General features: G+C 47.4%; 2 protein-coding genes across 3 annotated transcripts in view; both read right to left on the bottom strand.

Annotated features, from left to right (window-relative positions):
• DCAF11 (DDB1 and CUL4 associated factor 11) overlaps positions 1-25,166 on the bottom strand; it is a 30,284-nt gene extending 5,118 nt beyond the window's left edge. The window contains exons 1-13 of one of the 2 annotated variants that reach the window (XM_087714241.1): positions 25,056-25,166; positions 24,228-24,422; positions 20,614-20,741; positions 18,482-18,603; positions 12,794-12,858; positions 12,108-12,208; positions 8,847-8,993; positions 8,125-8,179; positions 7,964-8,032; positions 6,170-6,227; positions 4,188-4,373; positions 3,202-3,355; positions 2,263-2,415 (exon numbers count right to left, since the gene is read on the bottom strand). In XM_087714241.1, coding sequence (XP_087570367.1) covers positions 2,263-2,415; positions 3,202-3,355; positions 4,188-4,373; positions 6,170-6,227; positions 7,964-8,032; positions 8,125-8,179; positions 8,847-8,993; positions 12,108-12,208; positions 12,794-12,858; positions 18,482-18,603; positions 20,614-20,741; positions 24,228-24,376 — 1,387 coding nt within the window. In that variant the 5' untranslated portion in view covers positions 24,377-24,422; positions 25,056-25,166. Of the gene's footprint in view, positions 1-2,262; positions 2,416-3,201; positions 3,356-4,187; positions 4,374-6,169; positions 6,228-7,963; positions 8,033-8,124; positions 8,180-8,846; positions 8,994-12,107; positions 12,209-12,793; positions 12,859-18,481; positions 18,604-20,613; positions 20,742-24,227; positions 24,423-25,055 lie in introns of those variants that run through there. The other variant, XM_087714242.1, reaches the window with a different exon arrangement.
• Positions 25,167-31,199: 6,033 nt separating this feature from the next.
• On the bottom strand, positions 31,200-59,251 carry PCK2 (phosphoenolpyruvate carboxykinase 2, mitochondrial). Its single transcript, XM_087714240.1, has 10 exons — positions 59,129-59,251; positions 46,931-47,176; positions 46,584-46,768; positions 44,839-45,042; positions 41,061-41,248; positions 37,523-37,685; positions 36,993-37,211; positions 35,827-35,964; positions 35,620-35,715; positions 31,200-34,279 (listed from the first exon to the last, which is right to left on the bottom strand). Exons 1-10 carry the CDS (start codon positions 59,155-59,157, stop codon positions 33,825-33,827), a joined length of 1,923 nt encoding a protein of 640 aa, XP_087570366.1. The 5' UTR covers positions 59,158-59,251; the 3' UTR covers positions 31,200-33,824.
• Positions 59,252-70,763: the final 11,512 nt, after the last annotated feature.

Here is a 70,763-nt window from a genome sequence, read left to right as displayed (position 1 = left end):
TGATTCTGGGTGAACTGGACTTCAGGCAGGCCAGTTAAAAAGACTGTCTCGTCAAATGTTTCAGGCATAAATAAAATTGGATATTTCCAAATTCTTGCTTGCCCTTTACGTCGACCTGAAATCTGGGAAATGTGAGCTTTCGTGCCTAAGGTAGGACTAGAACTCACAGGCACCGGGTGATTGGCTCAAAGTCACCCAGCCAGTTTTCATAACTAAGGTGAGACTAGACCTCACAGGCACCTGCCCAAATTCACCCAGGCGGCTTTCATGCCTAAAGTGGGACTAAAACTCGCCGGCACCTTAACCCAAATTCACCCAGCCGCTTTCATGCCTAAAGTGGGACTAGAACTCGCCAGCACCTGGTGATTAGCCCAAATTCACGCAGGCGACTTTTATGCCTAAGGTGGGACTAGAACTCGCCAGCACCTGGTGATTAGCCCAAATTCACTCAGGCGGCTTTCATGCCTAAAGTGGGACTAGAACTCGCCGGCACCTGGTGATTAGCCCAAATTCACCCAGGCCGCTTTCATGCCTAAAGTGGGACTAGAACTCGCCGGCACCTGGTGATTAGCCCAAATTCACGCAGGCGACTTTTATGCCTAAAGTGGGACTAGAACTCGCCGGCACCTGGTGATTAGCCCAAATTCACGCAGGCGGCTTTCATGACTAAGAGTAGGACTAGAACTCACCGGCACCTGGCGATCAGCCCAAAGTCACCCAGCCAGCGTTCATGCCAAAGGTGAGATTAGAAATCACCGGCACCTGGTGATTGGCTCAGTCACCCAGCCAAATTTCATAACTAAGGTGGGACTAGAACTCACCAGCACCCGGTGATTAGCCCAAACTCACCCAGGCGGCTTTCATGGCTAAAGCGGGACTGGAACTCACGATCTCTCGCTTTTAAGCCTGTGGCCTTAACCACTAGACCAAACTGGCTCTCAAATGTCATTTGACTTTTACTTGAGAGGTCTGCGACAAGAGATCCCAAGTGGATCCTTGGATCTCCTCTCCTGCCCAATCCCATTCCAGCACTCAAGTGAATTGAATGCAGCCGCGCGAGCGATACTGGGTGTACCTAGATACACCCATGTTACACCTATCCTCCGCGAGCTGCACTGGCTCCCTATCGGTCTCCGAACGGGCTTCAAGGTGCTAGTCATCACTTTTAAAGCCCTACATGGTTTAGGACCTGGCTACCTGAGAGACCACCTCCTGCCACATACCTCCCAACGACCAACAAGATCTCACAGGTTGGGCCTCCTCCGGGTGCCGTCGGCCGGACAATGCCGGCTGGCGGCCCCTCGGGGGAGGGCCTTCTCTGTAGCTGCTCCAGCCCTGTGGAACGATCTTCCCGTGGAGATCTGAACCCTTACCACTCTCCCGGCCTTCCGAAAAGCCACCAAAACCTGGCTGTTCCGGCAGGCCTGGGGCTGTTGATCAATGTCCAGCCCCACCTAGACAGAATGGATGGTGTGCAATTTTAATATCTGTAATTCTATTCTTAATTTTTTAAATGTTTTTTATCTTTATTATTATTATTGTAATGCGCTCTACAAGGGGCTGCCCTTGAAGAGTGTTCGAAGACTCCAATTAGTCCAGAATGCAGCCGCGCGAGGGATTGTGGGTGCACCAAGGTACACCCACGTTACACCTATCCTCCGCGAGCTGCACTGGCTACCTATTGGTCTCCGAATCCGCTTCAAGGTGCTGGTCGCTACCTATAAAGCCCTACATGGCATCGGACCTGGGTACCTGAGAGACCGCCTCCTGCCGATTGCCTCTCTCAGACCAATTAGATCTCACAGGTTAGGTCTCCTCCGGATTCCATCCGCCAGCCAATGTCGGCTGGCGACTCCCCGGGGGAGAGCCTTCTCTGTTGCAGCACCAGCCCTCTGGAACGAGCTCCCTGTTGAGATCCGGATCCTTACTACCCTCCCGGCCTTCCGCAAAGCCACCGACTCCTGGCTGTTCCAGCAGGCTGGGGGGAGCTGAGAAGCATCTACCTCCATAGAAATTGTGAATGTTGGTTTTGTTTTTAATATGTTGTCTTTGTCTTGTTCCCCCCTTTCCCTTGTCTTTTGTGAGCCGCCCGGAGTCCTCCGGGAGTGGGCGGCATACAAGACAAATAAATAAATAAATCTTCTCTGAAAGCCGCCCAGAGTCCTACGGGATTGGGCGGCATACAAATTTTATTAAATTTCAAATTTCAATTGCTCTAGATCTCCTGAGCTCGGAGGGCGTCCTGTTTCCCGAGCCACTTACCTACCACCCGCCCCGTGGAGCAGCCGCTGTAAATGTACTGCTGTCCCGTGCTGTGAGGAGGGGAGAACCGGCAGCGGATCAGGGTGTGGAGGACTCCATGACCACGGTAGGTCATGAGAGAAGTGTCACCTGGAAGTTTTGATTTACGTCGGGCTGTGGAAGGAAAGGAAAGGAAGGATTAGGTGGGTCCAACCTAAACTTTTACCTATTCACCTCCGCCCCCTGCCTTTTATCCCCAGATTTAGGGTGGGGCTTTGCTAGCAGTGGTGGCTCTTTCGTCCCGAGGACCGGCCCATAGATTTCCATTGCTCTCCTCTCCTCTGCCTTCTGCTCATACACACATCAGGATCTGGACCCATCTGTTCTTCCTCATCAGCCACCTCCAGATCTGGGGGCTGTTGACTCTCCATCTGAGGGCTGACGGACAGCCCGTGCTTTGCCTCTCTCTCTCTCTCTCTCTGCCAGCTCCACTCCCTCTTCCCTCTCGGAGCTCTCAGGTTGCCTTGCTGCTGACCCTGACTCCCACACCTCATCCGATTCAGCTGCTGGAGGGGCCGGTAGCTGACAGACCACAAGGCATGTATACACTGCCTTCACTCCTGCTTCTGTCAGGTTTCCGAAAGATGCCCTAATTAATTCATGCGCCTCGAGCCAAGTTTCAAAAGAAAACCAGTCATTTATTAGGAACAACATTTTGGCAATACCCTATTGCAGTTAGATCTAAACCTCATTTGAATTACGGCTGAACTTTACTACCCCTCCCCTCAGTCTGTGTCATAAATCTCATTCACCAATGAGGTGCACACCTCACAAGCCTGCTGTAGTAATCTGAGATCCGACTCTAGCCGAAGGTATGTGTGGAATGCGCTCCCATCCTTTCCTCACCATGGCAACTTTACAGCTTCTTCCGTTAAAGAGGGGAAGTGGGGGGGGGCATACCTTTTTTGGGTACCTGTTGCCAGCGATAATCCCAGATCTGCTGAGTGACAGCGTGCCGGGATGCTTCGAGGCCCTCCTGGCCCGAGAATTTGCGCATGTCCCACAGCTTAATGGTCTGGTCCTTGGAGTTGGAGATGAGGTACCGAGCGTCTCCCTGAGGGAAGAAGACAACAGCAGTTCAGGAAACCCTTTGGATTCCTTCATCCTAAAGTTCAAAACAAACTTAAAACTTCTTTAAAGGCCGTCTCTAAAGAACCACATCTGGGGGACGGATGGATGACGAAAGGAACCTTAATTCAGAATTTTCTCTGCTTCCTGGAATGATTCATTCAATTTTGAAAGGTGCTTTATAACAGTGGCTATGTTTTCCCTGGGAGTCTGGAATAGAATCACAAGGGTTGGAAGGGACCTTGGAGGTCTTCTAGTCCAACCCCTTCCTTAGGCAGGAAAACCCTTCTGACAAATATTTCTCCAATCTTTTCTTAAAACTTTCAATGTCGGAGCATTCACAACCCCTGGAGGCAAGTTGTTCCACTGATGAATTCTTCTGTTTTAAATCAAGTCATCCAGATTCCAGGCATTTTTTTTAAAAAAAGGAAAATAAATAAACAGTTTCTGGTTGTGCAGAATCTGGGATGAGATCTTTAAAAGGGAAAGGACCCCTGAGGATTTTCTTAAACCAGTTTTCTAGTGACCACCAAATATGGCTGCAACTGTCTCTGAGAAAAGCTTTAGACCAGGGTGTCAAACCTTGGCCACGCTGGCTGGGGAATTCTGGGAGTTGAAGTCCCCAAGTCTTAAAGTTGCTTTAGGCTAAGAGGGAGCTGGCTGGGGAAATTCTGGGAGTTGAAGTCCCCAAGTCTTAAAGTTGCTTTAGGCTAAGAGGGAGCTGGCTGGGGAAATTCTGGGAGTTGAAGTCCGCAAGTCCTTTAAAAGTTGCCAAGGTTGGACATTTCTGCTTTCGGCTAAGCAGGAGCTGGGCTCACCTTACTGTCGATGAAAGTGATACCGTCCTGGTGCCCTGCCAAGATCCCCACCGGCTGGGGGTCATCCTCTCGCATGGTGCGCCGGTCCCACACTTTGCAGATAGCGTCGTCGCCTCCTGAGAAGACAATGTGGGAGCTGTTGTCCGCGAAAGCGACGGCATTGACGTCATCTTCGTGGGCCTCGATCTGCGGGGAAGGGAGCCAAGGAAACGGAGGCAAGGAAGGAAGGAAGGAGATTTCAGCGGGAGAACGCAAGTATGCGGTGCATATCTCAGATTTGATGGGTTCACCTGATCTGGAAGGCAGTTAAACTCTACAGAGGCCACATTGAATAGAATAGGATAGGAGTAGAGTAGAATAGAATTTAGAATAGAATTTAGAATAGAATAGAATTTAGAATAGAATTTAGAATAGAATAGAATTTAGAATAAAATAGAATTTGGAATAGAATTTAGAATTTGGAATAGAATTTAGAATAGAATAGAATTTAAAATAGAATAGAATTTAGAGTAGAATTTAGAATAGAATAGGTTTTATAATAGAATAGAATTTAGAATAGAATTTAGAATAGAATTTAGAATAGAATTTAGAATAGAATAGAATTTAGAATAGGAATTTAGAATAGAATAGAATTTGGAATAGAATTTGGAATAGAATTTAGAATATAATTTAGAATAGAATAGGATTTAGAATAGGATTTAGAATAGAATAGAATTTAAAATAGAATAGAATTTAGAGTAGAATTTAGAATAGAATAGGTTTTATAATAGAATAGAATTTAGAATAGAATTTAGAATAGAATAGAATTTAGAATAGGAATTTAGAATAGAATAGAATTTGGAATAGAATTTGGAATAGAATTTAGAATTTGGAATAGAATTTGGAATAGAATTTAGAATAGAATAGGATTTAGAATAGAATAGGATTTAGAATAGAATAGAATTTAGAATAGAATAGGATTTAGAATAGAATAGGATTTAGAATAGGAATTTAGAATAGAATAGGAATTTAGAATAGAATAGAATTTATAATAGAATTTATAATAGAATAGGATTTATAATAGAAAAGAATTTATAATAGAATAGAATTTAGAATAGAATAGAATTTAGAATAGAATAGAATTTAGAATAGAATAGAATTTAGAATAGAATAGAATAGAATTTAGAATAGAATTTAGAATTTAGAATAGAATTTAGAATAGAATAGGATTTAGAATAGAATTTAGAATTTAGAATAGAATTTAGAATTTAGAATAGAATAGGATTTAGAATAGAATAGAATTTAGAATAGAATAGAATTTAGAATAGAATTTAGAATTTAGAATAGAATTTAGAATTTAGAATAGAATAGAATTTAGAATAGAATTTAGAATTTAGAATAGAATTTAGAATTTAGAATAGAATAGGATTTAGAATAGAATAGGATTTAGAATAGAATAGAATTTAGAATAGAATAGAATTTAGAATAGAATTTAGAATTTAGAATAGAATTTAGAATTTAGAATAGAATAGGATTTAGAATAGAATAGGATTTAGAATAGAATAGAATTTTGAATAGAATAGAATAGGATTTAGAATAGAATAGAATAGGCAGAGTAGAGTAGACTAAACTAACAGTGTTGGATGGGACCTTGGAGGTCTTCTAGTCTATTTCCACGGAGGAAATACCAAGCTCAGCTTGGAAGCGGGGGGCACATATGTGGGTGTTGTGTGCACATGTGTATGGGGGGATGGTCTCTGGATTACAGATGCCGGCAGGCTCAGGCGCTATTGTGCACGCGCCCTCGCATTGTTGGCACTGGACAACACCACAAACGGTTAGCCCTCCCTGATCTAGTTAGAGCTGAAGAAGCTCCGTGGATGAGAAGCGAAGGGCCTTCAAAGGAAAACCAGCCCGTCCAGCTGCCTCCTGGAACAAGCCAACTGTGGGACAAGTGTGACCTGGATGAGGGAGACTCGCTCTAGGCATCGATCCCCGAGTACCTTAAGCGTCCGCTTATTCTGCTCCATGTCAAACACGTAGACGCAGCCGTAGTTGGCCCTGTGGACAGAGAATAAAGAATAACAAGGTCAATGCGCGAGGACACACACACACACACACACACACACACACACACACACACACAGAGTGGTCACAGCAAAGGGCTTCGGTAACAACCTTGCACAAGAGAAGAACAGCCCTGGACTTACGACAACCACAGTCGAAGCCCAGAATTTCTACCGCTAAGGCTTCAGGCGGTTGTTCAAAGTGAGTCCTGCCCCGCTTGAAACCTCCCTTGCCACGGCTGTTAAGTGAGTAACGCGGTTGTTAAGTGAGTCGGGCTTCTCCATTGACCCGGCTCCTCCAGGAGGTCGCCAAAAGGGGGTCGTGTGACCTTGGGAACCCAGCAACGGTCGTTAAGTCTGAACCGGTGGCCAAGCGTCTGGATGTTGATTCCCCCTGATCGTGGGGATGCTGCGGCGGGGTTTTAAGTGTGAGTAACCGGTCGTTAAGTCAGTTTTGTCAGTGCCGTGGTCACTTCAAACGGTCACTAAATGAATGGCCGTCAGTTGCGGGAGCAAAAAGCAAAGCATTTAAACTTTAGTCACGGCTGGGCCTGTTTTGCCTTTGGGCTTCCAAGGGGCCTTCAAAGCAAAGGCCAGAAATGGGGCTCTGGCGGCTTTCTCTTCCACTAAGAGCGGGCGCAGACAGAGGGGCATCACTTCCTGGCCTCCAAACAGGAGGGGTGAAGACCGAGCGACGGAGGGAGGAAGAGAGGAGAGAAAGAGGGGAGGGAGGGACGAAGAGAGGGATGGAGAGAGACAGAGGGAGGGAGAGAGGGGGGAGTGACAGAGGAAGAGAGCGAGGTGGACAGAGGGACGGAGACAGGGATGGAGAGAGAGGGAGAGAGAGAGGTATGAAAAGAGGGAGGAGGGATGGAGAGAGAGAGTGATGGGGAGGGAAGGAGGGAGAGAGGAAGGGGGAGAGGGAGGGACAGAGGAAAGGAGCGAGATGGACAGAGGGACAGAGACAGGGAGGGAGAGAGAGGGAGGGAGAGGTATGAAAAGAGGGAGGAGGGATGGGGAGAGAGCGTGATGGGGAGGGAAGGAGGGAGAGAGGGAGGGGGAGAGGGAGGGACAGAGGAAGAGAGAGAGAGGGACAGAGGGATGGAGACGGGGAGGGAGAGGGAGGGAGGGAGAGAAGGAGGAAGAGCAGGAGGGAGAGAGGTATGAAAAGAGGGGGGAGGGAGGGAGGGAGAGAGTGATGGGGAGGGGGAGAAAGAGAAAGGGACAGAGGAAGAGAGTGGGAAGGAGAGAGGGTGGTAGACAGAGAGAGAGGGGAGGTAGAGAGCGAGAAGGATAGAGGGATAGCGAGAGACAGAAGGGAGAGAGAGACAGAAAAAAGGAGAGGGAGGGCGGGGTGGAGAGAGAGGGAGGAAGAGAGAGTGGGAGGAAGGGAGGAAGAGAGTGGGAGAGAGAGAGGTATGAAGAGAGGGGGGGAGGGAAAAGGAGGGAGTGAGCAAGGGATGGAGGAAGAGAGCAGAAGGGAGACAGAGAGAGAGAGAGGAGAGGGAGGGCGGGGTGGAGAGAAGGAGGAAGGGAGGAAGAGAGTGGGAGAGAGAGAGGTATGAAGAGAGGGGGGAGGGGGAGGGAGAGAGCGAGGGATGGAGGAAGAGAGACAGAAGGGAGAGAAAGAGAGAGAGAGTTGAGCTAGAAGACTTTGTTTCTCTCCAAAGAAAAAACTTAGGCACTTTTTTTAAAGGGGGGATAGGACTGTTTCCCGAACGGCCAGCTTACCCGCCAAGCACTTCCCTCCCATCCGAGGAGACCGCCAGGGAAAAGACCGCAAAACGGCGTTCGTCGGGCCTGCGAAGAAGAGAAAGGCGTTATGCCAGGTGCTAGGGTGCATCTCCGTTGTTCGACGGGGCCAGCCTGTGCGTGTGTGTTGTCCTCTTTACCTCAAGTCCAGGGCGGTCTGGGTCTCACTCTCCCCGTAGATGTTGCAGATGTGAACTAAAGAGAAGAAGGGAGCAAGGGCTAGTACAGACTACCTGGAGGCAACCCAGTTTTCCCCCCTAAAGGTTCCCCTCGCACATTTCTCCTAGTCGTTCCCGACTCTAGGGGGCGGTGCTCATCTCCGTTTCAAAGCCAAAGAGCCGGCGCTGTCCGAAGACGTCTCCCTGGTCCTGTGGCCAGTGTGACTCAACTCTCGAAGGCTCACAGAATAGCAATAGCAGTTAGACTTATATACCGCTTCATAGGGCTTTCAGCCCTCTCTAAGCGGTTTACAGAGTCAGCATATCGCCCCCACAGTCTAGGTCCTCATTTCACCCACCTCGGAAGGATGGAAGGCTGAGTCAACCTTGAGCCGGTGAGATTTGAACCGCTGAACTGCAGATAGCAGTTAGCTGAAGTGGCCTGCAGTGCTGCACTCTAACCACTGCGCCACCTCGGCTCTTGGCTTGGTGGGAACGCTGTGACCTTCCCACCAAAGGTGGTTCCTATTTTTCTACCTGCATTTTACGTGCTTTGGAACTGCTAGGTTGGCAGAAGCTGGGACAAGGAACGGGAGCTCCCTCCGTTACGCGACACTAGAGATTCGGACTGCCGACCTTTCTGATTGACAAGCTCAGCGTCTTAGCCACTGAGCCACCGCGTCCCTAGCGCCATATAAACTCACTGTAGTCTGACCAGCTGGAGTAGAGGAAGTGTGTCCTGTCAGGGGTGAAAGCTACGTCCAGTACGCTCCAGCCGACGTCTCGGGCTTTGACACTCCGGAAGTTCCGGAAGGCTCCATAGGCGCAGTCGTATAAGCGGATTCGCTGGTCTGAAGGAGGGGGGGAGGAGGGAAACAGAAAATTTTAATTCTGGGTCGCAAGTAGCCCCAAGGTAGCCCCATCGTAACTCTACATGGTTGCTAAGCGATCCGTCGTTAAGTCCTGAGGCTCCAAGTGGTTGTAAGTTGAGGACAGTCAACCCGGAAGCGAACCTGACTGAGGCCATCTTTTGAGGCTTCGCGGTTGCCAACAAAAGGGAGGGGGAGAAAGGGAGGGTGGAAATGGAGATTAGCTTGGCTTTGTGGTCAAAGCAAAAGGTTTTCTTGTGGGAACCAAGGTCATTCCAACAGGTGGCTGAGAAGAGGAGTGGAGTAACCAAGCAACCTGCTAGCACCATCATTGGACAAAGGGACCGAGGACCTGCGGGGAAATGGGGAACGATTCTTTTTTAAATTAGGTGAAAACCGCAGGAACTTTCAGAGCCGGTTTTCACCAGTTGTGCCAATATGATGTACCCAATAAATTCGTTCTTTGAGGAATCTACCTGCCCCAGAGTTCGGCTTTCTATGGGTGCATTACTGGGACTATCGGTATCCTGCAACATTCTCTTCCCATAAAGCAGGGGTGTCAAACTTAAGTCCCATGGCCCACATCCGGCCCGCGGTGTGCTTAGATTCTGGTCCACAGGGCTGCCCTAGAATCAGCCCACAGTGCTTCTGCCAGACAAAACGGAGCTCGGGAGGGCTACGCGAGGCCCTCCCGAGCTCTGTTGTGACCCACCAGTTGTGGCCCGCCAATGGCCAATGGAGCTGCCAGCAGATTAGGACAGCGAGGAGGTTGGGGGCCAGTCCTGGAGTCTGGGGAAAGCTCTGATGAGGGCTCTGTGTCGGAGGCAGAGTTGGGGCTAGGGCAACTGACAGTTATTAGCTGCCTTCGGAGTCGGAGACCAGCAGAAGAAAAGCTGGAGCGTGTTCCTGATATGCGCATGCGCAGAGTTGCCAGACGACGGGAACAGCTAAAGAACAAGGGTTGACTTGGGAGTAAGGCCACAGGTGGACGGTGGATGGCCCCTCCCAGAGGGAATAAAAGAGGAGCGACAGGGGAGTGGAGTTTGCAGGAGACAATTTGTTCATTCCTGCATTCTTGCCCAGTATGAATGATATCGGCCTTGGCCACTCTCCAAGCCTCATAAAGGTCGGTAACAAGTTGATAGATGGAAGAATATAACTTAAAACTAGTTAAACTTAGTGAAATTTAGTAATAATAGATATAATTAAATAAATAACTGATAATGATAATAATGTATACAATGTGTAGTGTTATGATAAGTAATAATTGGATATCAATATTGAATGGTACCTATGAAAGGAAGATTAGAAATCCTTTTGGATTATATACAAAAGTTAATAAAAAAAGAATTAAGTAACTTAAAACTAGTTAAACAGTGAAATTTAGTAATAATAGATATAATTAAGTAAATAATTGATAATGATGATAATAATGTATACAATGTGTAGTGTTACGATAAGTAATAATTGGATATCAATATTGAATGGTACCTATGAAAGGAAGATTAGAAATCCTTTTGGATTATATACAAAAGTTAATAAAAAAAGAATTAAGTAACTTAAAACTAGTTAAACAGTGAAATTTAGTAATAATAGATATAATTAAATAACTAATTGATAATGATGATAATAATGTATACAATGTGTAGTGTTACGATAAGTAATAATTGGATATCAATATTGAATGGTACCTATGAAAGGAAGATTAGAAATCCTTTTGGATTATATACAAAAGTTAATAAAAAAAGAATTAAGTAACAAAACTAGTTAAACAGTGAAATTTAGTAATAATGGATATAATTAAATAAATAATTGATGATAATAATGTATGCATGTGTATTGTTATGATAAGTAATAATTGGATATCAATATTGAATGGTACCTATGAAAGGAAGATTAGAAATCCTTTTGGATTATATACAAAAGTTAATAAAAAAAAGAATTAAGTAACTTAAAACTAGTTAAACAGTGAAATTTAGTAATAATAGATATAATTAAATAAATAATTGATAATGATGATGATAATGTATACAATGTGTAGTGTTACAATAAGTAATAATTGGATATCAATATTGAATGGTACCTATGAAAGGAAGATTAGAAATTCTTTTGGATTATATACAAAAGTTAATAAAAAAAGAATTAAGTTAGATACAGTTAAGTTTTGATTATTAGGGGGGAAATGTTATGATACAGTATAGTCAAATAAAGGAGGGATAATGATGACAATCTATCTATCTATCTATCTATCTATCTATCTATCTATCATCTATCTATCTATCTATCTATCTATCTATCTATCTATCTATCTATCTATCTATCTATCTATCTATCTATCTATCTATCTATCTATCTATCTATCTGAGTATAATGTAAGGAAACTAGATGAAAATTGCCAACAGCGATTTGGAAAGGAGGATTAGAAAAGTCTGTTATTAAATATTATGGATGTTTAGCTAGAATAGGACATAAGGATTCAGTGTTATTGGAGGATTTTAGAAATATTAAATGAAATGCCAATATGTGGTTATGTATTAAATTTCGGTATATTTTATGATGAAGGACGTTTAAACAATTATAGTCAAACCTAAATGGAGGTATAAGAGTAACATGTATAAATATTTGAGTTAAAATACTTGAGTTAAAATGAATTATGCTTGATGACTGTGGAAGAGACGCACGAAAACCTTTTGTAACCAACTGATGCACTTTCTACAGTATGTAAAGAAGGAAGATTTTATGTGTTGTGTTTGTTTTGAAAAAAAAATCTAAAACAAATAAAAGTCAGTAATTTTGAACTATCTCGAAAGACTGCGGGAGAGGAAAGATTTTGCTGGAGAGGAATTCACTGTCAATTCGATACAAGGGGTTTATCGGGACGAGGACTTGGCTTCGGGCTGGCGGAGGGCTGCAGGAGGCCGCCGCAGCCAGAAACGGATCAAGTGACGTCGATCTGGCCACGCTCACCCCCGACGTCAAACACAACTCTGAGTTGGTCCTCAATGAAATCGAGTTTGAACCCCCTGCCATGAAGGAAGACGACGGTCTAAAACAGTATTTTTTTTTTTAAAAAAAGACCTCCGTTTGCGAGCCCACCTTGACAAGCAGACATAAAAAGCTGTCCATCGCGGGAATAGATGCCGCAGAAGGCTTTTTGCAAATAGGTGTCTTTGACCGTGAGGTGATTGGGAAGGAAGCTGGAAAAAAGGGGAAAAGCATTAAGGCGTACAGGTAATAATGGCGTGGAGTCCCTTCTAAAGCCCTTCATGGTATTGGACCTGGGTACTTGAGAGACCGCCTGCTGCCAATCACCTCCACTAGACCGATTAGATCCCACAGATTAGGCCTCCTCCGAATTCCATCCGCCGGCCAGTGCCGACTGGCGACTACCCGGAGGAGGGTCTTCTCTGTGGCTGCTCCGGCCCTCTGGAACGAACTCCCCGTGGAGATTCGAACCCTCACCACCCTCCAGGCCTTCCGCAAAGCCCTTAAAACCTGGCTGTTCCGACAGGCCTGGGGCTAAAGAGCTGTTGCCCCCGTCTCGAATGGTATGACTGTTGTGTGTTTTTAAATTATGGATTGTTATGTTTTGTCTTTTATTTTCTGTCTGTACCCCCCCCCTTCCCTGATTTGAATTGTGAGCCGCCCTGAGACCCCTTCGGGGGAAAAGGGCAGCATATAAATATAATCAAATCAAATCAAATCAATAAAGCCACTTTGCCCGTTTCTTGCCTGAGAATGTACACTTACACACGTACACATCTTTCTCATCAGATACTTACTGTGACACGATCTGCGAACATTCCCCTGCCGAGAAACTGCTGTTATGGCAAAGGCCTCGTTCTCTCTGCGGGCAAGGGAAAGAGTGAGGATTATGGGTCTCTGGAGATTGTCACTCATCCAGGTCATGGGTGTCCCCAAAGTTGCGCCTTTTTCAAGAGGCCACTGGACTTTGTTTGACAATACAATACAATAGCAGAGTTGGAAGGGACCTTGGAGGTCTTCTAGTTCTACCCCCTGCCTAGGGAGTGAAGCCTACACCGTTTCAGACAAATGGCTATCCAGCATCTTCTTAAAGACTTCCAGTGTTGGGGCATTCACAACTTCTGTTCCACTGATTAGTTGTTCTAACTGTCAGGAAGTTTCTCCTCAGTTCTAAGTTGCTTCTCTCCTTGATTAGTTTCCACCCATTGCTTCTTGTCCTGCCCTCAGGTACCTTGGAGAATAGTTTGACTCCCTCTTCTTTGGGGCAACCCCTGAGATATTGGAAGACTGCTATCCTGTCTCCCCTAGTCCTTCTCTTCATCAAACTAGACATACCCAGTTCCCGCAACCATTCTTCCTATGTTTTAGCCTCCAGTCCCCTAATCCTCTTTGTTGCTCTTCTCTGCACTCTTTCTAGAGCCTCCACATCTTTTCTACATCGTGGCGACCAAAACTGAATGCCGTATTCCAAGTGTGGCCTTACCAAGGGATTGTAAAGTGGTATTAACCCTTCACGTGATCTTGATTCTATCCCTCTGTTGATGCAGCCTAGAACTGTGTTGGCTTTTTTGGCAGCTGCTGCCCACGGCTGGCTCCTATTTAAATGCTTGTCCACTAGGACTCCAAGATCCCTCTCCCAGTTACTACTATTGAGCAAGGCACCACCTATACTGTACCTGTGCATTTCATTTTTCTTGCCTAAATGTTCCACTTCTCATCCAAGAAGCTTGTTCAGCTCTGACTGGATGTCAGGGAATGGAAGGATTGACTTTCCTTGCAGACAACTGGCCATTTGCTTCCTTTTAAAGTGTCATTGAGGGCCCTTGGAGGCTTGTCTGTGTCCTCGGGGGTCACCTGAGTAGTGCAAATGTATGTGGAGCCTTCTTGGAGCTGGTGAAAGGATTGTTTTGTGGATTCCACACCCATTTGCACCACTCGGGTAACTCACTAATTGGCCAAGTGTTCCATCTCTCAGGCTGGGGGGTCAAATTATATGCCCCTCAGATAGGGCTCGCAACTTGGGAGTCCTCCTGGACCCACAGCTGACTCTGGAACACCATTTGTCAGCTGTGACCAGGGGGGCATTCGCCCAGGTTCGCCTGGTGCACCAGTTGCGTCCCTACCTGAACCGGGAGGCTCTCACAACAGTCACTCGTGCCCTTGTGACCTCTAGGATGGAGTACTGCAATGTGCTCTACATGGGGCTGCCCTTGAAGAGTATTTGGCAACTTCAGCTTGTCCAGAATGCAGCCGCGCGAGCGATCATGGGTGGCCTTGATTCACCCACGTAACACCTATCCTCCGCGAGCTGCACTGGCTGCCTATCGGTCTTCGGATACGCTTCAAGGTGCTAGTCGTCACCTACAAAGCCCTTCATGGTATTGGATCTGGGTACTTGAGAGACCGCCTACTGCCAATCACCTCCACTAGACCAATAAGATCCCACAGACTAGGCCTCCTCCGAATTCCATCAGCCGCCCAATGCCGATTGGCGACTACCCGGAGGAGAGCCTTCTCTGTGGCTGCTCCGACCCTGTGGAACGAACTCCCTGTGGAGATTCGTACCCTCACCACCCTCCAGACCTTCCGCATAGCCCTGAAAACCTGGCTGTTCCGACAGGCCTGGGACTAAAGACCTGCAGCCCCACTCCGAATGGTATGATTGTTGCGCTTTTTAACTATGTATGTCTTTATATTTTGTAATTTTTGTTGTTTTCCCCTCCCTTGAATTGTGAGCCGCCCTGAGTCCCTTCAGGGAAAAGGGCGGCATACAAATAAAGTAAATTCAAATTCAAATTCAGAGGACACAGAAAAAACTTCCAAGTGGTCCCAACGGCTCTCTAAAAAAGGATCCAAACGACCAGCTGTCTTCAAGGAGGATAAATCCTTCCGTTCCCCACCATCCAGGCAGAGCCGAAGAAGCTTCTCGGAGGAGAAGCAGAACGTCTTCAAAGAAAAAAACAGAAAGTCCAGTTGGCTTCTTGAAAAAAGCACCTTTGGGAGTGAGGATTATGTGACACTTTCTCACAATCTCTCTAGTTAAGAAGGAAACAATCCAGAAAACTAAAGTTGGGCTTAAGGGTTGATTCTGCCCCATAGCTTGAAGGCAGAGGCCTCTTTTCCGGAGGTGCCAAAGTAATCCAAGGACACCAATGCTGAATTCTTCCTCTTACCACTTCTTTACTCTCCGACCATCAGGCAGGAGAGATGGAAGCATAGCCAGCCGAACAAATGGGCTGAAAAATACCGCATTATTTGGATTATAAAATGCACCGGAGTATAAGAGGTGCGATGATTTTGTAGGGGTAAATTTTTTTAAAAAGTGTTTGCCTTCCCCGGCCCCCAGGAGCACTCTGCAGGGTGCCCAAACCCTCTGCGCACCTCATTTTTGGTGAAAAAAGGGCATGCAGAGAATTTGAGAGGCCTGAAAAGTGCTCCTGGGGGCCGGGAAGGGCAAAAATGTGACCCGTGGGGGTTTGGGGAGGTGAAAAACGTGCCTGTTTTCCCAAAAACGAGCCCATTTTTCACAAAAACGAGGCATGCAGAGGGTGTGGGACACCCGTAGAATGTTCCTGGGGGTTTGGGAGGGGAAAAACAACCCCATTTTCCCCTTTTTGCCCTCCCCAGCCCCCCAGGAGCACCTCCCAAACCCTCTGAGCGTCCATTTTTGCGAAAAACGGGATGCGCGGGGTGGAATTTCAGGAGGCCAAAAATGCTGTATTCAGTGTATAAGACACACCCAGATTTTCACCCACTTTTTTTTGGGGGGGGGGGGGAAGGTGAGTCTTATACTCTGAAAAATACGGTAGCTTTTATACGTGGGCTTCTGAACTCAATATTACAGATTTCTGAACTCCACGTAACACCACAAAACAGACTTCTGAACTCAACATAACACCACAATTAGGTTTAATACGATAGATTTCCAGGGCCAGTGCAATGTGCAACATTGTTCATACCGATGTAATATAACATAAAGGTACACGCATATAGGTGTATGGGAATGTGTGTTAGTTATTACTTGTTTGGGTTTAGGGATTCTATTTCTTGGTTCCACCACAAAACCGCGGAGTACAAAATCGCGCTCGACGAAAGCGCGCATTTGACGTCATCACAGCGCGACGAAAACATCGCGCTGTGATCGAAAAATGTAAAAATAAAGCGAAAACCTTACCCTAACCCCCCCAAACCTAACCCTAAACTTAACCCTAAACCTAACCCTTAACCTAACCCTAAATCTAACCCTAAACCTAACCGTTAACGTAACGCTAAACCTAACGCTAACCCTTAACCTAACGCTAAACATAACCCTAAAGCTCTAAACCTAACCCTAACCCTTAACCTAACCCTAACCCTAACCCTTACCTTTATGTGAATCGGCTTGCTTTAATTTTAATTTTATTTAAATTTTTAATTTTTTTCGTCGCGCTGTGATGACGTCACATGCGCGCTTTCGTCGAGCGCGATTTTGTCCTCCGCGGTTAAGACGGGTCACGCTATTTCTCTTCATTATTGAGATGTATTCTGTGTTTTGGGGGTGGTGGGGGAGGGAGGCTCATTCAATTTCACTGTACACATGTTGTGCAGGGACAATAAAGATCTGATTTGATTTCTTGCCAAAATGCAAGATTCTGCCCCACGAATAAGGACGTTTAACCAGCACGGTGTATTCTGAAGCGCCTCCCGGTCAGACCGAGGGAAGGAATATTACTGTTCGGATCAAAGGTCCCGCTTCCCTACGGGATCAATGTTAAATGACGGCTTCCTCCTTTCGAAGCTGTTTCCCATCTTGTCAGTGGAGATTCTCAAATCATCCAAGGTCATGGTTGTCCCCAAAGGTGCTCCCCCCCCCCCCAAGAGGCAACTGGACTTTCTGGTTCTTTTTCTTTTGAAGACATTTCGCTTCTCATCCAAAGAAGCTTCTTCAGCTCTGCCTGGATGGTGGGGAACGGAAAGATTTATCCTCCTTGCAGACAGCTGGTCATTTGCATCCTTTTGAGAGAGCCGTTGAGGCCACTTGGAGTTTTGTCTGTGTCCTCCGAGTCGCCTGAGTGGTGCAAATGGGTGTGGAATCCACAACACAATCCTTTCAGCAGCTCCAAGGCGGCTCCACGTACATTTGCACTACTCAGGTGACCCCCGAGGACACAGACAAACCTCCAAGGGCCCTCAACGACTCTCTAAAAGGATGCAAATGGCCACTTGGGAGTTTTGTCTGTGTCCTCCGAGTCGCCTGAGTGGTGCAAATAAAGTGTGGAGCCTTCCTGGAACTGTTGAAAGGACTGTGTTGTAGATTGGGAGATAAATGATGCCGTATCCTTCCCCCTCTGTTGAGAGAGGGCGGTTCAGTTTGGACCTAGATGGCCTCTTGGACCCCCCCCCCTTTCAAACCAGCGGTCCTCTCTGTCCAAAATGTGGACTTTGCTGCCCTCAACAGAGTGGCCTTTGTCTTTCAAACGCAGCTGGACTGCTGGATCTAGTCCTGGTGGGTTTCTTCTATGTTGTGCCACGCGGTTGTGAAGTGGCGGTTTTGTTTCCCCAATCTCCAGATCTGCCCACGGTTGACTGCACTGGACTGCAGGTAGCCTCAGCGACTCTCTAAAACAGATACAAATGACCAGCTGCCTGCAAGGAGTATAAATCCTTCCAATTCCCCCATCATCCAGTCAGAACTGAAGAGGTTTCTTTTTTTATTTTTATTTTATCAATTTCATATATATATTCACAATTATATGATCTCATAAATGTTATTAATAATATGTATTTATAACAATTTTTCCCTACTGTTAACAATATACTTGAAGATTGCTTTTTTAACATCCCATAGATCCATCTTATCTTACAACGGTCCTACTTCTTCTTCCCTCCCTCTTTCCTTCCCTCGTTTCTTCTCTCCTACTCTCCTTCCTTCCCTCCCTCCTTCCCCTTCCCCCTTCTCTCCTTCCTTCCTTCCCTCCTTTCTTTTCTCCTTCTCTCCTTCCTTTCCCCCTTCCTTTCCTCCTTCCTTCCCCCCTTCCTTCTCTCCTACATTCCCTCCTTCTCTTCTTCCTTCCCTCCCTCCTTCCCCTCTTCTCTCCTTCCTTCCCTCCTTCCTTCCTTCCCTCCTTTCTTTTCTCCTTCTCTCCTTCCTTTCCCCCTTCCTTTCCTCCTTCCTTCCCCCCTTCCTTCTCTCCTACATTCCCTCCTTCTCTTCTTCCTTCCCTCCTTCCTTCCCTTTCTTCTCTCCTTCCTTCCCTCCTTGCTTCCCTCCCTCCTTCCCACCCCCTTTTCTTCTCTTTCTTCTCTCCTTCCTTCCTTCCTCCTCTCCTTTCCCTTCTCTCCTTCCCTGAAGAGGTTTCTTGGATGAGAAGCGAAACGTCTTCAAAAAACCCAGTTGCCTCTTGGGGGCAAAAAGCACTTTTTTTCCATCTTGTTCCCACCCTCAGTGTTTAAGGCAAAAACGAACCCATTAGTTTCCAGCATCTTAGAGCAGCAAAACAGGATACCTGTCCCAGCAGTTTTGGGATGCTACGGTCGGGACGCCCTGGCGTGAGTCGGCCCGTTGCTAACTGGATGCGTGTTTTAATCTCGTTGTTCTCCAGTTCCCGAGTGTCTGGTGCCAAATCCACTGCAGAAGATAGATAGATAGATAGATAGATAGATAGATAGATAGATAGATAGATAGATAGATAGATAGATAGATAGTTCAAAGTTTAATAAATTTATATATGCCGCCCAATCCCGAAGGACTCCGGGCGGCTTACATAAAAACAACTCTAAAAAGAATACTAGAAATTAAAATAGAGAGGGAAAGCGGTTAAAAAACACATCATGCACTCAATCTTAGTGGGGCTGGACCTCACTTTTCAAGAGGTCAACAGCCCCAGGCCTGCCGGAATAGCCAGGTCTTAGTGGACTTTCGGAAGGCCGAGAGAGTGGGGAGGGTCCGGATCTCAGGGAGTAGATCGTTCCATAGGGCCTGGGCAGCTACAGAGAAGGCCCTCCCCCGAGGAGCCGCCAGACAACATTGTCTAGTTGACGGCACCTGGAGAAGGCCCATCCCGTGTGATCTTATCAGACGCTGGGAGGTATGTGGCAGAAGACGGTCTGGTAGATATCCGGGTCCTAAGCCATGTAGGGCTTTAAAGGTGATAACCAGCACCTTGAAGCGCGTTCGGAGACTGATGGGGAGCCAGTACAGCTCGCGGAGGATGGGTGCAACATGGGTGTATCTTGGTACACCCAGCATCGCTCGCGTAGCTGCATTCTGGACCAATTGTAGTCTCTGAACTCTTTTCAGGGGTAGCCCCATGTAGAGATAGATAGATAGATAGATAGATAGATAGATAGATAGATAGATAGATAGATAGATAGATAGATAGATAGATAGATAGATAGATAGATAGATAGACAGACAGACAGATAAGATAGATAGATGATAGATAGATGATAGATAGATGATAGATAGATAGATAGATAGATTAGATAGAGATAGAGAGATTAGATAGATGATAGATAGATGATAGATAGATGATAGATAGATGATAGATAGATGATAGATGATAGATAGATGATAGATGATAGATAGAGATAGATGATAGATAGCGATAGATAGATTAGATAGATAGATTAGATAGAGAGAGAGAGGAGGAGGAGAGGGAGGGAGGAGTGGAGAGAGGGAGGAAGGGAGGAAGAGAGAGAGAGAGATAGATTAGATAGATAGATGATAGATAGATGATAGATAGATAGATAGATAGATAGATAGATAGATAGATAGATAGATAGATAGATAGAGGAGGGGAGGGAGGAGTGGAGAGAGGGAGGAAGGGAGAGAGAGAGAGAGAGAGAGAGAGAGAGAGATGATAGATAGATAGATAGATAGATAGATAGATAGATAGATAGATAGATAGATAGATAGAGCTGTAAAATAACCCTACGTAAGTTCTCAATGGTTTTTTTTAATGGATACCTACGTATTTAGTTTAACTCTGAGGCAGTCTGAATGTTGGGCATTGTGCCTGAGGTCTAAATTTAACCATTTCAACAGAATTCTACATCACGAACACCCCTGACAGGCTAAACGTTGAGTTTTTTTCAGAGCAAGAAGAGCAATTGCAACATCCAGAATTCTGAGATGTAATCTGATGTAGCGAGCTTTCCTCCAATACGAAGCCTGGAGCTTTGTTAACTTTCGTTTATTGCTGTTATCCACCAAAGAAGGGAGGCCTTTGAACTCTGGTGCTGGAGAAGAAGACTCCTGCATTGAGTCCCTTGGACTGCAAGGCCATCCAACCGGTCGGTCCTAGAGGAGATCAACCCTGACTGCTCTTTAGAAGGCCGGATCCTGAAGAGGAAACTCAAGTACTTTGGCCACCTAATGAGGAAGGAAGGATTCCCTGGAGAAGAGCCTCATGCTGGGAAAGATTGAGGGCAAAAGAAGAAGGGGATGAGAGAGAACGAGGTGGCTGGATGGAGTCACCAAAGCAGTCGGCGTGAGCTTCAATGGACTCCAGAGGATGGTAGAGGACAGGAAGGCCTGGAGGAACGTTGTCCATGGGGTCACGATGGGTCGGACACAACTTTGCAACTAACAACATTATCTGCGTTAAGTAAACAACTCTGGGCTTCTTGGCAATACCTGGCGGTTTGTACTGATCTCCTAAGCGTCCTTCCCAAGCACTGTCAGTATCGTCGTCGGAATCTGAAACAGCCTGGAACACCCGGGCGCTGGCTGTCCCCCCTCCCTGCATGAGGTGAAACTGTCCCCTAGGGAAAGCAGGGAAGAGATGAAAAAAAAAGTAGCATTAGCAATTCCGAACCCCGTTGCGTCACAAACTATTTGCCCACGTACTGTAGCATGATCCTTCGAAACCAGAGCGTTGGGGTGTGACTACAGTACATTCGCAGGTACAAAAGGAACACTTCACCACGCTCCAACGTTTCACCATTGCTCCTCTGTTGCAGTTATTTCTTCAATCTTGGCAACTTTTGAGAGGTGTGGACTTTAACTCCCAGAATTCTCTGTCCAGCCTGAGTGGACTTCAAAGGGGCTTAGTCCAACTGGACTTTTTTGTTTTCCTTTGAAAGCATTTTTTTTCTCATCCAACAAGAATCAAAGCTGCTTCTTCTTCATCACTCTGCTAAACACCTAATTCCCACAACACTGTCTTGTGCCTTAGCATATCTAACCATATTGTGTTATAATCCAACTATTACCCTTCTCATCTTATCACCTGTTCTCTTAGCATAACTACCATTTTATTGTTGGCATCTTATGATTTAGGTTGTTTTTATTTAGTACTAGCCGATAACCCGGCGTTGCCCGAGTATTTATTTATAGGGGGGAAATGTCCAGACCAAATGTAATTTCGAATGTTGGATTTTCCCCCTTACCAGAGGGAGTCCTCTTGTGGAGTACTGTGAAGCCGTTACCATGGTAAATCCACTGTGCTGTACAGTAGAAGTCATTTTACGGCGGTACAGTAGAAGTTATTTTAAGGCACAACAGGCTGTATCTTAACAGAACACACACCCCGAGGGTTGTCTTACCCCCCACAGTACTTTTTTCCAGAGAGTAAATCATCTGTGGTACCAAGTTTGGTTGGAATTGCTGGAGGCGTTCCAGTTATGATGGAACACACACACACACAGCCATTTTTATATATATAGAAGATTTTACAACTACTTTGTATCTTATGATTTATGATGACTGTATTTTATGATTGTGATATTGAGTTAACCATTTTGTTGTTTGCATGTATACTGATTGCACGTATACTAAGAGTGTCTATGGAGATTCTCAATCATTCAGGTCATTCAAGGTGTTTTTTTTCTCAAGAGGCAACTGGACTTTCTGGATAGTCCAGATGTCTCATGAAAGAAAAAGCACCTTTGGGATGTACACGGAGAGCTTCTTCACTGGGGAAAAATTATTTGTGTATCCAATCACACTTGGTCAATACAGAGTCCTATTCTCCAGGCAGTCCTCAACTTACAACCACAATTGAGCCCAAAATTTAGGTTGCTAAGTGGGAAATTGATGGAATACGTTTTTGCTCCATCTGAAGACCTTTCTTGCCCCCACTGTTAAGTGGATCACTTAACTTGTTGAGTGAATCACACGGTTGTTAAGTGAATCTGGTGTCAGGGTTCCAAGAAATAGATCCATCGCAAGCAAAAATTCCAATGCAGGTGAATTCTTCAAAGAATACCCCGTTTCCCTGAAAATAAGACCTCCTTGGATAATAAGCCCAATCGGGCTTTTGAACGCATGCACTAAAATAATCCCTACTCCAAAAATAATCCCTCCCTGAAAATATTGCAACACAGCAGCAGCCATGGGGTGACCATGCTCGCCGCCTCCTGCACCTTAAAAATAATAAGGCGTCCCCGAAAAAAGGCCAAGTGCTTATTTTGGGGGTCAAAAGAAAATAAGACCCTGTCTTATTTTCGGGGAAACATGGTAGCTTTATTGGAAACATCAAATTGACAGATATCTGATGAAAACCAATTCTGAGGGGCCCCATGGTTTTCACATAATTAAAAATAAAAATCCCCCCCCCCAATCCGAAACAATCAGTCTCATGGCCGAAACAATGCAGCCTCCGCTGGTCTGGGGACATCACTCCTCCTTCCTCCGGCCAAGTGTGAGAACGTCCTTGGTTCCCTAAGAGAAAGAATTTCATTTTGACTAGACGACCCCGGCTATTTTTATTCTCCCCTGCCTATGTGGCAGCACTGAATCTCCAAGATGGCTTCAGTCAGGTCAGATTCACGTTGACATCTGGCTTCCCCATTGACTTCGCTTGTCAAGGTGGTCCCAAAAAGTGATCACATGACCCCAGGATACCGCAACCATCACAAATACAAACCATTTGCTGAACGTCTGAATGTAAATCCCGTGAGCACAGAGATGCTACAATGGTCGTTAAGGGTGGAAAACAGACATCCATCCCTGTTTTCAGCACTGTGGTCACTTCAAACAATCACTCAACGAACGACCATTTGTCACAATCACAACCCGTTGCACCATCTAAGTCACGTGACTTAGATTGGGAGGCTCAACGACCAACTCACATTTATGACGGCTGCCGTGTTCTGGAGTCACAATCTTAACCGCCGGGTGACTCATTCAGAAGACGCAGCGATTCACACAACGAATGTAGCAAGAAAAGGCATCCCATGGGGCACCTTAAAACGGTCTCGCTGAACCTTCTGCATTTTGGTGGCTGCGTTGCGGTCGTAAGTTGAGGACTACCTGTATCTTAGGGACGTGGTGGCTCAGTGGCTAAGACGTTGAGCTCGTTGATGTATGTATGTATGTATTTTATTATTTGTATGCCGCCCTTCTCCGGGAGGACTCAGGGCGGCGAACAATTCAAGGGGGAAAAAGGGGAACATAAAAGACAAAATACAAATAATAAAAGTAGACAACAGTCGCACAACCATACATGTCGAGAGGGGAGGGAACTCATCACCCCCAGGCCTGCCGGCAAAGCCAGGTTTTGACGGCTTTTCGGAAGGCCTGGAGAGAGGTGAGGGTCCGAATCCCTGCGGGGAGTTCATTCCAGAGGGCCCGAGCTGCCACAGAGAAGGCCCTCCCCCGGGTAATAGCCAGGTGGCATTGGCTGGTAGATGGCACCCGGAGGAGGCCGACCCTGTGCGATCTAATGGGTCTTTGGGAGGTAATTGGCAGCAGGTGGTCTCTCAAGTACCCAGATCCAATACCATGAAGGGCTTTATAAGTTACGACTAGCACTTTGAAGCGTATCCGGAGACTGATCGGTAATCTGACTGATTAGAAGGTCGGCAGTTCAGCGGTTTGAATCCCTAGCGCTGCGTAACAGAGTGAGCCCCCGTGACTTGTCCCAGCTTCTGCCAACCTAGCCATTTGAAAGCAGGTAAAAAAATGCAAGTAGACAAAATAGGGACCACCTTTGATGGGAAGGGAACAGCGTTCTGTGCCCCTTCGGCGTTTAGCCCTGTGGACCACATGACCACGGAGACGTCTTCGGACAGCGCTGGCTCTTCAGCTTTGAAACAGAGATGAGCACTGCCCCCTACAGTCGGAAACGACCAGCACACACATGTGCAATGGGAACCTTTACCTTTTTACCTGGACCTTATTCTTTTTTTTCAAAGAAAGGAAGCAAGGAAAGCCAGTTTCCTTTCGGGATCTTCACCCGGGTGGTTGATCCCAGGGATCTGCCAGGAGGGGGAAAGGGGGGGGGGGCAGGGAGGAGGTGGAGTTACCTGCGCAGTAGATATGCCAGTACCTGGGCCAGATCCACATCCTCGTTGTCCTCGTCTTCGCTACGCAGGATGCCCGAGTCCCTCCGAGACCAGCTGCCTTGGTTCTCCCGGCCCCCCGAGCCAGCGTTGCTACTGCTGCGGGAGCCCATCGCTCAGGGCATTCTCCAGCTTGGCCCAACACTCACACTGCCCCTCCTGGGGTTCAGAAAGGAGACGGTGGTGAAAGAAAAGGAGGAGAGGACATGGCGGCCTTCCTCCAAGCCCTTCATTAGTCCCCTTCTCACTGAGGACTAGCGCCTTGGAGGCACCTCAGGAGCGTCCCCTGTTCTTTCCCCTCCCTCCCCAAACCCCATATCCCCATTTTGGGGCCTTCCAATCCAGCATTCAAGGCTGACGGGCTCCCCTAAGTAAACCACCCCATCCCTGAGCGGCTTCAGGGGCAACTGCCCCCTCTCTAACCTTTCACCTCCGCTCAACAGGCCCCTCCACCAATGGAAAGCCAGCTTGTTAGAACGTGTCCCCCCCCGTCCGCGGCCAATGGGAGACGTCCTCGGGCCGCGCTCCTCCAATCAGCGCGCGCCATACTGGGGGGACACTCTGGCTGCCCGGCTGTCCTTTTCTTGCCCACCAATCAGGAGTGTTCTTGGCGTTGTTGGGGGTTTTTTTATTGCTAGGGAGCCCTCAGGCTGTTCTCCCCCTCCCGCGCGGCTATCCCCCCTCCTCGGGGTGGTGTCAGTCAGCCAATGAAATGCCTCCCGCTCTCCTTTTCGCTGTTCTTTCCTTTTTCCCTCCCTCCCCCCTCCGCGGTGAGCGCGAGACCCTCCTCACCCTCTTAACGGTCGGAGCGCGAGGCCTTGTTTACATCTTAGAGGGGCCGCCAGCTTGAACCCGAGTGGGACAGGGGCCGAGGGGGCGGGGCCAGTCAGCTGAAGAAGACGATTGGCCACCGCTCGATTCACGTGGCCGCACGTCAGGCCTTAAAAAAGGCCCTGCCTTGCTTTGATTGGTTGCTACGACCCTTCCTCGTCCCGCCCCCCCATCTGTAAACTAGGTGATAAGGTAAAACGCGTCATCGCTTTGGGTGCAAAACACCGGCGGGAGGCGGGCGATGGGCGGGGTAATTGATCTCGGATTGGGTTCCTTGAGTTTGATCGACAGCTTCCTTGAAAACGCTCTGGTCGGAGCGATAAGGTCTTTAGGTAGGAGGCGGGCTTTAAGGGAACTTTCTCGCTCTTTGATTGGACAATAGCGAGGCAGCTGACGTTGTGGCTCATATCAGGGAAACATTCTCATTATTAACTGCTGACGTATTTAAAAATCTCTTTAAATTGCAATAAACATTTCTCAACCTTGGCAACTTTAAGAGGGGCGAACTTCAACTCCCAGAATTCTCCATCCATCATAAGTAGACTTCCACTCCCAGAATTCCCCAGCCAGCCATCCTTGCTGAGGAATTCTGGGAGTTGAAGTCCACTCATACTGGCTAGAGAATTCTGGGAGTTGAAATCCACTCAAGCTGGAAGAAGAATTCTGGGAGTTGAAGTCCACTCATACTGGCTAGAGAATTCTGGGACATGAAGTTCACTCAAGCTGGATGGAGAATTCTGGGAGTTGAAGTCCACTCATACTGACTAGAGAATTCTGGGACATGAAGTTCACTCAAGCTGGATGAAGAATTCTGGGAGTTGAAGTCCACTCATACTGGCTAGAGAATTCTGGGACATGAAATCCACTCAAGCTGGAAGAAGAATTCTGGGAGTTGAAGTCCACTCATACTGGCTAGATAATTCTGGGACATGAAGTCCACTCAAGCTGGATGGAGAATTCTGGGAGTTGAAGTCCACTCATACTGACTAGAGAATTCTGGGACATGAAGTTCACTCAAGCTGGATGGAGAATTCTGGGAGTTGAAGTCCACTCATACTGACTAGAGAATTCTGGGACATGAAGTTCACTCAAGCTGGATGAAGAATTCTGGGAGTTGAAGTCCACTCATACTGGCTAGAGAATTCTGGGACATGAAATCCACTCAAGCTGGAAGAAGAATTCTGGGAGTTGAAGTCCACTCATACTGGCTAGAGAATTCTGGGACATGAAATCCACTCAAGCTGGATGAAGAATTCTGGGAGTTGAAGTCCACTCATACTGGCTAGAGAATTCTGGGACATGAAATCCACTCAAGCTGGATGGAGAATTCTGGGAGTTGAAGTCCACTCATACTGACTAGAGAATTCTGGGACATGAAGTTCACTCAAGCTGGATGGAGAATTCTGGGAGTTGAAGTCCACTCATACTGGCTAGAGAATTCTGGGACATGAAATCCACTCAAGCTGGATGAAGAATTCTGGGAGTTGAAGTCCACTCATACTGGCTAGAGAATTCTGGGACATGAAATCCACTCAAGCTGGAAGAAGAATTCTGGGAGTTGAAGTCCACTCATACTGGCTAGAGAATTCTGGGACATGAAATCCACTCAAGCTGGAAGAAGAATTCTGGGAGTTGAAGTCCACTCATACTGGCTAGAGAATTCTGGGACATGAAGTTCACTCAAGCTGGATGGAGAATTCTGGGAGTTGAAGTCCACTCATACTGACTAGAGAATTCTGGGACATGAAGTTCACTCAAGCTGGATGAAGAATTCTGGGAGTTGAAGTCCACTCATACTGGCTAGAGAATTCTGGGACATGAAATCCACTCAAGCTGGAAGAAGAATTCTGGGAGTTGAAGTCCACTCATACTGGCTAGAGAATTCTGGGACATGAAGTCCACTCAAGCTGGATGAAGAATTCTGGGAGTTGAAGTCCACTCATACTGGCTAGAGAATTCTGGGACATGAAATCCACTCAAGCTGGATGAAGAATTCTGGGAGTTGAAGTCCACTCATACTGGCTAGAGAATTCTGGGACATGAAATCCACTCAAGCTGGAAGAAGAATTCTGGGAGTTGAAGTCCACTCATACTGGCTAGAGAATTCTGGGACATGAAGTTCACTCAAGCTGGATGGAGAATTCTGGGAGTTGAAGTCCACTCATACTGGCTAGAGAATTCTGGGACATGAAATCCACTCAAGCTGGATGAAGAATTCTGGGAGTTGAAGTCCACTCATACTGGCTAGAGAATTCTGGGACATGAAATCCACTCAAGCTGGAAGAAGAATTCTGGGAGTTGAAGTCCACTCATACTGGCTAGAGAATTCTGGGACATGAAGTTCACTCAAGCTGGATGGAGAATTCTGGGAGTTGAAGTCCACTCATACTGACTAGAGAATTCTGGGACATGAAGTTCACTCAAGCTGGATGAAGAATTCTGGGAGTTGAAGTCCACTCATACTGGCTAGAGAATTCTGGGACATGAAATCCACTCAAGCTGGAAGAAGAATTCTGGGAGTTGAAGTCCACTCATACTGGCTAGAGAATTCTGGGACATGAAGTCCACTCAAGCTGGATGAAGAATTCTGGGAGTTGAAGTCCACTCATACTGGCTAGAGAATTCTGGGACATGAAGTCCACTCAAGCTGGATGAAGAATTCTGGGAGTTGAAGTCCACTCATACTGGCTAGATAATTCTGGGACATGAAGTCCACTCAAACTGGAAGAAGAATTCTGGGAGTTGAAGTCCACTCATACTGGCTAGAGAATTCTGGGACATGAAGTCCACTCAAGCTGGATGAAGCATTCTGGGAGTTGAAGTCCACTCATACTGACTAGAGAATTCTGGAACATGAAGTCCACTCAAACTGGATGGAGAATTCTGGGAGTTGAAGTCCACTCAAGCTGGATGGAGAATTCTGGGACTTGAAGTCCACTCATGCTGTCTGAGGAATTCTGGGAGTTGAAGTCCACTTATGATGGTTGGAGAATTCTGGGAATTGAAGTCCACTCATTCCGACTGAGGGATTCTGGGATGTGAAGTTAACACCTCTTAAAGTAAGCAAGGTTGAAGAAACCCTGCAACAGAGGAGCAACTCCACAAAATTGTGAAACTTTGCAAATTGCGCACTCACGACATATACATTTAACTCCTTCATGGAACGCTGGCACCCGAGGTCGTTATACATGCCCAACAAATGCTTGGACGTTTTTTATGTCAAATTTTCCCCTATTGGGATTCTTTCAAATATATTGGACACTTTGGCTGTGGATTAGGGTGTTGTAGTCCAATAGAATCGAAGGACATCAGAAGAGCTTCTGGGAAGAGATGCTTAAGCAACCTGCTAAACAATTGTCCACGCTAACTGTTTCTGTTCTCACAACATGCTTAACCTTCTTATATAGAACTAGCTGATAATCTGGTGTTGCCCGGGTATCTATGTGTAGAGGGAAAATGTCTGGATCATATGTCATTTCTAATGTTGGATTTTCCCCCTTACCAGAGGGAGTCGCCCTGTGGAGTACTGTGAAGCTGTTACCATGGCAATTCCACTGCGCTGCACAGTAGAAGCCATTTTACGGCAGTACAGTAGAAGCCATTTTAAGGCACAACAGGCTGTATCTTAACAGAACACACATCCAGAGGGGTGTCTTACGCCCACAGTATTTTTTTCCAGAGAGGAAGTCATCTGTGTACTAACACTGGTTGAAATTGCTCGAGGCATTCTGGGGTTATGCTGGAACATACATACACACAGTCATTTAGAAGAAGAAGAAAAGAAGAAGAAGAAGAGAGAAGATAGATAGACGGAAGAAGATAGAAGAAATAGAAGATAATCACACCATTAGGATTAACCATTATGTATATCGTGGTGATTTGAAACTATGATTTTATAGATAATCATCTTTTCCCCCTTACCCTGATTAAGTACTTGAGACCGGATATTAAAAATGGTCCTTAACGTATGGCCACAATTGAGCCCAATATTTCTGTTGCTGAACAAGACAGTTGTTAAGTAGTTCTGTCCCTTTTTGTGATTCTTCTTGCCACCGTTGTTAAATGAATCACTGCAGTTGTTAAATGAACCGGGCTTCCTCATTGCTTGTCAGAAGGTCATAAAAGACTATCACATCATCATCATCATCATCATCATCATCATCCTCTTTTAATGACCCCATTATCCCTTGCAAGGTGGAGTCTGGGAAACTGAATGGAGCTGTTTACTGGCCGGATGCTATTCCTGTTGCCGATGCGGAGGTTTTTTTCAGCAGATATATTCTCATTATGCCCAAAGAAATATCTGCCTCTACCTAGGATCAAACTCACAGCCTCCTGATTGTGAGGCAAGAGGGCTCCACCTCTAGCCCACTGCACCATTCATAAAAGACAATCACATGACCCCGGAATATTACAACTGTCATAAATGCAGGACAGTTGCGAAGTATCCAATTTTTTTTAAAATCACCGGACCGTAGGGATCTTGCAATGGTCGTATGTGTGAAAAAAAGGCCATGAGATACTTTTTTCAGTGCCAGCGTAACTTCGGTTCGTAAACTACAATAAATCCTCGACTTACAACAGTTCATTTAGTGACTGTTGAAAGTTGGGATGGCGTCTTAGGACTGTTTTCCATACCTCAACCTTTGGATGCTTCATAAATATGGACCAGTTGCCAACCTTCCGAATGTTGATCATGTGACCATGGGGACGCTTGCGGTGGTCATCAGTCACTTTTTTCAACGTCGTTGTAACTTTCAACAGTCACTAAATGAATTTTAGTGGATTAGGGGCACTTTGGAGGAGTGGTGCGGTGGCCTCGAGGTAGAGCTCTCGCCTCACAATCAGGAGAACTGCGAGTTCGATTCTAGGTCGAAGCAGATCCTTCTCTCTCTGGCCACTATGAGAATATATCTAACTCCTCATTGGCGACAGGGAAGGGCATCGGGCCAGTAAACCCTCTACCAGCTCCATTCAGTTGCCCAGATTCCACCCTGCTAGGGATTACGGGGTAGTTAAAAGATGGCGATTAGGGGTGCTTTGGAGTATTGGGGAACACCTATTTCAGGTGCAACTGAAATAATGCAGATCCTCTTTATTGTCTCCCTCTTAATTATTATTAAATGGCCACATCACAATTATTTTGCTTTGCATGTCCTCATAAGCATCTTCAAAACACACCCTAAAGTCTGCAAGGAAACCAGCAGTCAAACCAGTTTCAGTTTCAAGGCTCTGAACCAATATCAAAATCAAAGGAGGTACTAATAGCACTTTACAAAGCCTTAGTAAGACCACACCTAGAGTACTGCATCCAGTTTTGGTCACCACACTATAAAAAAAGAGGTTGAGACTCTAGAAAGAGCGGAGAAGAGGAACCAAGATGATGAGGGGCCTGGAGTCTCAAACATACGATGAACGGTTGCAGGAACTGGACCTGGCTAGTCTAGGGAAGAGAAGGACCAGGGGAGACAGGAGAGCATCTTCCGATATTTGAGGGGCTGCCCCAGATATATTTTTTTTGGGGGGGGGGGTCAAGCTATTTTCCAAAGGCCAGACGAGGAATAATGGATAGAAGTTGAACAAGGAGAAATTCAACGTGGAAATAAGGAGGAATTTTCTGACAGTGAGAACAATCCACAGAAGTTGCCTTCGGAAGTTGTGGGAGCTTCGTCGCTGGAGGCTTTCAAGAAGAGACTGGACTGTCTTCGGTCAGAAATGGTGTAGGGACTCCTGCTTAAGGCAGGGGGGGCTGGACTAGATGACCTCCAAGGTCCCTTCCGACTCTGTTAATCTGTAATCATCTATTGACACACAAACACGGATGGTATTCTTCCCCAGCTCTGCAAGACGCACGATACAGACACAACCAGACCAACACATAACACAGCCCGACCGCGTTCTTCCCCAGCTCTGCAAATCGTGCATACATACCCCACTCAACGTTTACCCCATCAACTCAACTCCTCCACTAGCCAGGAATTCTGGGAGTTGAAGTCTACACATCTGTTGGCATCAGTCTTTTAAGTTTGGATATAGCTCCTTTGCAAACACTCACAAGCACGCACAAACTTGGAAGACTTAAAAAAAACACACCACCACCACCAATTATTCTTATTTGTGTTTATTATTAATAAAATATGGGTTTGTGTTTTTTCGTTTTATTTTAGGGTCCTCCCTGCCACGTAGACCAATTAAATTTCAGTCAATCATGTAGTTTTTCTCTTTTTTTGTGTGTTTTTTTGTTTTTACAAATGCTGCCTTGTTTTTGGTCAAAATGCCGTCGTAACAACTCTACCCAAAAATGTCGAGCAGTTTTATTTTATTTATTTTTCTTGGGCTTTTCTTGTCACTTCCGCAATGTCTCCTTCTTGCCACCACGGTAAAACCCAGCAGATTATTGGCAATTTTTTTTTTTAAAAAAAGGCAAGACATATACACCCGTTATATGGAATCTAGCTGTATAAGGAATGCAGACAAATAAGAAAAAAAAAAGGACTTTGAGCATCAATTAAAGATTCCACCTAATAGCTATTAAATTCTCAGCTGATTTAAGTCTAACAGGCCCATCATTTTAGCGTGTAAGGAATTAATTACAGTATAATTTATTCCCCTCACTGGATTTAACATATTCATTAGGCTTTAAAAAGTGGGTTCTTCGTTAGCTGTTGCTTGCCTTGTTGTGATGTCATGAAAACATTTCAACACGGGGAAGTTTTAAAGATGTCTGGACTTCAACTCCCAGAATTCCTGGCTGGGGAATTCTGGGCGTTGAAGTCCACATATCTTAAAGCAACCATGTTTGAGAAAATCTAAACACAATTCCCATGATTTCCACAGCAGTGCAATATTAAAAGGCATCGATCCCTCAGCCTGATCCGGATCCCATCCAAGGCTGATCAAGGGACATGGGCAACATTTCGACGGCGTTATTTGTTTTTTCCTCAAGCCAGCGTGAATTTTGCTCGTTGGAAGCGAAACATTATTCAACTTTTATTATTCCAGGTCCACTTTGCTAGACTTAGTTAAGGCGTGCAATTTCTCAAGACTTTTTGCCTTTGGCCTTACTCCTCTCCCTGTCGACAATCTTGATCGCTTATAAAAATCAAAACTCACGTCCTTAAAATGCCGACAAACTTTCTTAACGTCGGTAGGAAAGGTGCAGTAGAAAGAGACAGAATTGAAAACACAGATGGAGCGACACTGTTTTCCTTTTAATTAATAGAGAAGCAACTTAAACAAAGGAGGAATTTCCTGACAGTGAGAACAATTAATCAGTGGAACAGAATTTGCCTCTGGAAGTTGTGAATGCCCCAACACTGGAAGTTTTTAAGAAGACGCTGGATAACCGTTTGTCTGAAGTGGTGTAGGGTTTCCTGCCTAGGCAGGGGGTTGGACTAGAAGACCTCCAAGGTCCCTTCCAACTGTGTTATTCTGTTAAAAAAACCTTTGATACACAGCCACATATTTGTGCTTTGCTTAAGAGCTGGACAATCTGGGGTTAATGTTGATCGGACGAGGGGTGACGTGATAGCAATGTTCCGCTATTTGAGGGGCTGTCCCAATTGGTCAACCAATTCTCCAAAGCATCCAAGGGCAGGACAAGAAGCCACGGATGGAAACTCATCAAGGAGAGAAGCAACGTGGAATTAAGCAGTGAACTTCCTAACAGGGAGAACAATTAACCTGTGGAACTGCTTGCCTCCAGAAATTGTGGCTGCTCCAACAGAGAGATTTTTAAAGAAGAGATCGGAGAACTGTTGGGTCTGAAAGGGTAAAAGATTCCCTGCTTTGGAAAAGGGGTTGGACTAGAAGACTTCCAAGGCTCCTTGCAACTCGGTTATTTTGTGCTGTCCTAATCACCGGTAGGCCTGAGAAGGTCTCATGGATAACTAGTTTTTGCCTCCAGAAATACTGCATAAGCATCTTGCAACTACCTTCCTCGTTCGTTTTAAATGCAATATATTGTCCAGGCCAAACGTAATTTCTAAATGTTGGATTTTTTCCCCTTTACCAGAGGGAGTACTGTGAAGCCGTTACCATGATAAATCCACTGTGCTGTACAGTAGAAGTCATGTTACGGCAGTACAGTAGAAGCCATTTTAAGGCACAAAAAGGCTGTATCTTAACAGAACACACACACACCGAAGGGGTTGTTAGGGGCGTCTTACCCCCACAGTATTTGTCTCCAGCGAGGAAGTCATCTGTGTACCAAGTTTGGTTGAAATTGCCCCAGGCGTTCCAGAGTTATGCTGGGACGCACACACACGCAAACACACAGCTGTTTTTATAGATAGATAGAGAAAAAAAAGACAGTTTGTCAAAGGCCAAACAATCGCAGGAGATCCTACGGAGAAGATGCACGGGGAAGAATCAACCTCTCGGAAGGCACGTAAAATGAAAGGCCACCTCCCAACCCCTTTCCCGTTTCCCCTGAGCTGAAAGAATGACCGACGCGAAGGAAGGAAGCGAAAACAACAGGTCTCAAAGCAAGGGGACTCCGCTCGAGGAAGGTACGCAAGGCCGAAGGAAGAATGTTGGGGTGGCCATCAGCTGACTTTGGAAATGTGACATGGGACCCCTGAGACTAGAGTGACGTAGCTAGTTAAGAAAAGAGGAATGGATACTTCTGTAAACAAGGCCCCTGATAGCTCTCTTCCCCTCCCTCCGAAAAAAAAAATCAGGGGAAGAATCTTCGGTCTTTGGTAGGACATCTTCTACGGTTGAGGTGCCTCACATCTTCTTCACCCGAGTCTCCAAGGCTTCCAGTTCTTTCAAGACCTCCTTGGGCAAGTCCTCCGGCACTTGTTCTGTCAGGTATTGTCTCACCTCGCGGACCTCTTGTTCCCAGAATTCCTTGGGCAGGGAGAAGAGCTCCGCGTGGCTCACCTGGCTGAGGCCGGAGAGGTTTAAGGCGCCTTCTCTGGGGACGTAGCCGATGGGCGTCTCCTTCGCGCTTTCTTCCCCGTCCACCCGGCGGAAGATCCAATCCAGGACCCGGGAATTCTCCCCGAAACCCGGCCACAAGAAGTTCCCGGCGGAATCTTTCCGGAACCAGTTGACGTGGAAAATTTTGGGAAGGCGGGCGCCCTTCCGCCCTTCCATGCTCAGCCAGTGCTCCAGGTAGCGGCCGAAGTTGTAGCCGAAGAAGGGGCGCATGGCGAAGGGGTCGTGCATGATGACCTTTCCTGGGGAAAGAAGAGGGGAAGAGAAAAGGAAGGAGAGAGGTGAACAATTTGGCTCCCCCAAACACGGAAATGCTGTCCTATCCCGTCCTATTTACCGTACTTTTCAGTGTATAAGTCGTAATGTCCCCCTCCAAAAAAGGGGTGAAAATCTGGGTGCATCTTATACACTGAATACAGCATTTTTGGCCCCCTGAAACCCTGCCTCCTTTGCAAAAATGGACATGCGTAACTTTTAGGAGGATTGTAGAGGGGCTGAGGAGGGCAAAAACGAGCAAAAAATGGCCCAGGGCCACCCCGAAGAAGCCATTCTCAGGGTTAATGGCACGCAGACATTCCCCACCCCCCACACCCCCCAGCCTCCAGGAGCACTCTACAAGCCTCCTAAACACTATGCATGCCTTTTTTTGGCAAAAAATGGACTCGTTTTTGCTAAAAAGAGGCCGTTTTTTTGCAAAAAAAGGGCTGTTTTTTGCTCGTTTTTGCTCCCCCAGTGCCCAGGAGTTGGGGTTGGAGTTTATTCAATTTGTAGGCCGCCCTATTCCCCGAAGGGACTCAGGGCGGCTGAACAAAAGCCAAGGGAGGGGAAATTACAAAAAGTAAGACAGAAACAATCAGACAATACGAACAACTTAAAAGCACAACAGACACAGCAAATTCAAGTAGGGGGGGGGGAACTCAACCCCAGGCTTGCTGGGACAGCCAGGTCTTCACGGCCGTCCAAAAGGCCTGAAGGGTGGAGAGGGTCCGAATCTCCACGGGGAGCTCGTTCCAAAGGGCCGGAGCAGCCACAGAGAAGGCCCTCCTCCGAGTAGTCGCCAGCCGACATTGGCCGACAGATGGAATATGGAGGAGGCCTTTGAAGGCCTCTCAAATTCTCTGCATGCCCCATTTTTCACAAAAAATGAGGCCTGCAGAGTGCAAAAACTTTTTTTTTAATGTACCTCTTCAAAACGTTGGTGCGTCTTCTACTCCGAAAAATACGGTAGGCGGCACGTTTTCAAGCTGCGCGCACACCTGCAAGTCGTGCGCGCCATCAAAGCGCGTGCGCCGAAGTGAGTGCGCGCGCACACACATTTGTGAACTGGTAGCGAGTGAACAGCACCCCTGATCGGACGGTCACTAAACGAATCGCTATAAGCCGAGGACTACCTGGAGGTAAGTTTCTAGGCTTATCTTCCTTTTGAACGATATGAATCAATTTATTTTTCTATTTCATCCGAATCGGATTCACTTTTTCTCACCCACGCAAAATCTCTCTTCCGCCTTAAGCAGGAGGGGAAATTAACCCCTCCCACCAAACGGCGGGAAGCCACGGCCAGTCTCGAACCCGGAGCCCTCACCTTTGTGCTCAGCCGCCGCCGTGGACTCCGACCGCATGGCGCTGCCCACAAACACCCCATGGCGCCAGTTGAAGGCCTCGTACACCAAAGGCACCCCTGGGAGAGGGAAGGAAAAAAAAAAGACACCAAGAGGTGATCTCGAGAACATCGGACCAGGAAAAACAATGTTTGGGGGGGGGGAGAGGGGGAGGGGGGCAGAGTTCCTACCTGCCGGCCTCCTGCCCCCAAAGATGATGGCATCAATGGGGACCCCCTGGGGGGATTCCCAATCCGGATCCATAATGGGACACTGCCGAGCCGGGGCGCAGAAGCGAGAATTCGGATGAGCGGCAGGTTGTGGGTCGCCTGGGGGGAAAAGAGAAGAAAAGACGGAGGAATTGTGATGATCGGATTCCGACGATGATCCACTGCGGAGGATGGAATTCAAAGGGGATCGACAGGATCATTCTTCAACCTCCAGCTTTGAGCCTAATGGACAATCAGAATTCTTTGGTCTGCTCTTCTCATGTTAGCCTTTGTTGTTAAGATTCAACTTATTTGTTGGCCATTATTTCTACCTCTCTCTCTGTTTTATGCTATTAAGGTAGGGGGGACTATTAAAGGGACAGGGGCATCTTTCTCTGAGAAATAACAACATTGCCTTCAACTCCCAGAATTCCTCAGCCAGCGTGCTTTAAGATGCCTGGACTTCAACTCCCAGAGTTCCTCAGCCAGCAAGCTTTAACATATGTGGACTTCAACTCCCAGAATTCCGCAGCCAGCATGCTTTGAGATGCCTGGACTTCAACTCCCAGAATTCCTCATCCAACAAACTTTAAGATGGCTGGACTTCAACTCCCAGAATTCTGCAGCCAGCCTGCTTTGAGATGCCTGGACTTCAACTCCCAGAGTTCCTCAGCCAGCAAGCTTTAACATACGTGGACTTCAACTCCCAGAATTCTGCAGCCAGCCTGCTTTGAGATGCCTGGACTTCAACTCCCAGAATTCCTCAGCCAGCATCCTTTAAGATGCCTGGACTTCAACTCCCAGAGTTCCTCAGCCAGCAAGCTTTAACATATGTGGACTTCAACTCCCAGAATTCTGCAGCCAGCCTGCTTTGAGATGCCTGGACTTCAACTCCCAGAGTTCCTCAGCCAGCAAACTTCAACATACGTGGACTTCAACTCCCAGAATTCTGCAGCCAGCCTGCTTTGAGATGCCTGGACTTCAACTCCCAGAGTTCCTCAGCCAGCCGGACTGGCTAAGGGAATTCTGGGAGTTGAAGTCCACGCCTTTTGCGATCGATGTGAACGCTCTTTCTTGCCTCTGAGCTCCTTCTCCTAACGGGCCCGGGTGAGTGGGTTCCTGACTTTGCCCCCCACAGATGACCTCACCTGGTTTCCAAGGTTTTCCTTGCCAGGTGGTGATGGTGACCCCTTCCGGAATCCTCTGATCGATGCCCTCCCAATAGACGCCGCCTTCGCTGGTCTCGGCCACGTTGGTGAAGATGGTGTTACGCTGGATGGTATGCATGGCGTTGGGGTTGGTCCGAGTGGATGTGCCCGGGGCCACCCCGAAGAAGCCGTTCTCGGGGTTGATGGCACGCAGACACCCTACAGATGGGAACAAACCCCAAACAGGTGGTTATTCCTCACCACGACGGTCTCCAGATCTCCTCCTTCACAACATCGTAAACTCGGACACCAAATTTGTGCCCTGAGCGTTCCTGGAATGCTGGAGACTCTATTTATATTGTTCCCAGACCGGGCACTGAGCTTTGGCTGAAATTGGTTCTGTTTCCTGTATTGCTGCTTTGCTTAGTGACGGATGTCCCACTGCGGTCGTAAGCCGAGGACTACCCTGCTTTCCCCCCTAAAGCACACCGCCCTGCCGCTCTCTCAGCCAGCCCCAGCCTCCGACTCACCTTCGCTGTCGAACTTCATCCAGGCGATATCGTCCCCGACGCATTCCACGCGCCAGCCCGGCAAGGTAGGATTCATCATGGCTAAGTTGGTCTTCCCGCACGCGCTCGGGAAAGCGGCCGCCACGTATTTCTTCTTGCCCTCCGGGTTGGTGAGTCCCAGAATCTGCAAGAAACCGTAGAGAAGAGCGTGCCACAATTTGGCAGACGCCGAAACTCTTCTTTGCAATAAACTAGGTTTGCCCTCCCTCGGCCGCCAGGCGTCGATTACAAAAATCCAGGTAACCATCATAGTTTAGAGGCTTCTGCATCTCTCTGTTACCACTGTGGATTCTCCCCGTTTCCTAATCCAGGAGTCAGCAACCTGCGGCTCCGGAGCCGCATGTGGTTCTTTCATCCCCACTGCTGCGGCTCCCTATCCCCAGTCGGCGCCATAATTTTGAGAGGAGCTTCCAGTTAGGGGGCGGGGAAAACAGGGCGTGCTAGGAGGAGACTCTATGGCAAGGGGCGGGCTTTCCGATCAGCTCCACAATTGATAGGGCTTTCGGTTAGGAAGAGGAGGAGGAGGGGTTAACACACAGTCCAAAAGTGCGTTAATAACTCCGTGTTTTTCAAACTTGGCAAGTTTAAGATGGGTGGACTACAACGGCCACAATTCCCCAGCCGGCATGAAATCCATCCATCGAAAAAACCCTGCTGGCTGCCTTTACAGATAGCCCTCGACTTACGGCAGTTCACTTAGTGGCCGTTCAAAGTTACGGCGGCACGAAAAAAGTGACTTACGACAGCTTTCCACTCTTAAGACCGTCGCCGCATCCCTGCGGTCGCGGGATTGACATCCGAATGCTTGACAAACGACTCACATTTATGACGGCCGCAGTGTGCCCCGGGGGTTACGCGATCCCCTTTTGCGACCTTCTGACCGGCAAAGTCAACGGGGACGTCAGATTCACTTAACAACCATGTGACTCATTTAAGAACGGCAGCGATTCACTGAAGAACCGGGTCAAGAAAAGGGGGCCGAGCTCACTGAACAAAGGCCTCACTTAGCAACATACATTTGGGGCTCAAGTGTGGTCGTAAGTCGAGGACTCCCTGTGTCATTTAAGTGGGTGGAGTTAAGTGGGTTTTCTGAAGTGTGGCCATTTAAGTGGGAATTCTGGGAGTTGAAGTCCGGACATCTTCAAGTTGCCAAGGTTGAGAAACACTGATTTAAAAACATGTGGACTTCGACTCCCAGAATTCCCTAGCCCGCATAGGGAGAAGAATATAGCTGACTGGGGAATTCTGGGAATTGAAGTCTGAACGTCTTTAAGTGGCCAAGCAAGACAAATACTCAGCTAAATACTGATTTTTTAATATAGTTTTTAATCAGAGTTTGACCCTGCTTTTTCACATTTGCCTTGATGAGAAAGGAAATTCTAAGCCAATGCAGTACGATTTATTTTTCTTGGAAAATTGACGTTTCATTGAGATTGGGGCCTTTTGAAAACATTGCTGTTCGTTTCTCTTTGATTTCCAGCCTTTTTATCTTACATTAATCGTTTACCCTACGCACAATTCAAATTTTCCCCTTCACGCTCATTGCTTTTGCCGTTAAAAGGAAATATTCAGGTTTGTTCCTTGGAACGAGGATCGGTGGGAAAATAATTTCACCATTGCACCACGTTTAGAAAAAATAAATAAGTTTAAATCCTAACTCCGTGCTCGCTTGTGTACGACACACACAGAAGGAAAAAAATAACCCTTTTAAAGACTTCACAAATTTGTCCAAATTTACCTTATTTTTTTAATAAACAATATATTTATTTATGAAATAATAAATAATAAAACGATTTGGATTAACTAAAAATAATTATTAGGCAAATATAATGCTTAAAAATGATTTAAAAGCATTGCATTCTTGATTATTGAATCAAAAACAATTGCATTATTCAAGTTAATCTGGATTGTTGTTCCCCTCCTCCTGTGATAAGATCACATCACGCAATCTGTACGGTTTGCTAAAAATTCAAACCTCGTGTTAAAAAAAAGAAATCCCAATTAATTCATTCGTTCATGAAAACCTAATTTGAAAAGGTCGTGTATGAATCCTGGCCAATCTACAGCGAATTGTACTCTCAAATCTCCCTTCTCACTCTTTATTTAACTTTTCACATTGGTCTTTCCTCAAGCTGGCATCCTGTTGCAGCCCGGACTACGGCTCCCATCGTCCCCCATCACCGTGCTGGCTGGGCATAATGGGTATTGCACTCCTGCCCATCAACCTATCCAGTCCTCCCAGTCTCAGGACAATGCTCCCCCCCCCACTACGCAAGCTGTCCTTTTCTTGCGTCAAACGTCTCCCGATCCGGTTGAGATTTCAGCCGGCATCTTGTCACTCATTAACCAATTAATGTTTGCTCGTTAAATATCACTCCCAGGTAATGCAAACAGCAGCCGCTGTCCTTTGGCCTGATGGACCAAATTTTCTGCGCACGACCACCACCCCCGTCACCAGCTCGATCCCAGCAATCGACCCTTGCCCCCCCCCCCCACACTGCAGCACCTCTTCCCACAAAAACTTCACGGTCCTACTTTGCAATCCTCCACGCCTGGCACGGCAGCCGTGCCCCAGGGTGCACGGGCTGCACGCTTGACGGGTTCCACGGTTAGGTGGCTTTGAGGGCAGATGGGAAGAAAGAAACCGGTTAGATCCCGATGGTGCTTTTTTTGCCCCCAAAGACAACTGGGCTTTCTACATGTTTTTTTTTCCCTCGAAGAGGTTTTGCTTCCCATCCAAGAAGCCTCCTCGGTTTCTTCAGTCCACGTTTCTCCTTCAGTAGAACTCGAAGAAGCTTCTCGGATGAGAAGTGAAACCTCTTCAAGGAAAAAGAAAGAAAGAAAGTCCAGTTGCCTTTGGGAAGGGGGGGGATCAGTCACCAATTGAGGGAAAGAGTACCCCTGAGCACATGCAGAAAGTGCAAAGGGGGTGACGGACGTCTCCCTCCAAGCCGTAGATGAGAACGGAAACGAAAAAAGAGTTACAATCGAAGTTCAAAGTTACAACGGTGTTGGGGAAAAAAGACCGGCGACCGGTTTTCACACTTACGACCGTTGCAGCGTCCCGTGTGTGTGTGTGTGTGTGTGTCACGCGATCCCCTTTTGCGACCTTCTGACAAGCAAAATCGACGGCGGAAGCCAGATTCGCTTAACAAAGGCGTCGCTCGCTTAGCGACCGCCGTGATTCAGCTTTAACCACGGCGACAAAGAAAGGCCGTGGGGCAAAACTCACTTGACACCCCACCCACCCCGTCTGTCTCCGTAACGGACATTGGGGTCGTAAGTTGAGGACTGCCTGTAAATTCCAAGGGGTTTTGTGGAGGAGAGGGGAAAAAATCAAGATGGCCGCTGAAGCCGCGCCAATCAAAGTCACCCCTTTCCCGCTTTTTCAGATGACGCAATGGGGCAATTTTGCAAGCGGTTCGGATCCCCTTCTTGCCATGAAGACCCATGCAGACCCCTGCCCCTACAATACCACACCCCGCCCCCGCCCCCTCACCAGCATGTGCTCGGCCAACCAGCCTTCGTCCTTGGCGATGCAGGAAGCGATCCGTAGGGCAAAACATTTCTTCCCCAGCAAGGAATTGCCCCCGTAGCCGCTACCGAAAGAGACGATCTCTCGGCGGTTTGGCACGTGGCCGATCAAGGTCTTCTCTGGATTGCAAGGCCAGTTGTTCACGAGGTCTTCTGCAGGAGGAGAAGGAGGAGGAAGAAGGGAAGAAAAAAGAAGAAGAAAGGAGAAGGAGAAGGAGAAGAAAAAGAAGGAGGAGGAGGAAGAAGGAGGAGGAAGAAGAAGAGAAGAAAAAGGAGAAGAAGACAAGGAAGAAGGAAGAAAGAAAGAAAGAAAGAAAGAAAGAGAGGAAGAAGATGACGAAGAAGTTAGAAGAATAAGGAAGGAGGAGAAGGAGGAGGAAGGAAGAAAGAAAAAGAAAGAAGATAGAAGACGAAGAAGGAAGAAGAAGAAAGGAGGAGGAGGAAGAAGGAAGAAAAAGAAAGGAGAAGAAAGAAGAAGAAAGAAGAAGAAAAAAGCAAGGAGAAGAAAAACAAGGAGGAGAAGATGATGAAGGAAGAAGACGAAGAAGGAAGAAGAAGAAAGAAAGAGGAACAAGATGACAAAGAAGAAGACGACAAAGAAGGAAGAAGAATAAGGAAGGAGGAGGAGGAAGGAAGGAAGGAAAAGAAAGGAGAAGATAGAAGACGAAGAAGGAAGAAGAAGAAAGAGGAGGAGGAAGAAGAAAAACAAGGAGAAGAAAAACAAGGAGGAGAAGAAGAAGATGATGAAGGAAGAAGAAGGAAGAAGACGAAGAAGGAAGAAGAAGAAAGAAAGAGGAAGAAGATGACAAAGAAGATAGAAGACGAAGAAGGAAGAAGAAGAAGAAAGGAGGAGGAAGAAGGAAGAAAAAGAAGAAGGAAGAAGAAGAAAGAGGAGGAGGAAGAAGAAAAACAAGGAGAAGAAAAACAAGGAGGAGAAGAAGAAGACGAAGAAGGAAGAAGAAGAAAGAAAGAGGAACAAGATGACAAAGAAGAAGACGACGAAGAAGGAAGAAGAATAAGGAAGGAGGAGGAGGAAGGAAGGAAGGAAAAGAAAGGAGAAGACAAAGAAGGAAGAAGAAGAAGAAAGGAGGAGGAAGAAGGAAGAAAAAGAAGAAGGAAGAAGAAGAAAGAGGAGGAAGAAGAAGAAAAACAAGGAGAAGAAAAACAAGGAGGAGAAGAAGAAGATGATGAAGGAAGAAGAAGAAGGAAGAAGATGAAGAAGGAAGAAGAAGAAAGAAAGAGGAAGAAGATGACAAAGAAGATAGAAGACGAAGAAGGAAGAAGAAGAAGAAAGGAGGAGGAAGAAGGAAGAAAAAGAAGAAGGAAGAAGAAGAAAGAGGAGGAGGAAGAAGAAAAACAAGGAGAAGAAAAACAAGGAGGAGAAGAAGAAGAAGATGAAGGAAGAAGAAGGAAGAAGAATAAGAAGGAGAAGGAGAAGGAGAAGGAGAAGGAGAAGGAGAAGGAGAAGGAGAAGGAGAAGGAGAAGGAGAAGAAATGTTAGGGACCAGACATCAGGATTTGGACACAAAGGGCCTTCTAGCATTGTTTGAATCACCGGCAGCCTGAGGGTTCGAACATGTGCCGGAGCCAGACACAGGGAATTCGGCCATCAGAACTCCCAAAACCTCTGGAATAATGTCCTCTGGCTCCGCACATCTGGAAATTATGGGCTTCAATAGCCTGAATTCTTAGTAATGGAATTGGAAACGGTCTATCCCAGCGATGGCGAACCATTTTTGGCTCGCGTGCCATAAGTGGGGGGAGCGCAGGGGGGTCATGTGCGGACGTGCCGCACCCATAATGCAATGCGCAACCCTCCCCAGTGCGCATGCGCGCATTACAGGCGCTTCCCCCCCCCATTTTTTTGCATGCTTTTTTCGCCTTCCGCAGGATCCAGAGGCTTTATAGGAGCCTGGGGAGGGTGAAAACAGCCTCCCCCCCCCCCCCCCGGAGGCTTCAGGGACCTTCAGGAGGCTTCAGGAAGCCTCCGGAGCAGTCAAAACGACCCTCCGAGCAAACCGGAAGTCCGTTCCTGAACTTCCGGTTTGCCCGTAGGACCGTTTTTTTGCGCTCCAGAGGCTTCAGGCAAGCTCATGAAGGCCTCCGGAGGGCCTCCGGTGGTGCGGGGTGGTGGTGGCTTTTTTCGCCCTCCCCAGGCTCCTATAAAGCCTCTGGAGCCTGGGGAGGGCGAAAAAGGGCTTTAAAAAAGGATGAACTCAGCGCCTCGCGTGCCCTGACAAATGGCTCCGGGTGCCACCTGTGGCACGCATGCCATAGTTTCGCCGTCACGAGTCTATCCCATTGTTTCCCAAGCTTATCAACTTTAAGATGGGTGGACTTCAACTCCCAGAATTCCCCAGCCTGCATGCTTTAAGATGCCTGGGCTCCAACTCCCAGAATTCCTCAGCCAGGATGCTTTAACCTACATGGACTTCAACTCCCAGAATTCCTCAGCCAGCATGCTTTAAGATGCCTGGGCTCTAACTCCCAGAATTCCTCAGCCAGCATGTTTTAACATACATGGACTTCAACTCCCAGAATTCCTCAGCCAGCATGCTTTAACATACATGGACTTCAACTCCCAGAATTCCTCAGCCAGCATGCTTTAAGATGCCTGGACTTCAACTCTCAGAATTCCTCAGCCAGCATGCTTTAACATACATGGACTTCAACTCCCAGAATTCCTCAGCCCGCATGCTTTAAGATGCCTGGACTTCAACTCCCACAATTCCTCAGCCCGCATGCTTTAAGATGCCTGGGCTCTAACTCCCACAATTCCTCAGCCAGGATGCTTTAACCTACATGGACTTCAGCTCCCAGAATTCCTCAGCCCACATGCTTTAACCTACATGGACTTCAGCTCCCACAATTCCTCAGCCCTCATGCTTTAAGATGCCTGGACTTCAACTCCCAGAATTCCTCAGCCCGCATGCTTTAAGATGCCTGGACTTCAGCTCCCAGAATTCCTCAGCCAGCATGCTTTAACATACATGGACTTCAACTCCCAGAATTCCTCAGCCAGCATGCTTTAACCTACATGGACTTCAACTCCCAGAATTCCTCAGCCAGCATGCTTTAACCTACATGGACTTCAGCTCCCAGAATTCCTCAGCCCACATGCTTTAACCTACATGGACTTCAGCTCCCAGAATTCCTCAGCCCTCATAGCAATAGCAATAGCAATAGCAATAGCAATAGCAGTAGACTTATATACCGCTTCATAGGCCTTTCAGGCCTCTCTAAGCGGTTTACAGAGAGTCAGCATATTGCCCCCAACAATCTGGGTCCTCATTTTACCCACCTCGAAAGGATGGAAGGCTGAGTCAACCCTGAGCCGGTGAGATTTGAACCGCTGACCTGCTGATCTAGCAGTAGCCTGCAGTGCTGCATTTAACCACTGCGCCACCTTGGCTCATGCTTTAAGATGCCTGGACTTCAACTCCCAGAATTCCTCAGCTAGCATGCTTTAAGATAGGTGGACTTCAACTCCAAGAAACCTGGGCGAGGTATTCTGGGAATTGAAGTCCACAGACCTTAAAGCAGAGAAGATTGAGAAACACTGGCCTAGACTAGTGGGTGCCAAATGCAGACAATTCGTTTTCCACGCAAACTCTTTGTTACTCGTTTTACACCAAGCCGATTTTTTTTGTCGTGTTCTCACGCATCGCTTCCGCGTCGCAGAAACAGAGAAGTAATGGAACCCCGAGAAAGAGGGGCTCCCCTCATTCGGGGTGAGGGCTTACCGCTAAGGGGCAAAGGCCGCCCCACCGAATGCAGGCACTTGACGAACTCGCCGTCCCCAAGCGCGCGGAGGGCCGCCGAGCCCATCCGCGTCATGATTCTCATGCTGGCGACCACATAGGCCGAATCCGTCAGCTGGATCCCGATTTTGGACAGGGGCGAACCGAGGGGGCCCATGCTGTAGGGGATGACGTACATGGTGCGCCCTGCGAGAGGAGACGGACCCGAGAGAGGAAGAAAAATTGAGCGCATAATTTTAAAAAAAACACACTAGTAACAATAATGAGTGGTGTGGTGGCGTAGAGGCGGAGCTTTTCCCTCAGAATCAGGAGGCCGTGAGGTCAATCCTAGGTAGAGGCTGATATTTCTCTTTCTGGGCACAATGAGAATCTATCTGCTGAACAAAACTCCATATTGGCAACAGGGAAAGGCATCCGGCCAGTAAATACTCAGCTCCATTCAGTTGCCCAGACTCCACCCTGCAAGGGATTATTACGGGGTCGTTAAAAGATGCTGCTCTTATGGTTAAAGTTGGTGCGGTGGCCTAGACATACAAACATCACGAAACCTATCCATGACGGTCGTATGTCGTAACGTCACGTACAGGTAGTCCTCGACATATGACCGCGATGATGTTACAGGCGACTGTCAATGGACCCATGTTGCTGGGCTCCTGAAGTTCGGTCAAGGGACCTCAGAGGGTGCTTCTCTACCCCTCTTCCTTCTAACCCCTCCTCCTTCTTCTCCTCTTCTTCATCTCTTCCCTCCTCTCCTCCTCTACGCCCTCTTCCTCCTCCTCTTCCTTCTAACACCTCCTCCTCTTCCTCTCCCCTACTTTTAACTCTTCCTCCTCCTCTTCTTCTCCTCTTCTTTATCTCTTCTCTCCCTCCCTCCTCTCCTCCTCTTCTTCCTCTCCTCCTCCCCTACCCCTCTTCCTCTTCTTTCTTCTAACTCCTCCTTCTCCTCTCCTTCATCTTTTCCCTCCCCTCCTCCACTACTCCCTCTTCCTCCTCCTCTTCCTTCTAACACCTCTTCCTCCTCCTCTTCTTCCTCTCCTCCTCCCCTACTTCTCTACCCCCTCTTCCTCCTCCTCCTCCTAACCCCTTTTTCTCCTCCTCTTCTTCCTCTCCTCCTCCCCTACTTCTCTACCCCTTCTTCCTCCTCCTCCTCTTCCTCCTAACCCCTCCTCCTCCTCCTCTTCTTCCTCTCCTCCTCCCCTACTTCTCTACCCCCTCTTCCTCCTCCTCCTCCTCCTAACCCCTTTTTCTCCTCCTCTTCTTCCTCTCCTCCTCCCCTACTTCTCTACCCCTTCTTCCTCCTCCTCTTCCTCCTAACCCCTCCTCCTCCTTCTTCCTCTCCTCCTCCCCTACTTCTCTACCCCCTCTTCCTCCTCCTTCTAACCCCTCCTCCCCTCCCAGAATCCCAACTCCCGGGACTCCATGGCCGGCTGGAGAACTCTGGGAGTTGGGAGTCCACACACCTTAAACTTCCAGTGTTTGGAAAAACAGAGCTCTAAAAATGCAGTAAATCCAAAAGCATCAGAAAAGATTTAGTAAGGATGGATAAACGGATTCCTTTCTCCAGAAGAGAAAGTCGGGAGGAAGAAGGATTTGAACTGGCGGGGCCAAGCGGGACTAACGGCAAGGGAGGAACCGGCCCTGGGTTCAAATTATTTCCCCCTCTATCCTCGGCTCAATCTCAGATTGTCAAGCCACACGCGCGCACCCCTATTCCCCGTCCCATTCACCTTTCATGCAACCCGGGAACCGATCGTCCACCGCTTCTTGAAACTTCTGGGGGTTCATCCAGTTGCCCAGCTGACCCTTGACCCCCGGGGCCGTGATGGGAATCGTGTCCCTCTGGTTCTCCGTAACGATGACCGTCCGGCTCTCCACCCTGGCGACATCCTTGGGGTCGGTTTTCGCCAGCCAGCTGCAGAAGGAAGCAAATTCCGGGCGTCAAAATTTCGCAAACACAAAATCCGATGTGGCCATCCAGGACTCCAACTCCTATCGTCCCCAGGCCGGACCGGAACTGGCCTTCCTCCCTCCGCACCCCACCCTGCAACAGAGGACAACCGGACGGGGGGCTTACCAGTTCTCGTATTTCGTCAACGGCTTGATGACGCCTTCCGATTCAAGGAGATTCAAGATTTTGGTGCTCTCTTTTTCCGTCCCGTCGCAAATGTGGAGGCTGTCCGGCTGGCAGAGCCGCAGCCCTTGCTCGACAAACTCCTGCGCCCGGCCGGAGAGTTTGGCCAAGTCGCCGTGGAGCACGCGGGGGGCGTGGGCCCAACGCACCGGCACGGCAGACCATCTCCGAAGCGAGAAGGCTCCACGGCTGGAAAAAAGAGGATTAGAATGAGAAGAACGGAGTTGGAAGGGACCTTGTAGGTCATCTAGTCCAACCCCCATCCAAGCAGGAGACCCTACCCCAGGGGTCGCAACCTTAAACACTCAAAAGAGGCACAAAGGTCCTAACCGGAAGCCCCCTATCCAAAGGGTCTCCTCCTAGTGCGGTGTCCTTTTTCCTCTACCTGTCCTAACCGAAAGTCCTATCAATTGTGGAGCCAACCGGCGACAGGGAGCCACAGCAGAGGGATAAAAGAGCCACATGCGGCTCCGGAGCCGCAGGTTGGTTACAGCTGCCCTACACCATTTCCGACAGATGGCAGTCCAATCGCTTCTTGAAAGCCTCCAGTGATGAAGCTCCCACAACTTCCAAGAGTTAGAAGAAGGAAAGAGGCCTCAAACCATCATCTCCCCCCCCAAAAAAAATACAGGCAGTCCTCAACTTACAACATTTCATTTACTGACCGTTTGAAATTACGACAGTGCTGGAAAAAAGGGACATGGCTGTTTTCCTCATGTACAACTAGGACCCCCAGGATCGTGTGATCAAAATTTGGATGCTTGCCAACGGACTCATACTTATGACGGAGTGGTCGCAGTGTCCCGAGGTGCGAACTTCTGACAAGCCAAGTTGAGGGGGTAGCCAGATTCACTGAGCAACCGTGCGATTAACTTACACAACAACAGGGCTTCACTTAACAACAGTGGCATGAAAGGTTATAAACTGAGGGAAAATTCCCTGAACGAATGTTTCTCTCAGCGACGGGAACTTTGGGTTCAATTGTGGTCGTAAGTCGAGCACTATCTGTAATAGGTCTCTCTCTGTGAGTTTGTGTGTTTGTGTGTGTGTGTGTGTGTGTGTATGTTTGTGAAGATCTGGCAGAGACAAAATGGACAGGCAGTCCTTGACTTACGACCATCTGTTTAGTGACCGTTCTAAGTCACAATGGCACTTGGGAAAAAAAGTGAATGAGGGCCGTTTTTCACACCGTTTCAGTCACGTGATCAAAATTCAGATTTGCTTGGCAACTGACATGTACTTATGACGGTTGCGGTGTCTGAGGGGGACGGTGCCACGTGATTTCCCCCTTTTGCAACAACCTGGTCAGCAACGTCAACGTGGAAGCCAGATTCATTGAACAGCCGTGCGACCCACTTAACAACGGTGGCCAAAAATTTTGTGCCACGGAGCACGCAAGATTTACATAACCAACGAATTTGCCGCCATCTTGTTTCTAAGTTCTGCGCATGCGCCGAAAATTTTTACTTGCACTGCGCAGGCGCGCAAAGCACGCACACGAGCGAACCGGCACTAGTAGCCTGCTGGAACCCACCCCTGTCAAAAGTGGTCGTAAATCGAGGACGACGATTTCTCGAACCGAACCACCACAGAGTTGTACCCCCGACTCTCAAAAGTCCAAGGCCTCTGTGCGGAGATTTCACCGACGTGGATAGATTTGGCACAACTGTACACTGACTTCGGAAGGCGTATGTGTGTGTGTGAACTTTGTACGTGCTCAGAGAGTGAGGCAACCTCTCCGAAACGGTTGTGTTGACCCGGCTGAAGCAAAGACAGCCAGCGAACGTCAGCGCGAGAGATAGCAGCCATATTGGCAAATATGCAATTTGGAAATCATTGTTCTTTGCGTGTGTTCTTCTTCCTCCACGCACACGCAAGATAGGAACACGGTAGTTTAATGGTCTAATTATGTTGTAAGGGGAACATATTTTTCCTCAGAAAAACACACTATTGCAGCATTTAACAACTTTAAGAGGGGTGGACTACAACTCCCAGAATTCCATAGACAGCTGTGAATTCTGGGAGTTGAAGTCCACCCATCTTAAAGCATGCTGGCTGGGGAATTCTGGGAGTTGAAGTCCACCTCTCTTAAGGCATGTCGGCTGGGGAATTCTGGGTATTGAGGTCCACCCATCTTAAAGCATGCTGGCTGGGGAATTCTGGGTATTGAGGTCCACCCATCTTAAAGCATGCTGGATGGGGAATTCTGGGAGTTGAAGTCCATCCATCTTAAAGCATGTTGGCTGGGGAATTCTGGGAGTTGAGGTCCACCCATCTTAAAGCATGTCAGCTGGGGAATTCTGGGAGTTGAAGTCCACCCATCTTAAAGCATGTCGGCTAGGGAATTCTGGAAGTTGAGGTCCACCCATCTTAAAGCATGTCAGCTGGGGAATTCTGGGAGTTGAGGTCCACCCATCTTAAAGCATGCTGGCTGGGGAATTCTGGGAGTTTAAGTCCACGCATCTTAAAGCATGCTGACTGGGGAATTCTGGGAGTTGAAGTCCAACCACCTGAAATCATTCTGGCTGGGGTATTCTGGGAGTTGAAGTTTATCCCTCTTAAAACATGCTGACTGGGGAATTCTGGGAGTTGAAGTCCACCCATCTTAAAACATGCTGGCTGAGGAATTCTGGGAGTTGAAGTCCAACCACCTGAAATCATTCTGGCTGGGGAATTCTGGGAGTTGAAGTTTATCCCTCTTAAAGCATGCTGGCTGGGGAATTCTGGGAGTTGAAGTCCACCCATCTTAAAACATGCTGGCTAGGGAATTATGGGTGTTGAGGTCCACCCATCTTAAAGCATGTCGGCTGGGGAATTATGGGTGTTGAAGTCCGCCCATCTGAAAGCATGCTGGCTGGGGAATTCTAGGAAAGTCCATGCATCGCAAAACAAGCTGACTGGGGAATTCTGGGAGTTTAAGTCCACCCATCTAAAAGCATGTCGGCTGGGGATTTCTGGGAGTTGAAGTCCACCCATCTTAAAGCATGTCGGCTGGGGAATTCTGGGAGTTGAAGCCCACCCATCTTAAAGCATGCTGTCTGGGGAATTCTGGGAAAGTCCATGCATCTCAAAGCAAGCTGACTGGGGAATCCTGGGAGTTGAAGTCCACCCAATCTTAAAATCGCCAAGGCTCAACAATACCGCTTATTATTGTGTTCACAAACGTCAGCTTTGCCAATCCAGGCGCGACGGCTTCCAAGCTGCCTTTTAACAGCTGATGGGTCGCACGCATAATGCACCATTCAGCGCTCTCTAGAAAATGTGGCCGAGCGTGTTTCAGTGTGGTCCGTGTAAGCATTCCCCTACGGCGTGCGTCCCATCCCGAGCCAGCCGGAATGCGCGCGGGGAGGGGGGGAAAACACCTGAGAAAACTGGAGGTTGGAACGAGCTAAAAAGTATCACCCTAATTAAATACACACCACCAGATTTAATCTGTGGCTGATTTTCCCACAACGCACAATTCTCACACTCTGTGTGTGTCTGTGTGTGTGTGTGTGTGTGTAGAGAAGGCACCCTTTGCTCGTGTAAAGTTTTTCCACGGGTCCCGCGAGTGTCAAAAACGGATATATATATTTTCTTCCCCCGAAATGTGATCTCGGATCGGAAGAGGAATCCGACGAGGCGCACAAATTACGCACGGCACCACACAACCGCACAACACCGACAACCTTACTGCGCCGGCAGGCTTGTTCCCCAGGAGGGCGTGCGATTCCCACGCCCCACCTCTCTGCGCCCGTCGTAAATAGGAGTTGGTTTTGCCAAGCGGCCGAATTTGAATCCCAGGACCGCGGGGACGGTGCAACGGGCGTTAAGTGTGAAAAAAACAGCCCGCTTTTTCCAGGGGTGGTGTAACTTTTGAACGGTCACTAAATGGACTGTCGTAAGTTGAGGACTAGCTGCATTTTTAATTTTAATTTTTAATCTTATTTTACATTGCCCAATTAGAGAAACTCCAGTTCTTTTGAGACCCCGCCATCAAATCAAAGGGGCTGCAAAAGCCAACGTTGTTGTTAAACCCCAGCTGCTCAGTTCTACTCCAGGTAGTCCTCAACTTACAACCGTTCATTTAGCGACCGTTCCAAGTCACAACAGCACCGAGGAAAGGGACTGAGGAGAGTTTTTCACACTTACAACTGTCACGTGATCAAAATGTGGACGCTTGGCCCCTGCCTCGTATTTATGACGGTTGCAGCGTCCTGGGGTCACGTGATTCCCCGTTTGCGACCTTCCGACAAGCGATGTCAATGAGTGACTCACTTAACAACTGTGCCAAGAAAGGCAAAAAAACCTCACTTAGCAACAGAAATTCGAGGCTCATTTTGTCATAAGGAAAGACACTGGGAAATCCCAATTCGTTTAACGGCCCGGCGACTCACTTAACACATGCAGCGATTCACTTAACAACTGTGTCAAAAAAGGTTGCAAAATGGGGTAATAAGCCCCTTAATGACTGTCTCACTTAGCAACAGACATTTGGGGCTCAGTTTGTCACAAGGAAAGCCACTGGGAAAGCCCAATTCACTTAACAACCGTGTGACTCACTTAACACATGCGATTCACTTAACAACTGTGTCAAGAAAGGTTACAAAATGGGGTAAAAAGCCCTTAACAACTGTCTCACTTAGCAACAGAAATTCGGGGCTCTGTTTGTCACAAGGAAAGCCACTGGGAAAGCCCGATTCGCTTAACAACCATGTGACTCACTTAACATATGCGATTCACTTAACAACTGTGTCAAGAAAGATTGCAAAATGGGGTAAAAAGCCCCTTAACGACTGTCTCACTTAGCAACAGAAATTCGGGGCTCAGTTTGTCACAAGGAAAGCCACTGGGAAAGCCCGATTCGCATAACAACCATGTGACTCACTTAACACATGCGATTCACTTAACAACTGTGTCAAGAAAGGTTGCAAAATGGGGTAAAAAGCCCCTTAACGACTGTCTCACTTAGCAACAGAAATTCGGGGCTCAGTTTGTCACAAGCAAAGCCACTGGGAAAGCCCGATTCGCATAACAACCATGTGACTCACTTAACACATGCGATTCACTTAACAACTGTGTCAAGAAAGGTTGCAAAATGGGGTAAAAAGCCCCTTAACGACTGTCTCACTTAGCAACAGAAATTCGGGGCTCAGTTTGTCACAAGCAAAGCCACTGGGAAAGCCCGATTCGCTTAACCACCATGTGACTCCCTTAAACACTGCAGTGATTCACTTAACAACTGTGTTAACAGGAAAGGCTGTAAAATGGGCTAAAACCCATTTTAGGGACTCTCACTGAACAAGAGAAATTTGGGTCTCAATGGAGATCACCTTCTCACAAGCAAAATCAGCGGGAAAGCCCGATTCGCTTAACAACCGCGTGACTCACTTAACACACGCAGCGATTCATTTAACAATGGTTGCAAAAATAGGGATAAAACCCACTTAACGACTGTTTCACTTAACCACAGAAATTCTGGACTCAGTTGTGGGCACCATCTCATGAGCCGTCACTAGCAGACCCCGATTCGCTTAACAACCGCGTGACTCACTTAACAAACAGCAGCGATTCATTTAACAATGGTTGCAAAAATAGGGATAAAACCCACTTAAAGACTGTTTCACTTAACCACAGAAATTCTGGACTCAGTTGTGGGCACCTTCTCATGAGTCAAGTCACTAGGAAAGCCTGATTCGCTTAACAACCGTGTGACTCACTTAACAAGCCCGGCGATTCACTGAACAACGGTGCCAAGCAAGGGGGCAAAACTCGCTTACCCGATGGCCCACTCAGCCCACAGGAATATTGGGCATCATTGTGGTCGTATGCCAAGGACGACCTGAACAATGACGCTCGTTTCCTGCCCTCCAGGATCTTCAGGGCGGGCGAAGGGTGAGGGAAAATCCCCGCCACGGAACTGCTGGCACCTGTCCTTCTTGTAAACCACTCCTCAAACCTCGGATCTGGGATTGGAAAGCAGTGGTTGGCATCCTTCTACCCTCTGCCCGCCCGCGAGAGAACCAGGCTTGGCGAGGGGCCAAGAAACCGAGTCCGGATCAAGGAGCAAACCGCCTGAGGGTGGATCTTCACCCCAGGGCAAAGCTTCTCTGCAAAAGCAAATCGCGATGGCGCCCGGGAACCCGGCTGATTCTTGAGATCTAGGAACCTGTTGTTCCCGGTTTAACCGGAATTCCCAGGCATCCCCTTCGCCTTTGCACAACCCCCCCCCCCCCTCTTCTCTGTTGCCCGAAGAGATGCCACTTCATGAAAAAGGAAATTGGCATCTTGCCACCCTTGGCAATCACACCCAACGCTGAAGGGAGGGAAGAGATCCATTGGCATCTCAGTAGACTAATTTTTATTTATTTATTTGTTTATTATTATTATTATACAATTGTATCACAGCGGCCAGTTGTTTCGCCGGATTTGGCATTGGTTACTAGTCGGGCCCCACCCAGGGGCCTAGGACGTCGTAACGTATTTTCGTAATATGCATGCAGATCCAAGCAGTTACGGCTTTTTGCATTTGACTGATGGTGATTTTGTCAATTTTTAACTGTTTTAAATGTAATTCCAGTGCTTTTGGAATAGCAACCAGTGTGCCAATTACCACTGGAATTACCACTGCTGGTTTGTGCCATAGTCGTTGAATTTCGATTTTTAAGTCCTGGTATTTTGCGATTTTTTCATGTTCCTTCTCGTCGACCCTGCTATCACCTGGTATTGCGATGTCTATGATTGTGACCTTATTTTTCTCAACCAGTGTGATGTCTGGTGTATTATGCGCCAGTATTTTGTCCGTTTGTGTACGGAAATCCCACAAGATCTTGACCATCTGATTTTCGATGACTTTTTCAGGCTGATGTTCCCACCAGTTTGTTGCTGTTTTAACATTATAATTTTTGCACAAATTCCAATGGATCATTTGTGCTACTGAATTGTGCCGCAATTTATAATCAGTCTGCGCGATTTTTTTTACAGCAGCTGAGTATGTGATCAACAGTTTATTATTTAATCTTTGGTGAGATTCACAGCCTTTGGGGCTGGTTGGTAGCTCAACAGCTCGAGTCCTAACCAAGGACCTAGGAACTGTTAAGGTAACATCTGAGGATATAAGCTGTTCCAAGTAGGGAGGTTTTTTGTAGAATCAGAATGTTCAAGTCTGATAAATTTAAAATTTCCAAATAGCGAGGTAGCCCTTTGGGTATTGCTCCAAGGGCTCCAATTACAATCGGGACAACACACAATTTCTTTTTCCACAGTCGCTCAACTTCAATTTGCAAGTCCCGGGACTTTTGTGATTTTGTTTCTTGCTGTTTATCTTCGATTCGTGCATCTCCAGGTATTGCAACGTCAATGGACCATACTTTTTCTTTTTCTTTTCAACTATGGTTATGTCAGGTGTGTTGTGGGCCAAGTGCCTGTCAGTCTGGATTCTGAAGTCCCACAAGATCTTGACTTTCTCATTCTCTAAAAACTTCTCCACCTGATGCTCCCAGTGGGTTTCCTGTACTCAAATCCAAACTTTTGGCACAATTTCCAGTGAATGATCTTAGCAATGCGGTCATGGCATTGTAGGTAGTCAGTCTGTGAATTTTTGCTGCTGTATTATTATTATTATTATTATTATTATTATTATTATTATTATTATTATTATTTCATTAAACATGAAACTCAGCCAACTGAACATTCAAAAATGCATCACAAATACCATTGACTGATGCTAATGGTTGATACAGGTTGCTGCCAGCATCCTAGTTATCAACCAAGTTGTTCTTGTTATTATTATTATTATTTTGCAAAAGTCTACACGCAGGGAGTCCTCAATTTACGGCCAACAATCGAGCCTCAAAATATAACCGGGGCTAAGTGGGAAATTGGTGCACGGGAATTTCGTTCCATTGTACGACTTTTCTCGCTGCTTTGGTTAAGTGGAACGCTGCCGTTCTTAAGTGAGTCTACAAATCTGGATAACTTCGTGGACTTCAACTCCCAGAATTCCTCAGGCCAGCATGCAGATTAGAAATCTGAGTAACTTTGTGGACTTCAACTCCCAGAATTCTCCAGGCCAGCATGCAAATTAGAAATCTGGATAGCTTCGTGGACTTCAACTCCCAGAATTCCCCAGGCCAGCATGCAAATTAGAAACCTGAGTAACTTCATGGACTTCAACTCCCAGAATTCCCCAGGCCAGCATGAAGATTAGAAATCTGGATAACTTCGTGGACTTCAACTCCCAGAATTCCCCAGGCCAGCATGCAGATTAGAAATCTGGATAACTTTGTGGACTTCAACTCCCAGAATTCCCCAGGCCAGCATGCAAATTAGAAACCTGAGTAACTTCGTGGACTTCAACTCCCAGAATTCCCCAGGCCAGCATGCAAATTAGAAATCTGGATAACTTTGTGGACTTCAACTCCCAGAATTCCCCAGGCCAGCATGCAGATTAGAAATCTGGATAACTTCGTGGACTTCAACTCCCAGAAATCCCCAGGCCAGCATGCAGATTAGAAATCTGGATAACTTTGTGGACTTCAACTCCCAGAATTCCCCAGGCCAGCATGCAAATTAGAAACCTGAGTAACTTCGTGGACTTCAACTCCCAGAATTCCCCAGGCCAGCATGCAAATTAGAAATCTGGATAACTTTATGGACTTTTAACTCCCAGAATTCCCCAGGCCAGCATGAAGATTAGAAATCTGGATAACTTTATGGACTTTAACTCCCAGAATTCCCCAGGCCAGCATGAAGATTAGAAATCTGGATAACTTCGTGGACTTCAACTCCCAGAATTCCCCAGTCAGCATTGCATAGCTGGCTGGGGAATTCTGGGAGTCAAAGTCTTTTCCTTTTAAAGTTGATCCAGTGAAGAAATACTGAATTAGCAACTGAAAAGGAGACCCCCAGGAAATCTCACGGCTGTCTATTTTGCTTGAGGGTCAAAAAAACATTGCAGGAGAAGACCAAGGCCCGAAGACGATTATTATAATGAAATCCATTAATTAATGAAGAGGACACATCTGTCCACATCTGACCTCTGAAACAGACATTTTCGGTTCAAAGTTTGCACGGCGATTTAGGATAACCCAGTGAATTTAAGACTTAGGAGGGAGAAAATCCCATTTGCTGGGTGTTACACTCTTCCCAACACAACATTGGTCCTTCTTCAACCCATTTTGCAGCCTGGGAAACTGAGGCACACAAACACACACACACACACACACACACACACACTCCCTCCCCATTCTCCGTTGCTCAATCTGGTTGGCTCCGGGTGTATATTTCCGCCCCCCTTTTCTTTTAAAACAAATACAAAGTTTCCCCAAAGTTACGCAACCCCCTGTTTTTTTCCTAGGAATTTTTGCAGCCAAAGTGTACTCCATGGCAATGTCCAAGTTGTGTCATCCTGGCATTGTGTAGTTTGTGCGCAAGCTACACAAATGGTGTGGGGGGGGGAGATGGGCAAAGCCTAGCTTTTAGTGTCCAAAGTCATTATTTGCTCGGTTCAAACTAGGCGCAAGAGGGATTTGCAAAGCTGTAAGCGGCAGGATATCTTGGGGTGTGTGTGTGTGTGTGTTTGTGTTGGCGTGTGTGTAAATAGCGCGAGAGGGAGAAGAAGGAAGTCAAAGTATCTTCCTGGGTGTTTTTTTTTTTTTTTGTATCCAATTCAGATTAACTGTATCCGAACTGCAGTCTTTGCAAAAGAAATTTAAATAAAAGAGAAAGAGAGAGAGAGAGAGGGGAGGAAAGCTAATGTGACTTTTGGAATGAATTTGTGGGTGAAAGGTGACTTGAAGGGAGGAAGGGGGGGGGCTAGTCCCTGGTGAGGAGGAGCAATGGTTCTTCCCCCCCTCCTCCCAACCAGACAGATGTGCGAGGCAGGAAAACGGAGCGATCTAGTTTCCCTGCTTCCTTGACGATCCCCCGTTCGCACAACCACCCTTTTCTCCCCGTACCCACAACTTTTGTGGCACCGGCCTGCAGCAGGGAGGGAGGGAGGGAGGGAGGGAAGCGGAGCACGCAAAGAGAGGAGGAAGAGGAGGAGGAAGAGTGTGGGATCCGTGGTGCTCTCTGAGCCTGGTTTTTGGCATGCAGACATTTCACAACCACACTAAGCAACCTCATCAGTGCTAGAAAGGAGTGGGGTTGAGGGCAGGGGAGAAGGGAAGGCTCGAGAGGTGGCCAAACTCAGGTCTGGGGAGTGTGGGGTGGGGGCTAAATCCCCTGAAATGAGGCTGGGGGCCAGCAGGCAGGAAGGGAACACAAAGGACTTCTGAATCCTGCTCAGCTTCCTGTGGTGCCCATTTCACAGGCAGAAAACTGAGGCTGCAATAAAGAGGGAGGGAGGGAAGAAAGGAAAGGAGGGAGGGGGGAAACAGAGAAGGTGGGAAGAAAGGAAAAGAGGGGGGAGAAAGAGAAGAAGGGACAGAAGGAAGGAGGGAGGGAGAGGGATGAAGGAAGGAATAGAGGGAGAGAGGGGGTGAAGGAAGGAAAAGAGGGAGGGAGAGAAGGAGGGAGAGAGATGGAGGAAGGACAGAAGGAAGGAAAGAGGCAGAGAGGGGGTGAAGGAAGGAAAAGAGGGAGGGAGAGAAGGAGGGAGAGGGATGAAGGAAGGACAGAAGGAAGGAAAGAGGCAGAGAGGGGGTGAAGGAAGGAAAAGAGGGAGGAAGGGAGGGAGGGAGAGGGATGAAGGAAGAGAAAAGAAAGAGGGAGGGAGAGAGGGAGAGAAGAAAGGAGGGAGAGGGATAGCAATCGCAGTTAGACTTATATACCGCTTCATAGGGCTTTCAGCCCTCTCTAAGCGGTTTACAGAGTCAGCATATTGCCCCCAACAACAATCCGGGTGAAGGAAGGACAGAAGGAAGGAATAGAAGGAGAGGGAGGGAAGGAGGGAGAGAGGGGGTGAAGGAAGAGGGAAGGAAGGAGAGATGAAAGAAGGAAGGAAAAGAGGGAAGGGAGGAAAGAAAGGAGGGAGAGAGAGAAGGGGTGAAAGAAGGAAAAGCGGAAGGGGGAGGGGGAAGAAAGGGAGGGAGAGGGAGAACTGGAGGGAAGGAAGGAAAAGAGGGAGAGAAGAAGGGAGGGAGGGATGAAAGAAGGAAGGAAAAGAGGGAAGGGAGGAAAGAAAGGAGGGAGAGGGAAGGGGTGAAAGAAGGAAAAGAGGGAGAGAAGAAGGGAGGGGGAAGGAAAAGAGGGAAGGGAGGAAAGAAAGAAAGGAGGGAGGGAGGGAGAAAGGGGAAAGGAAGGAAAAGAAGGGGGAGGGAGAGAAGGGAGACAGAGAGAGGGAGGGAACGAAGGAAAGAAAGAAGGAAGGAAAGAAAAGAGAGAGAAACAGAGAGAGGGAGGGAATGAAAGAAAAGAGGGAGGGATGAAGGAAGGAGAGAAGGCAGGAAACGAGGGAGGGAGAAAAAGAGAGAGGAAGGAAGGAAAAGAGGGGGGAGAGAGAGCTGGAGGGAAGGAAAAGAGGGAGAGGGATAAAAGAAGGAAGGAAAAGAAAGGAGAGAGGGAGAGAAGGAGAGGAGGAAGGAAAAGAGGGAGGGAGACAGGGAGCTGGAGGGAAGGAAAAGAGGGAGAGGGATAAAAGAAGGAAGGAAAAGAAATAAAGGAGGGAGAGAGAGAAGGAGAGAAGGAAGGAAAAGAGGGAGGGAGACAGAGGGCTGGAGGGAAGGAAAAGAGGGAGAGGGATAAAAGAAGGAAGGAAAAGAAAGGAGAGAGGGAGAGAAGGAGAGAAGGAAGGAAAAGAGGGAGGGAGACAGAGCGCTGGAGGGAAGGAAGGGAAAGAGGAAGAGTGATGAAAGAAGGGAGGAAAAGAAAGGAGGGAGGGAAAGAAGGAGAGAAGGAAGGAAAAGAGGGAGGGAGAGAGCTGGAGGGAAGGAAGGGAAAGAGGGAGAGGGATAAAAGAAGGAAGGAAAAGAGGGAAAGGAGGGAGGGAGAGAAGGAAGGAAAAGAGGGAGGGAGACAGAGAGCTGGAGGGAAGGAAGGGAAAGAGGGATGAAAGAAGGGAGGAAAAGAGGGAAAGGAGGGAGGGAGAGAGCTGGAGGGAAGGAAGGAAAAGAGGGAGGAAAGAAGGGAGGAAAAGAGGGAGAGGAGGGAGGGAGAGAAGGGGGGGAAAGAAGGAAAAGAGGGGGGGTGGGGAGGGGAGGCCGCGGGCGCTTGGCTCACCCCACCAGCCGCGTGTAGGGCGCCGGCATGCTTCCCAGCCTCCGATCGGCAGCGGCAGCAGCAGCCGCCCGCGGGGGCTCCGGGTTAAGAAGGGCGAGGGAGGCGCGGAGGCCGCCCGGGCAGAGGAGCCCGCCTCGCCCGCCTCGCCCGTCTCATAGGCTGGCCCGGCCAGGCCCCCCGACCGCCCCGCCCCGCCCCGCCCGCCGCCTCGGCACTGATGTAACCCCGCCCGGCTCTTGCTCCGCCGCCGCGGAGATCCGGCAATGGGGACCTCTGGCCACGTGCAGAGCGCCCCGCCGGCGCCCTGCAGCTCGGTGCTCCAATAACCACGCTTCGCTTAGCGACCCTTTCCAAATGGACAGCGGCTCTGGAAAAAAAGGATCCTTTTTCACACTTACGACCAGGTTCCTTTTTTCACACTTAAGACCGACCATTGCAGCATGCTTAGGATCTTTTTTTCACACTTACGACCAGGATCCTTTTTTCACACTTACGACCAGGATCCTTTTTTCACACTTAAGACCAACTATTGCAGCATGTTTAGGATCTTTTTTCACACTTACGACCAAGTTCCTTTTTTCACACTTAAGACCGACCATTGCAGCATGCTTAGGATCTTTTTTTCACACTTACGACCAAGTTCCTTTTTTCACACTTACGACCAGGATCCTTTTTTCACACTTATGCAGCATGTTTAGGATCTTTTTTCACACTTACGACCAAGTTCCTTTTTTCACACTTAAGACCGACCATTGCAGCATGCTTAGGATCTTTTTTTCACACTTACGACCAAGTTCCTTTTTTCACACTTACGACCAGGATCCTTTTTTCACACTTATGCAGCATGTTTAGGATCTTTTTTCACACTTACGACCAAGTTCCTTTTTTCAAATTTACAACCAATTTCCTTTTTTCACACTTATGACCAGGATCCTTTTTTCACACTCATGACCGACCATTGCAGCATGCTTAGGAACTTTTTTCACACTTACGGCAGTTCCTTTTTCACACTTATGACCAGGATCCTTTTTTCACACTTATGCAGCATGTTTAGGATCTTTTTTCACACTTACGACCAAGTTCCTTTTTTCAAACTTACAACCAATTTCCTTTTTTCACACTTATGACCAGGATCCTTTTTTCACACTTATGACCAACCATTGCAGCATGTTTAGGAACCTTTTTCACACTTACGGCAGTTCCTTTTTCACACTTATGACCAGGATCCTTTTTTCACACTTATGACCGACCATTGCAGCATGCTTAGGATCTTTTTTCACACTTACGGCCAAGTTCCTTTTTTCACATTTATGACCAGGATTCTTTTTTTCACACTTATGACCAAGTTCCTTTCTTCACACTTACGACCAGGATCCTTTTTTCACACTTACGTCCAATTGTTGCAACATTCCCCCCACCCTCCTTTTGAGCTCACATGATTGACCTTGGAATGCTTGAATCCCCCCGGACTCGCCTTTATGACGGTTTCATGGTTCAGGAGTCGTTGTGGCAACTTTTCCCCTACCGGCAACCTCCCCAGGAGAAGCCAGATTCACTTAACAACCGTCTGGCTCACTTAACCATGGCGGTGATTCCCTTTACAACGGTGCCAAGAAAGGATGTAAAATACAGTGAGTAACACGCTTGTTAAATGAATCTGATTTCCCCGTTGAGTTTGCTTAGGAAAAGGTCGCAAAAGGGCGGAATCGCGGGACACGACAACCGTCGTAAATATGAACCAGTGGCCAAATGTCTGGATTTTGTTCCTGGGACCACGAGGATACTTGCAAAGCTCGTAAGCGTGAAAAAAACGGTCACAAGTCACTTTTCTCAATGCCGTCATAACTTCGAACGGTCACTAAATGAACCGTTGTTAGTCGAGGACTACCCATAATCCCCAGCAGCCTCCTTGGAAAATTAAAATGGGCATGAGGAAGGAACAAGAGAGTGGACGGTTTGGTAGAAAATTAAGCACAGATCACTTTATGACCTGTGGACTTCAACTCCCAGAATTCCTGAGCTCGGTGGGCTCAGGAACTCAGGTGGGCTCAGGAACTCTGGGAGTTGAAGTCCACAAGCCATAAATGGCCGCATAGTTACCCCAGACTCTAGAAAGAGTGCAGAGAAGAGCAAGAAAGAGGATTAAGGGGACTGGAGGCTAAAATATAGGAAAACGGTTGCAGGAACTGGGGATGTCTAGTTTAATGAAAAGAAGGACCAAGGGAGACATGATAGCAGTCTTCCAATATCTCAGGGGCTGCCACAAAGAAGCGGGAGTCAAACTATTCTCCAAGGCACCAGAGGGCAGAACAAGAAGCAATGGGTGGAAACTAATCAAGGAGAGAAGCAACTTAGAACTAAGGAGAAACTTCCTGACAGTTAGAACAATTAACCAGCGGAACAGAAGTTGCCTCCAGAAGTTGTGAATGCCCCAACACTGGAAGTCTTTAAAAAGATGAGCCATTTGTCTGGAATGGTATAGGGTTTCCTGCCTAGGCAGGGGGTTGGACTAGAAGACCTCCAAGGTCCCTTCCAACTCTGCTATTGTATTGTATCCCTGCCATAGATAGCAATAGCAATAGCAGTAGACTTATATACCGCTTCATAGGGCTTTCAGCCCTCTCTAAGCGGTTTACAGAGAGTCAGCATATTGCCCCCAACAATCTGGGTCCTCATTTTACCCACCTCGGAAGGATGGAAGGCTGAGTCAACCCTGAGCCGGTGAGATTTGAACCGCTGAACTGCTGATCTAGCAGTAGCCTGCAGTGCTGCATTTAACCACTGCGCCACCTTGGCTCTTCCAGATGATCTTCAGGGAAGAAAGATTCGTCCAGTGACTGTTTAAAGTATTGAAAAAAGAAGACGGCGGTCTCACTTAGCAACGGATATTTGGGGGGCTCCATTGTGGCCGTAAGTCGAGGACTGCCTGTAATTCCCATTGGACTGGAAACGTTGTGGCTGTTTCGTGGGGCGGAGGGGGGGGGGTTCACCCGACGATTCACTTCATGACCCCACCCGGTCCCAATTGTCCTAAGTGGAGGAGTACTTAGGATAAGCACCCAAATATTCTAATTCAGATCGTTACTAAAGGATCATTGGCTGCTCGAGTAAGAGGAGAAGGGACGAGCAATCCTCACCTTTTTCCTCCCAGGGAATAAGGAGCGATAGAGGTCGTATTCAGCCGGTTCGGAACGGTTCATCCTAACCGGTTGTAGAAATTGCGGGGGAAATCGCCCATCCGCCTCGGTTCTCTGCTGTCCTATTCAGGCACGTTTTCAAGCCAAAGTGCATGCGCGCTCTCACATTTGCGAACTGGCAGGGCCGTGATGGCGGATCTATGGCGCACGTGCCACAGGCGGCACGCAAAGTTCTCTCTGCAGGCACACGAGCCGTTGCCCCAGCTTCATGGCGCTTGCGTGCGGGCCTCTCGCTGACCCACTGATTTTTTAGACTCTGCCGTACTTGTGTGAGAACGCGGGGCGCATTCGGGAGACGCTCTTGGGTGGCGGGGGTCCACACGCATGCATGGAGGGGTGAGAGGGGAGTGCAGGGGGGCGGCGCACACACCCTGCGGCTCGTTTTTGATCCCCGGAAGCCGCAGGGAGCACAGAGGGTCGTACGGGCATTCATGGAGGGGGGCAGGAGGATCACAGGGGGTCACACACATATTCATGGGAGGCCTTGGGGGACACATGCGCATGCGCAGGGCAGCCGGGCGCACGGGGATGGTGGTGTCACGCGCCCTTTCGGCATGTAACAACAAAAACGTTAGCCATCACTGTGGTAGGAAAAGTAAGGGACTAACCCCACCCCTGAACCCTCTCTCTTTTTCTCCCAGGAAATAAGTAGTGATAGACTGCCCCTGTCCAGGGAAGCTCTACATCGGCTGAGCGTGCCGAAATGGCCTCCCATGCTAAATCTTTTGTTGTTGTCGTTTGGTGTTCTTGGAACACGTTGATTCTCCGCTCCGGGATTTCCAAAGTCACCTAAGGCAAGACTCCGAGGGCCGATTTTTCGCCTCCCGCGCCCTCCCCCCCCCGGTACGAATCCCTGTCCCATTGACCGGGTTTGCCGTGACAACAAGAAGAGAGGAGAGATAACCGTGATCCCCTTTGATCTCCTGGTTCAACAATCGCAAAGTACAGCAAACAAACCGTCTTCCTACGGGGGAGATTCGGCAGTGCCAAACAAGCTCGGTCCAGAAAACAGAGCTAGAGGCCCCCGTGACGGAAATGGGCAAAGTCTAAAAACTCCAGAGGGCGTTTTTTGGCCCTGTTTATGGAGCTTTGCGAAGCAGACAAGAGGCACGGATCCCCCGCCGTAAATCCCCGGGTGTTTACATCCAAAATGTCCTTGGGTTGACCGCCGTTAATGGTTGATTAGGTTCAGGGGTGAGCAAAATTCGGAGGCTCCCTCTCCCCGCCCCGAGTGGTTTGCTGAGAAGGGACGGCTACAAAAAATCGAATTTAATAAAACAATTTTTTAAAAAAAAACACGGGAAAGAGGGTGCTTTTTCAAGAGGCAACTTGGACTTTCTGGTTTTTCCTTGAAGAGGGTTCGCTTCTCCTCCGAGAAGCTTCTTCGGTTCAAAAAGAGGGTCCATTGTCTTTTCAACGCAGCTGGACTGCTGGAACGAGTCCCGGTGGGTTTCTTCTGTGTTGTGCCGTACGATTGTGAAGTGGCGGTTTTGTTTCCCCAATCTGGCTCACGGCATTTGTATTGCATATATACCAGGGGGCCTCGGCGGCTCGCTTTAAAGGATGCAAATGACCAGCTGTCGGCGAGGAGTGTAAATCCTTCCATTCCCCTTTCCGGGAGGATTTGTTTTTCTCCGAAGACGTTTCGCTTCTCCTCTGAGAAGCTTCTTCGGCTCCGACTGGATGGAGGGGAAGAGAAGGATTTAAACTCCTTGCAGACAGCTGGTCATTTGCCTCCTTTTAGTTGAGCCGTTGAGGCCCCCTGGTCTATGGGTAGTGAGACATGTGGAGATCTGGAGATTGGAGAAACGAAACAGCCATTTCACAACCACATGCCACAACTCAGGACTAGATTCGGCAGTCCAGCTGCGTTTAAAAGACAAGAGGCTACTCTTTTGAAGATGGCAAAGTCCATATTTTTGGACAAAGAGGACCGCTGCTTTGAAACAGGGATCCTCGATCACCATCGATGTGGAAATTGAACACCCCTCTTTCAAGAGGGAGGAGGAATACGACATCAACTATCTCCAGTTTATAACACAGTCCTTTCAGCAGTTCCAGGAAGGCTCCAGACTTTATTTTCACGGTTCCACCACAAAATCGTGCTCGACTAAACCGCGCCTGACTAAACCGCGTTGCTGATGTCATCAACAGGGCGACAACAGCGCGAAGACAGAAGCACGCTGTAAACCCTAAACCTAAAATTAACGCCTAAACCTAACCCCCCTAAACCTAATCCTAAACCTAACCCTAAACCTAATAGCAATAGCAATAGCAGTAGACTTATATACCACTTCATAGGCCTTTCAGGCCTCTCTAAGCGGTTTACAGAGAGTCAGCATATTGCCCCCAACAATCTGGGTCCTCATTTTACCCACCTCGGAAGGATGGAAGGCTGAGTCAACCCTGAGCCGGTGAGATTTGAACCGCTGACCTGCTGATCTAGCAGTAGCCTGCAGTGCTGCATTTAACCACTGCGCCACCTTGGCTCTTAACCTAACCCTAACCCTAACCCTAAACTAACCCTTAACCTAACCCTAAACCTAATCCTAACCCTTAACCTAACCCTAAGCCTAACCATAACCCTTAACCTAACCCTAAACCTAACCCTTAACCTAACCCTAAACCTAACCCTAACCCTTAACCTAACCCTAAACCTAACCCTAAAGCTAACCCTAAACTAACCCTTAACCTAACCCTAAACCTAACCCTAACCCTTAACCTAACCCTAAACCTAACCCTAACCCTTAACCTAACCCTAACCCTAACCCTAACCCTAACCCTTAACCTAACCCTAAACATAACCCTAACCCTAAACTAACCCTAACCCTAACCCTTAACCTAACCCTAACCCTAACCCTAACCCTAACCCTAACCCTAAACCTAAACCTAAACCTAACCCTAAACTAACCCTTAACCTAACCCTAAACCTAATCCTAACCCTTAACCTAACCCTAAACCTAACCCTAACCCTAACCCTAACCCTAACCCTAACCCTAACCCTAACCCTAACCCTAACCCTAACCCTAACCCTAACCCTAACCCTAACCCTAACCCTAACCCTAACCCTAACCCTAACCCTAACCCTAACCCTAACCCTAACCCTAACCCTAACCCTAACCCTAATCCTTAACCTAATCCTAAAACTAACCCTAAACCTAACCCTTACCTTAAGTTGAATCGGCTTGCTTTCAAAGCGCTATTTAAAGCGCCCTTCTTTCTCCGCGCTGGCTGTTGTCGCCCTGTTGATGACGTCAGCGACGCGGTTTAATCGGGCGCGGCTTAATCGAGCGCGGTTTTGACGGGTCACGTATTTTCACCACCCGGGTGACCCTCGAGGACACAGAGAAGCCTCCGAGCGGCCTCAACGGCTCTCTAAAAAAGGATGCAAATGACCAGCCGTCTGCAAGGAGGATAAATCCTTCCATTCCCCACCATCCAGGCAGAGCCGAAGAAGCTTCTCGGAGGAGAAGCGAAACGTCTTCGAAGAATAAAAACCCAGAAAATCCAGTTGCCTCTTGAAAATAGCACTTTTGGGACACCGGGAAGAGAAGACCCACGAAAGCACGGTCCCAATTTCCCGCAGCGTAAAGGAAAGGAAAGATTTTTCCTTCCTTCCTCATGAGGGTTAGTCCCTTGAGAGAGGTTAAAACTCCATGGACTTCAATTCCCAGAATTGCATTAGATACTTCTTTTTTTAAAAAAACGGTTGTAGTTAGCCTTGGCTGTCCTTCAGTTACAGCCGAGGTGGCGCAGTGGTTAAATGCAGCACTGCAGGCTACTTCAGCTGACTGCAGTTCTGCAGTTCGGCGGTTCAAATCTCACCGGCTCAAGGGTTGACTCAGCCTTCCGTCCTTCCGAGGTGGGTAAAATGAGGACCCGGATTGTTGTTGGGGACGATATGCTGACTCTTTAAACCGCTTAGAGAGGGCTGAAAGCCCTATGAAGCGGTATATAAGTCTAACTGCTATTACTATAGTTATATGGGTCATCTCTCAGAACATACACGCCTACAGAAATCTATTCTTATTGTCTATTTAAAAAAAATATCTAGAATTATTTATTTTTCAGCTTTGAAACAATCTTTAGCAATTTTGTTCCCAAGCATTTCATCGTCCTTTCGAAAGGGGGGGGGGAATAAGGATGTGTTTAAAGAAATAAACACATTGGTTGCCAGATGTGGGACGTGGATGTCATTGGCTAAGACACTGAGCTTGTCGATCAGAAAAATTGGCAGTTCGGCAGTTCGAATCCCTAGCACCGCATAACGGAGGGAGCTCCCGTGACTTGTCCCAGCTTCTGCCAACCTAGCCGTCCGAAAGGACGTAAAAATGCAAGTAGAAAAATAGGTACCACTTTTGGCGGGAAGGGAGCAGCGTTCCGTGCGCCTTCGGCATTGAGTCATGCCGGCCACATGACCACAGAGACGTCTTCGGACAGCGCTGGCTCTTTGGCTTTGAAACGGAGATGAGCAGCGCCCCCTAGAGTCGGGAACCACTAGCACAGATGTGCGAAGGGAACCTTTATCTTTAGATTCACACAGACACAATGAGAAGGCAACACTTCCGTGATTTAGATACAGGAAGCAACAAGTCCGAAGAGAGCCTCTGAACATGTGCAGAATGTTTTTGTTGAGGAAAAAGAAATCAGGCCTTTCGCACCCAGCTTTCTAAGCTGGAAGAAGTTAGTTCTAGAATATTTCAGCTCCTGCACCCGTGTTTCTCTGTCTCAGTAACCTTCAGATGGGTGGACTTCAACTCCCAGAATTCCCTAGCCAGCACTGTTGAACTCTGGGAGTTGAAGTCCACCTAGTTGAAAATGGCCAAACATTTCTACATTTTCTACTTTAGAAATTCACAGTTTTTGATCAGAGAGATTGAAAAAAAGCCTGTTAAAATCATTTTGATTTGTTTGACACTTTTGCGTCTCCCCGATTTCTTCTTTAATCTGAAACTTCTGAATTCAGAAGTTGTGGGTGCTTCATTCCTGGATGTCTTTAAGAAGAGACAGTCACTTGTCTGAAATGGTGTAGATATAGATATAGATATAGATACAGATACAGAGACAGAGACAGAGACAGAGACAGAGACAGAGATAGATAGGTAGATAGATAGATAGATAGATAGATAGATAGATAGATAGAGATAGATAGATAGATAGATAGATAGATAGATAGATATAGATATAGATATAGATATAGATAGATAGATATAGATATAGATATAGATATAGATATAGATATAGATATAGATATAGATATAGATATAGATATAGATATAGATATAGATATAGATATAGATATAGATATAGATATTGATAGATAGATATTGATAGATAGATAGATAGATAGAGATGGATAGATGGATAGATGGATATGGATATGGATATGGATATGGATATAGTTATATATATATATATATATATATATATATATATATATATATATATATATATATATATATATATATATAGAGAGAGAGAGAGAGAGAGAGAGAGAGAGAGAGAGAGAGAGAGAGAGAGAGAGAGATATTGATTGATAGATATAGATAGATAGATAGAGATGGATAGATGGATAGATGGATAGATGGATAGATGGATAGATGGATATGGATATGGATATGGATATGGATATGGATATGGATATGGATATGGATATAGTTAGATAGATAGATATAGATATAGATATAGATATAGATATAGATAGAGATAGAGATAGAGATAGAGATAGATAGTTATAGTTATATTATAGATAGAGATAGATAGAGATAGAGATAGAGAGAGAGATAGAGAGAGAGATAGAGATAGATAGATAGATAGATAGAGAGAGAGAGAGAGAGAGAGAGAGAGAGAGGTAGATGATATAGATATAGTTATAGATAGATATATAGATATAGATGTAGATGTATATATTTAGAGATTTAGAGATTTATTAGTATTTGTAGGCCGCCCTTTTCCCTGAGGGGACTCAGGGCGGCTCACATAAAACCAGGGAGGGGGAATACAGACATTGACATAAAAACATATAATAAAATAGTAAGCAACATACATTCATCATTCGGGAGGGGCGGCTATCCTTGTCCCCAGGCCTATATATAGATATAGATATATAAGAACTCCTGCTTGATCAGGGGGCTGGACTAGAAGACCTCCAAGGTCCCTTCCAGCTCTATTCTGATTCTTAGATTCTAATTCTGGAGAAGTGCTAACTATGCACAGCATTTTACATGGGTTTCACACAATACAGGTAACCCTCAACTTACGACCACAATTCAGCCCCAAATTTCTGTTGCTAAGCGAGACGATTGTTAAGTGGGTTTTGCCCCGTTTTACAACTTTCCTGCCATCGTCGAATGAATCGGTGAATCATTGCCGTTGTTAAATTAGTAACACGGTTGTTAAGTGAATCTGGCTTCCCTGCTGTCTTGGCTTGCTGGAAGATCTCCCCCCCCCCCCCCCGCCGGGGCACTGCAACCGTCATAAATATGAGTCAGTGGCCAAGCATCCGAATTCTAATCACGTGATCCTAGGGTCACAAGTGTGAAAAACAGTCATCATAAGTCCTTTTTCCCCCATTCCTGTTGGAAGGTCACTAACTGAATCATTGTCAATCAAAGCCTGATACTATAATTTAGTAGGATGAAAACAGATTATTCTGCCAGCCTATAGATTGTGTGCAGTGCAGCTTCCGGCCACTAGGTGGCAATGTCAGCCTATAGAAGTAAGCATTTTTGGCGCAGATTTTAATGTTTTTAAACCTGCCAATCCAATTTGCTGTCCATGCTGGACTACAGCGGCCATGCTGCCTGTGCATCATGGACTCTGTAGTCCACCCCCTCTACAAAGCATCCAACTTGGAGAAGGCTCAGTTCCCCTCCGTTGCTGTCTTCCTTTGGCTTGCCTTGATGGGGGGGGGGGGGGGGGGAAGGCCGCATCCATCCTTCCCAAAACTCCCAACACAGGGGGATTCTGGGAGTTGAAGTCCAGCCGTCTTCCAAGCCGCCAAACGTGGGAGATTCCTGATCTAGACCAGGGGACAGAAGGGGAAGCTCACCCAATTTGCAAGCTGGGTGAGTGGGTGGGTGGGGAATAGAGCCAGTGCTCTGGAAGATAGGCTCAAAGAGGACCGAAGAATCTCGAACACCGAGATTCGAACACGGGACCGTACCTAACAAAATGAAATGCAACGGTGAGAAAAGGCAGGTTCGACATTTAAGCAAGGAAGAAAACCAAGTGCATAGGGAGAGAGCAGGTTGCATAAACTTAAGAGGTGGGTTCCTATCGGTTCGCAACGGTTCGATAAAACCGGTTCGCAACAGTTCGATAGAACCGGTTCGTCAAATCTACCGAACCGGTTAGAAGAGGTTCCACCAGTGGACCCGGAAAGTAGGCCACACCTACAGAAGAGGTTCCAAAATTTTTTGAAACCCACCACTGGTGGGTGTGTAATGTCCTGCAGTTATCTACGCATTAATCATGATCTAGTGATATTTCCTTACACATTTTAGGGACCTTTCCTTACATCATTGGTGTTTTCTTTCATACTTTTGGATTTCTAATTTCTGTTTCCGTTAGCTGGCAATTGAAATTAAAACCAATCCCACGTGAAAAAGTATTCAAAGCCTTCTTGATTTTAATTGTCAATTTATTTATTCCTGCACATTGTAATATTTATTCATTTACACATCTCTGTTTTTCCACTGTTGTGCAAACCCAATTCCAGCAGCTGCTGACATGTGTAAAATTAAATATATATTATACTCCCTTTCAAATAGCCAACAAAATATTTTCTGGTTTTAATTCCATACCTTGCTTTACGATTGCTTCTAACCCTAACTTCTGAATAGCTACTTGGACTGACCTAAGTACTAATTCATAATTTCGTATCCGGTCACATGGGCGGCAAGCCACCCCCATTTGGTCACATGGGCAGCAAGCCACTCCCATCCGGTCACATGGGCAACAAGCCACTCCCATCCAGTCACACGGGTGGCAAGCCACTCCCATCCGGTCACATGGGCAGCAAGCCACTCCCATCCAGTCACATGGGCAACAAGCCACTCCCATTTGGTCACATGGGCAACAAGCCACTCCCATCCAGTCACATGGGCAGCAACCCACTCCCATCCGGTCACATGGGCAACAAGCCACTCCCATCCAGTCACATGGGTGGCAAGCCACTCCCATCCGGTCACATGGGCAACAAGCCACTCCCAGCCAGTCACATGGGCGGCAAGCCACTCCCATTTGGTCACATGGTCAACAAGCCACTCCCATCCAGTCACATGGGTGGCAAGCCACTCCCATCCGGTCACATGGGCAACAAGCCACTCCCATCCAGTCACATGGGTGGCAAGCCACTCCCATCCGGTCACATGGGTGGCAAGCCACTCCCATCCGGTCACATGGGTGGCAAGCCACTCCCACAAAGGAGGCCACAC

This window comes from Thamnophis sirtalis, unplaced genomic scaffold, assembly GCF_051295495.1.
Source record: "Thamnophis sirtalis isolate CommonGarterSnake01/CBP01778 unplaced genomic scaffold, rThaSir2_p1.2 scaffold_4, whole genome shotgun sequence".
Taxonomy (NCBI): Eukaryota; Metazoa; Chordata; class Lepidosauria; order Squamata; family Natricidae; genus Thamnophis; species Thamnophis sirtalis.
This window is presented reverse-complemented; position numbering and strand designations above follow the sequence as displayed.

What these genes read in the sequence shown, in the direction of transcription:
- PCK2 (XM_087714240.1), bottom strand. Translation starts at nt 59,157, where the DNA reads ATGCCGGCGCCCTACACGCGGCTGGTGGG. An exon ending in GTTCCCGGGTTGCATGAAAG is followed by an intron (nt 45,043 to 46,583) that starts GTGAATGGGACG and finishes CTCCTCTCGCAG; the next exon opens with GGCGCACCATGTACGTCATC. An exon ending in GCGGCCTTTGCCCCTTAGCG is followed by an intron (nt 41,249 to 44,838) that starts GTAAGCCCTCAC and finishes CTCCTCCTGCAG; the next exon opens with AAGACCTCGTGAACAACTGG.